Genomic DNA, 72,089 nt, shown 5'->3' with positions numbered 1-72,089 from the left:
AGAACTTTGGGAATAGGTGTTCATGGACGGAACACAATGACACAGAGTCATGATTCTTACAGAGAGGTGCAACTGGTGGAGCCTCATGATGCTTATAGGAGGGACATACTGCTAAAGAATCCTGATATTTACAGAAGTGAGGCTCTAGCAATAGAGCATTGTGATTATTCCAAACGAGATGGATTAGTAGGGCATCATTAATATCAACCAGTAAATTTGGAGACAAGGCACCAAGATGTTGTAAACCTTTATCCGTATGCTTTATATCATGAGCATTTGTCATACCAGGATCCTGTGCACCCGCCAGGCAGACATCCCAATTATAACCCTCCTGCAGACCTACAACCTAAATACCATCTTGGTGGTCTATCAACTGAGTATAGTTCTACCAGAGGCACGGCTCCTGATTACCATTCATCTGCAAATTCTCTCCCCGAGTTTCACTATCATCAACATGTATACTGATATTATATTCTGTCAAAGGTACAGTAATAAGAGAATGTTAACTCTTCCTACTAGAATTCAACTTGAAAATTTTGACTATTTAGTGCTTCAATCTTCAAGGGTTTGTGTATGCTGATTGTTTACTTTGTTAGCTTGAGCCAAATTTCACTAGACGGTGACCCTTATTTTACCATAAGTTTTCATTAGTAGTTATTTATCACTTTTGCAGAAGAGAAATCCGTTGATCTGGATTCATGTTGATCTTTATGGTTGTCGTCTGCTCTATTACTTTCAGGTAGCAGTACCAAGTGGCGAATCTTTCTCTCAACTCTTTTATAAGGTCAGTTTGACTGGTTTTAATGTTCTTCTTACCACTTATCGTTTTCTTATAAGTACTATCAACACTCAAATACAGTAGTATAAGTATAGAAACACTGGAAAAGAAGACCAATTGACACCCTCCACTTCATTGAGCAGATATATTGATTGTGGTTCTTTATTGGATTATTTTGATGAAGCTTATAGGTAGGGGTCATAATAGAAACCATCAGTTTGAACTAATTCTGTTCATTTCAGGTCTTACTTACTAGATTTAATTAACCTAAACTACTCTGCCCAATCATCTTCTGATGCAGGCCAGAATTGCAGCTTGTTCTCTCACCGCGCATAGGGGGACATTACATGAACATGAGCCGAGCTGAGCATAGAATTGAAGTTTAAACACAGAATTTAGTGATCTAACAATAATTTTTCTTTTAAGGTCAGTGCATACATTTTGTTGAAGTTGTTGATCCTAGTTTTGAAACTTTTGGAAAAGCTAGACGAACTCAACTCGCAACAAACTGTTTTTCAACCGTGCTGAAAGTTCTTGAATTGTCAGTCCCACCAAAGGGGTATCAAATTTCCATTTTGATTGACATTATATTATTGGTGGAAAATGTTTAGCTTTGAGGATATTTTGAGATGAGGCTTTCCTTTGCTCACACAATTGCATCCATTTTTCATTTCTCATCAGTATTATTGTCTTCCTTTGACATGGTGATAATGGATTATAGATGGTGAGGCACAGCTATGAAAATCGTGAAGTCTGAGGCCAGGAGAATAATCTCTTATGACTTGTAGGTAAGTTAAGATGGTAGTTATGGTAGTTTGGTCCTGGATTGGTTATGAGTAGCCTAGCTTGATGTTGGCATGTTTCATGACAAAGTGTCTTCAATGCAATGGTCCTAAAAAAAAGGAAGAAAATGAGCAAATTGTAATCATGGAGTTACCGCATGGGTAAGCAAATGAAAACTTACATGGTCCCAATGGGACAGTTTGATGAGCAAACGGGCCCAAATGTTAGACCTTTCTAGAATTAGGTTTTCCCACTTTAACACTCTTAACATAAAAGTATGGATCCCCCTTATATTCTTGATAGGCAAAATGGCCTCCTGGCCAATTAAACTTGCACCCAATTACCAGCCTGGTAAATAAACTTATAATTTTTCTATTTGAACATCTCAACTTGACGGAATGATTACTAATAAACACATCCAATCGAGCGTGTATATCAATTGCGCTTACATGTCAAACACGTCATGCTAGACAATTTATTGCTTGACATGTGTTATTTGTGGACCCCACTTTTAAAATTAATTTATCAAAATCTCATTTTATTTTTACTTTCTTCTCCACTTGAACACTCCCCCCTCTCCCAAAACCAGTAAAAGAAGACACTGCCGGAAAAGCTTCCGACCAAACCCCAAATGGAAAAAATTAGTCAATTTATTTTATCCCTTTTCTACTTCTCTTCTTATTTCTGTTAAATTCAATTGGGAAAACTGGGCTGCTTTAGTGTTATTTGTGAAATCATCTACTAATGCTTGCATACACTGAGCTGCCCTTTCTGTTGTTGCTTGTTCTTCTTCTTCTTCTTTATTAGCCGGCATTAAATCCTGATAAGGGTTTCACAATGGTCGCTATCATCGTCATCGTCATCGTCATCGTTATGGTCATCATCATCGTTATGGTTATTGTTATTGTTATTGTTATTGTTATTGTTATTTTTGTTGTTGTTGTTGTTGTTGTTGTTGTTTGATTAAGATTGTCTAGAGCTTGTCGGGGCAAATAGAGCGGCCCGTATCTTGGCGGGGCGACCCGGAAGGCACTATTTTGATGGTGTAATTGAGGTTTGCAGCCATGGCGGTTGCTTCGTCTCTTTTGCCCTTATCATACAGATCGACGAAGAAGGGGGAAAGGGTATACTGGTAAAGAAAGGGATAGGATGGGAGTCTTTCTTTCTTTTTAATTTATTATTGTTTTCCTAATTGTAAAAAAGTTTTAATCCAAAATTATTGTACTCACGCGCGTTGATTATGTGAGCTTCTCGCAAGTTGTCCATGTCACCTGTGTTCTTGCCACATAAGCATAGTCAATGATCAAATGTGTTTACTAGCTCACATATGTACGAGTTGAGGTGTTCAAATGAAAAAATAGTAAGTTTATTTACCGAGTTGGCAATTGGAAAATACTTTTACTTTTATGATAATTTTGGGGAAAAAATTGAATTGCATTCTTTTGCTACTTAGCTAATATTTTTTTCATTAATTAAAAGTTAATATTAACTCATTCCAAGTTTTAATATTTAACTATAATCACAATTTGGATAATTTCGAAAATTTTCCTCTGAGATCCTCCTTATAACACAAATTTCTATTGCAGTTTGAGAATTACGCTCACCTCTCTTATTTTTATTTTTTTATAACGAAACAAAATTCACATGATAAAATCTAATAACATTTATGTAATGTTCGAATTGCCCTTTAATGGCATTAAATATTAAATATTAAATATTAAATTTAATAACACAAAATTCTTTACATAAGTACAAAATAAAAGTACTTGCACTTCCAAAATGATAATAACAGTGATACAACTCTTTTATCTTCTGCACAATTATAACCTATTCCATGGTTCATGTCATATTTATTTACCTAAATTGAATATTGATAGTTAGAAACGAGATAAATCAATCTTCTTTCTATTCGATTATTCTTTTCAATTTATTTATTAATATTAAAAAATTATTAATGTATGATAAAAATTTAAACCATTGATTTTAATTAAGAATCTAAATACCTGAAATATGTCATATTACAAAAGACATTAGAAGGAAAATAGCCTCAAAAAATTGTAAAAAACTAAATCAAACATTAAAAACTTAATTTTAAAAATGAGTCCTACGTTACGTATAACATGTAAAAACAAAATACTTAGACAAACTTGTCAAAAAATAAATTTGTAATATCATTTAAAATTTCAAGAGAAAGTTCAATTAACAATTTTTTTTACAACTATTGTTTCTTAATTTTTTTAATTATTCGATGTTCCTCTTAGTTTTGACAAATATAAGGAGTATTTTACTATTGTGTTATATATAGCTTTATGTGTGCCTATTTTTAGTAGCTTCATAGTAGTGCTAAACGGACGAAAAAGGGGTAGTACAAATACAACTTCTTAATTTTTAAGTTTTGAATAAAAAAAATATATTATAGTTACAACAACTTTAATTAATGGGCTTTAAATAAAGAAATCTATATGGAAAAAAAATTAATTGCTTATAGAATCCTAAATGTGGAAAAAATAAATATTCAGAATTATAGTTGATTCCAATATCCCAGTTATTAGGAAAATAATTAAATGATCATTCCTACATAATAGGAAAATATTAGAATTATTATTTTGTCCAGTGTGAACTCTATTTTTAAAGGGTAAAAAAGGCGAACGACTTTTCGTTAAGGGCCTTCATGCTTTTAATATAGTATAGATAGATATAGATGATAAGTTAACTACGGAGAAATTTCTATACTAAATATCTATTGTTAACTTGGTAAATTGTAATTGGTGTGATAATACAGACTAAATAATAAAGTACATTTTCTTTTACATTGTCACTGCATGCATAGTATAGGTAAAATACTTTCTTTAATATGTCTTCTTTATTAGTTACAACTCAGTCAGTAACTTAACTCGCTAGCACCCCCTCAGTGGAAGGACCAGTATGTAGCATTTATGAAGCTTGATCCACTTCTTTGCTTGTTTGGTAGGCTACAGCGTAGTTATGGCGATTACCGTTTCTCATGCAGTTGAATCCAAAAGCAGTGTGTCAGTCCAAGTAGATTTTAAAGAGTTTAAGCTATGTGTACTACTACCGTATAAAATGTTTATATTATTAGATTAAGTTCATCTATAAATTCGCTAAGAACTAAAACTTATGAATCCTAAATTCTAATATTTTTAATTTATTAGATCCTAAACTAATAATTTGTACCAAGCCGACACTCTAGTTCTGCCCTCTAGCTCCGCCCTCTCTACATTAACATATAAATTTTCGTGGCATATGATATAATAGCTCAGAATATAGAGAACAACAACCTGCTACATACAGTTGGATCACAGTGATAATGTGAAATTCTTTTACATTAACAATATAATATATATAACTTAAATATGCTTAGAAGAGGCCCCAATCCTTAGGGGCGGATATAGTAGTACGTAATATATGGATTGACGTGAATTCAATTATTATTGTATACTATATCATAATTTGCGGTAGCAAGAACCCGTAAACTTTAATTCTTTTGATACCAATCCTTCGTGTCCTTTCCATCTATTACAATGTGGACATATTGCTCTTCAAAATTAGTCAGCCCCTGCAGATACTTTAACCAAACAGGTGGACAGGAGCCCCCTCACCTAGCAATTACTCTTTCCATTTATTAACTCGGTCAAAACATATATGCCCTATGCTTCAAGACAACTGTTCCTCTATCTCCATTTTTAACGACACAGGTGAAGTGTACAATTATTGATAGTATTCAACTTCTTTACGCATCTCATATCGAGAAGATAAAAATAGCCGAAATGAGGATGTTGAGATGGATATGCGGCCACACTAGGCTGGATAAGATTAGGAATGTAGATATTCGGGAGAGGTACGTAAGTGTGGCTCCCGTAGATGACAAGATGCGGGAAGCGAGCTTAGATGGTTCGGGCACGTGCGGAGGAGGAGCCTAGATGCCCTGGTTAGGAGGTATGAATGGTTGGCTTTGACAGGTACGAGAAGAGGTAGAGGGCGGCCTAAGAAGTATCGGGGCGAGGTAATCAGGAAGGACATGGCGCGACGCCAGATTTTCGAGGACATGGCCCTGGGTAGGGAGGTGTGGAGGTCGAGCATTAGGGTTGTAGGGTAGGGGGTAGTTCAGCATTTTTCCTCGTTGTTCCAGCTAGTCTAATAGTGTTTTGTCTAAGACTGCTGGCGGTTTTGTTCATCACACTATTTTTATTTTTATTCTTTTCAATGTTATTATTAGCATAATTATTGTCCTTCCACTTATTTGTTGTCTCTTACGATGCTGATACTATTTATCTGGTTTCTGTTGTTGTTACAGATCTTTTGTCTCTGAGACGAGGGTCTCCGGGAAACAATCTCTCTACCCTCTGGGATAGGGATAAAGTCTACATACACTCTACCCCCAGACCCTACTAATGGGATGATTACTCGGTTGATATTGTTGTTGTATTCAACTTCTTTACGCAAGTTGAAAGTAATGCTATCTTATAATCTCATTAATTTGGCCGTGAAAATCATGCGACGTGAAAATCTTCAGAATCGATTTTTCAAGTTATATTTTACCTCTCTATATCGGCTTTTAACCTATAACAGCAACAACCATATTTATAGTAGAACGCTCTTTGTAAAATTACCCCTCTATAACAGCCATATAGAATCTTTAAGATTACTATTAGTAAATCTAAAAATATCTTGCATAAGATATATATAAGATTTGAAGATTTGCGCATGATAACTTTTTCATTTTGACAAATTCCAAAAAATATTTAGAAAGAAAATTTAACTATTAAGCTCTTAGATTGTCTTCAAATGAAAGCTATTAGATACCTTTTTGCTGAAACTTTGGACATGAATCTTCCCTAATTTATGAATAATCTATTAGCTTTTTTCAATATTTAACTAGTGAAATATGCATATCTTTTGAGATTTTAAATTTGAATAATTTTATCTTTTATATGTAACATTAAACAAAGGAAAAATAATTGAGTTTTGGATAATCTTTATCTATAACAACCAAAAATATATTCAAACGCCAAATGTTGTTATAGATATATAACAGTCATTCACTATAAAAGCCGAAAAAATATTCGAACAAATGAGGTTGTTATAGAGAGGGTTGACTGTATATGTGTTTACCCTTAATAATGGATAACAATTGAATTTGTACACGGTTTTAAGGATATGCGGAGCAGTTCAATACAAATGATTAATGACAATAGATAAGCAAATAAAAATTAGAACAAATAGCCAAACCAATAATGATAATGAATCCGGGCTCGGTTAAAGGCTTAACGAAAAGCTCGACTTCGGTTCCGAATCAATGCTTATGAAGAACTTATCAACCAAAACAAAAGCTTTGAACAATCCTTTAGAAACAGAGAAAAATAGATGTATATTGCCTTTGTATGCGTATTACAATGTGTATAATGAATAATCAGCTTCCCATTTATATAGTAGGGGAATCTTACCATAAGTACAATTCTAAAAAGGTAAAAATCTTTCTTTTCGATAATCACTGATCTACCGCTGATATGGGCCGAGATTCACGCCGTGATATCCGGTTCGGTCAGGGCTGGTATCGATGATTTCTATTTAGTTTCTTCCTTCCTAAGCGGCTCCGTGTTCTTTGATGTCGAGAGTGTGGACATCGGGATCATCTCGTCGACCAGCAACATTTCTTTTACGGCCGGCTGCTCTCCGTAAATCGTTTTGATCCCTCCCGGTGTGGGGAACTTCAGCGCGTGGTGTAGTGTCGAGGGCACTGCCCTCATGCTGTGAATCCTTGGCCTTCCGAATAGGGCATTATATCTCATATCCCCTTCGATCACATAGAACTTCGTTTCTTAAATAGTCCCGGCGGTGTTCACTGGTAGGTGTTGATACCCAATTTTTCCCTCATATATTTTAGATATACATATACTTTCAAAATAGTGCACATGCATTATCATTGGATTTACAAGCATGAACAAGTATTTTTCACAATTTTCTATAATTTTTAAAGGCTTTAAATTAATTTATTTCTGCATTTTATTGTATAAATATCCAATAATTAGCCTTCATATTATTTTTATGATTATTTAATCATCAAAATTCATCATTTATGCCAACATAGTGTTTAAATATTTTTAGTGCATTTTTATAATTACATTTGCATTGCTAAATTGCACATCTTTACAATAATAGCCCATATTAGTGTATAATTATATTATTTATATAAAAAATGATCTTTTATATTTTTAAAATATTAAATAACTATTTTAAATCATTTAGTGCACAAAGGATATTTTTGGTATTCATTTATTATTTTTATAAATTATTTATTTGTTAAAATTGGGTATTTAAAATCTGGCCCCATTTTTATTTAAATTCGGACCAAGAATTACCCAAACCAACCCAATTTACGTAGCCCAATTATCCTAAGCCCAAACCAAACAACCCTTTACTACAACCCGATCAGTACCCGCCTAGCCAACCCGATCCAGTCTTTTTAAAATCCCGGCCGTTGATCTGTAAGATCAACGGCCCACATTTAACCCCACCCTTTTTAATTACCCAAAGATCCCTAACCCATTTCTCATCACCCGCCGCCCCTAAATGCTCTCTACTCTCTCTTCTTCTCTTCAGAAACCCTAAAGCCGCCGTCCCTATAATCTTTCCTAAATCCAACCTAATATGGGATTCCATGGCTATTCTTTACCATATACGGCCTCTCTTTGGTACCGGTTACCTCTCTATACTGCTTGCCTAAACATGGCAAGCAGATCTTGTTAGAATCGAACCAAAGCTGGTTCAAATCCTTGGCCTCTATGTTTATTCTGTCTGTGTTCATCATTTGCTCTTTATAAGTACGATTATTTCCTGTATCTCTTGAGATTCTTACTTACCCCAAATTAGGGTTTTCAAACTCTTTCAATCAGACCTAAATAGGTCCGATTTTCTAATTTTTTAAAACTATTCTGTCTCTATTCATCTCAACTCGTGTAATTTCTACTTTATTTTATTTTGTGTTTTTCTTTTTACTGATTTTATACTTCCCTTAAAAAAATTAGGGTTTTACTTGTTTTCCCAAATCTGATTTTTTAGTGATTCTGTATGTTATTGCTTCCTTATTTGTGCTTGATTTTACAGTTTTCCTTATTTACTCGTTCAATCTCTGCTACTATATAAACCTCTCCCCATTCACCTTTCAAAAGGAGGAGCTGAATCGCAATAATCACTAAAAATCTGGGGCTTTGTTCTGTGTTTCTTTAATTTTCTTGTTCTATACTCTGGTTCTTGGCCGGCTAAAAGCCAAGGCCAGAAATTCTGGGACTTGCTACTGTTCTTTCGTGTTTTCGTTTAACTGGTGAGTTACTGAACCTTGGCAATTTCGTTCTTATGTAGTTATGATTTGCATGTGTTCTCATCTCTGAAGTTCATGGCCTTATATGTTTCTGGTTTATTCTTATATGTGACTTTGTTAACTTTGCGCTCGTTTTAAGTCTCTTTAGTATTTTAAGTTTCACCTCATGTTGCTAGTTCTGAGATTGTTCACACCTAGTTGAATAATCTAAGCCCTCTTAAGTTTGTTTAGCTAATGCATTTCTGGATTGCTCTCGTATGCAATTTTGTTAGTTTCACTTGCATTGAATCTTTTAAGTTCATATTAGCGTCAATATTTGAATGTCTACATTCACTGGTCAACCTAAGTCTGTTTTCCTACTCCACTTTGAGTTCCTGAAAATGGTTGCTTCACATTTTTAACAATTAGTGACTCGCTTCCCAGTTAACCTGTTTTTCAGCATGTCTTTGGCTCATTTGATTCCACATTCCTTCAGTAATTATTTGACTCTGGGGTAGTTATCAAATTTGTGTTTTTCATAACATGTCTAAAATGTTGTTTTGTTTCCTGAGTGAGTTAACATGACTTTCTTTGATACTGGGGTGTTACATAGCATAAATTAGATCTTTTAGGCTTCAACTTGTTTGGTATTATGCACCTGTGTGATTGTGTAAATCCTACAAACTGGTTTCTCCCTAACTCTTTCAATATTGTTTGGTTAAGTGATGGACTTGTTTCTAAGTTTTGTTGACCCTGTGATCAACTGTCTCTATGTTTGTTAAGCTTTGTTATGTCTGCTTTCCTGAAACTAAGTACCTCTTTTCAAATTCTGTCCCTTAACCATTGCCCACTCCCTTTCACTTGTTACATATGCTATTCTGAATCCTTATTATAGCCGGCTGAAAGCCAAGGCTATTTAGGATCTATCCTTGACCTTTCTAGTGTGAGCGTTGCTCGGGGTCCATGTGAGACCCTCGTGAACTCTGACACACTAGGATTTGGGTCTCTAGCCTTCCTTGAACTATTTCTGATCAGTTTCTCTAGTGTGAGCACTGCCCTGGGTTCTTGAAGCCCTTGGGAACTCTGACACATTAGAGATTTGGGTTATGTATGCTTATCTTTGAAATATGGGTGAATCACTCACCACTGGTCATGTTGTACCTATGAATATGGGCTTTGGAGATGCTATGAGTTGAAGGCCTGGTTTGTCCAGGTGTATTTGGGCCTGCTATAGGCTCCCTATAGTTACTTACTTTGTAATTCATTCATTCGATTATGGTCTGTAATAATTATTTATAATAACAATTGGGGCAATAGTGAATTTGGAAAACTGGGTTTATTTTTAACGTTTGCATGAGAATGGGTAGAAATCCTGCCTATAGGTGTTTACTTTGCTCATTCTGCTATTGTGTTAGATAACTTGCCTATAGGTGTTTATTTATTAAAACGTATTATGCTATTGCATGTTAGATAACCTGCCTATAGGGGTTTACTTTGGCTCAAATATGAATATCCTGCCTACTTTGCTTTACATGATTAGACACCATGCCTATAGGAAATAAAATAACCAAAGTTCAATTTGCATTGCAGTATATTCGAATCTGCCTCTTTAGAAATCATGCCTATAGGGTTCTCAATTGATTGATATGCTAGTGTCGTACTTGTCCATTTAGTATGCATTCCTATAGGAACTAAAACCAGTTTTAATCATCAAGGGTAGGAATCATGTCTATAGGATGACCACCATCTGTGTTAAACACTAAAATTATGCTTTAAAACACTACCTCATTGGAAGCTATTAGAAAGCATGCCTATAGGAACAACTGAGTAATTCTGAATATCTCATGTTGCTTGTCACTGCCTAACACTGAGTAAATCACCTAGAGAGCATGCCTATAGGTTTAACCGCTTATACTTATAATCAGTAGGCAACTATACAGTCACTTAGGAATTACTTTGCATAACTGCAAGTATGATTAGAATCCAGAATCACCTAGAGATCATGCCTATAGGACCTAACAATTAACTGTTGAAACTGTCAAACGCCTAATTTGTTGCGTGCATTTGCTGCCTAAGTGTGGAGGCTAACTTGAGCCCTTATTTGCTTTTACATGAAAGTCCAACTTGTTTTTGTATGTCGCCTAGTTTTATCATTTTGAGCAACCTAAGTTAAGTCTAGAACCATCCGAAAAATAGAGGTCTAAACGCCTCCTGGACCATAGGCATGGGACAGGTAGTGCACGCATAGGGTACGATTTAGAATCAACTAGTGCGCTTTAGATAACAACTTAAAGATAGTAATCGGGTAGCAGGAGATGATAGTCTGTGCCCGCTGAATAATATGAGTAACACCCCATCTTGAGGGAGTTACGAAGTATTATTTATGTTGCACGGGGTGATCCTTTAGGCTAAAAAATTTAGGACCCCCCCCCTCCACCTTGTCTTTCATTGATTATTTGTCTTTAATAATGAACTCCCCAGATCCCTTTGTTTCCTTGTCTTTGATCACATAGACTAATTCATATAATTGAGTTCGGCCGGGACCCACAGTTGTGGACCTTGAAGAGTGCCTAACACCTTCTCTTCAAGGTAATTTTGAGCCCTTACCCGATCTTTGGTGACGCAAACTGGTTAAACAGAGTTATCTGCAAATAGGTGCCCTAACGCACCTTAATCCGTTAGGTGGCGACTCTCTCTTTTAACACCCTTCCTTAAAAGAGTTATCAATGTCGAAACCCGATTTCGCGAGAAAAAGGGGCACGATAGTAGGTTTATCTCCCCTTTAGTAGTTTACATGCCATGTTGAATCCGTTTAAAACACAGACTGCAGGCACTATTAGGTCTTGTAAACCCAACTGCTCTACGATCCTCGATCTGATAATGTTGGCCGAGCTACCTGGATCAATCAACACACCTTTAACTCAAGATTTATTTATAAGTACAAATATTACCGGTGCTTCACTATGCGGTTGTACGAGGCCTTAGGCGTCCTCGTCGTTGAACGAAATGGTCCCCTGCGGGATATAATCTCGGGTTCGTTTTTCTCTTGTGATGGACACCTTGGTGTGCTTTAGCATTGGTCCATGGGGGACATCGACTCCACCAATGATCATGTTGATGACGTGCGAAGGTTCCTCTTGTTCGGTCTGTTTGTTGGAGTCCCTATTCCTGAAGTGATTTTTGGCTCGATCACTCAGAAACTCCCGGAGATGCCTGTTATTGAATAACCGGGCCACTTCTTCTCTCAACTGTCGGCAGTCCTCGGTTCTATGGACGTGAGTGCCATGGTACTTATACATCAAGTTAGGGTCTCTCTAGGTAGGGTTAGACTGCAATGGTCGAGGCCATTTGGTATCTTTGATGCGCCCAATGGTATATACGTTGCTGGCAGCATCAACACTGAAGTTGTATTCCAATAACCTTGGTGCCTCCTTGGCCCCGAGTGGCCTGTCGAAACCGTTTCTGCTCATGAGTCCCCGACAAATGTGGCTTCGATCGTTCCTTTTTTCGTTTCTCGCAGGGTTACCCCCAGATCTGTTACCCCTTCGGTATCCATTATACAGTTGATACTGATCTCTGTTCGGTCTCGATTCATGATCGACGATTCTCTTAGACCTGTCGTTAGTTTTGACGGGATAAACGGACTCGGAGAGGGCCCCGATCTGATCGTCCTCGACTATGATTTTTTATTAGTACCTATTTTGGACATCGTCCCAAGTTACCGCCGGGTATTCTATCAAATTCTGTTTCATCTGCCAAGGAGCTTCGGGGCTTGAGACCTTGGGTGAACGCCTGAACGGCCCAATCGTCCGCGACCGGATGCAGATCCATTTGTTCCATTTGAAACCTCGACACGAATTCCCTGAGCATTTCGTTATCTCTTTGTTTTACTTTGAAAAGGTCCGATTTCTTGGTTTCGACCTTGATGGCCCGGTGCGCGCTTTTACAAAGGCATCTACAAGCATAGCAAACGAATCAATATAATTAAGGGGTAAGTTGTGATATCATATTATTGCTCCTTTTAACAGGGTTACTCTGAACTTTTTCAGCAAAACCGACTCGATTTCGTCATCTTCTAAGTCGTTTCCCTTGATAGCACACGTGTAGGAGGTCACGTGTTCGTTTGGATCCGTGGTTTCATTATACTTCGGGATTTCTGGCATATGGAACTTCTTCGGGATTGGCTTCGGTGCTACGCTCGGAGGGAAAGGCTTTTGGACAAATTTCTTGGAGTCCAGGCCTTTCAATATCGGGGGCGCTCTTGGGATTTGATCAACTCTGGAGTTATAGGTCTCCACCTTTTTTGTCGTTGCCCTCAATTTTCTTTTCCCCCGATTCCACCCGCTTCGTTAGTTCCTCGAGCATCTTAGTGATTTCGGGGTTGGTCCCGGTCTCAGCTTCACCCGGCCTCTCCGTGACTTGCTCATTCCTTCGGGTGTTTTTTCGAGATTGTTCGGGCTCAACTCTGCTGGGGGCGCAGCTTTAATTCTGCAGTTGTGCTATCACCGCCTATTGAGCTTGTAACATTTCGAAGGTCACCCGCAGATTAATCACGTCGCCTTCACCTTCGAGCGTAACTCGAGTCGTTAGTAGGGCTCCTTCGCGAACATTGTTCTCAGGGTCAATCGGCATGTTGGCATCGATGGCCACATGCGAGTTGGCATCGATTGGGTCTGCGACTGGGGCTCCGTTGGGATCAGCAAGAGGCACCTTGTTGCTAGGTGCTATATTGCTATTTTCGCCATGATGGCCAGACACAATATCAATGTAGAAGTGAGCAGACTGAGAGTTTGACATCCTTAGGTAGATCTGAAATTAAAATCTTAAAGAACAGGCGTAAAATATAGTATGTTATGGAAATTTGTAACAAACTACTGCTATTATCCTTAGCTCCACGGTGGACGCCAAACTGTTTACCCCTAAAAATGGATAGCAATTGAATTTGTATGCGATTTTAAGGATATCTGGAGCAGTTCAATACAAATGAATAATGACGTTAGATAAGCAAATAAAAATTAGAACAAATAGCCAAACCAATAATGATAATGAATTCGGGCTCGGTTAAAGGCTTAACGAAAAGCTCGCCTTCGGTTCCGAACCAATGCTTATGAAGAACTTATCAACCAAATTAAGAGCTTTGAACAATCCTTTAGAAACAGAGAAAAATATATGTATATTGCCTTTGTATGCGTATTACAATGTGTGTAATGAATAATCAGCTTCCCATTAATGTATATAGTAGGGGAGTTTTACCCTAAGTAAAATTCTAAAAAAGGTAAAAATCTTTCTTTTCACTAATCACTGATCTACCGCTGATACGGGCCGAGATTCACGTTGTGATATCCGATTGGGCACGGATATCACGGCCCTTTGTTAATCATGTGTGGTCGTTTGGCAATGCTTTCTGAGGCCTCGTTATCCGAATCAGGTCCGTGGGCATGATCTCGATGGCTCCATGGACAGGTGCTTTGTCCGAGCTTTGATACGGGCGGCTCCCAGCTTCGATCTCGACTACACGCAGTTATGTCCTCTCTTTGTTCGCCCTACCCGAAAATCGGGGTGCTCATTACCGCGATTTTACCCGATACAATATGAAAAATTTGAAAGAATATACTTCTACTCAAAGTAGTGATGCCGATTATTGCAATAATATCTTACACAATATTTTCGGTCTTCTTTAGACTTAGCTTATTACACTTCAATACAACAAGAAGTCAAAACAAGTTTTCGTTATTCGATTCTAGAGAAGCTCCCAACACCAAGTGAGATGATATAACGGGTAAAACATATATCCAAAACTTGACAAAAGCTACTGATTTGCTGTGAGAAAATTGGTATCATTGGATATTTAGGAGTAAGGGAATATCACATCTTATCTTTCTTCTCCTTTCCATCCCCTCTCTTCTCTTCCGTTCAGAAAACATACACGCACTTGTTCTACACCATAATATATATACGCGTACATACAAATTAAGAAAGTTGATAGTTAACCATGCTTTATGTATCTCATCTTCAAGGGAGGAGGAATTATAAAATGAATGTAGTATACCATCATGTGTATAAAAGTTAAACTCATATGATTTTTGATACGCAATACAATTTCAGGATCAAATCACTTCCACCCTTATTCCGAGATTCAATGAAATTCTAATTAATTATACAAGAAATATGCTCTTTACTACAATATGTCCTTGCACCTAAAGTTAGGTCCTGCTATTTTACAGAGTAGCAATCAGAAGGTCGTTATCACTAGAAGATGCCATGTTAGTTGCAGCAGAGCAGTACAAATGAAAGTAACAATACCTAACACCTAACACTATATATATATGTGGCCGTTGACAATAAGTTAAAAAACGTCAATAAAATTCCAAATACGAAAGGTGAAGAGCATCGGATGGAACTAATTAAGAACACGATAAAAACAGACCACGACCAAATTTTGAAACAAAAAGAAATCAAATAGAAGTACAAATTCGAGGTGAACTTTTAGTCTAAATAATCGAGAAATACGGTAAACAAACTATCTACCAAAAGATAGGTTCCAAATTACATGAAGTTACATAGTTACGTCAAACACTTTTGACTCATGCAAGCACTTTTTCTTTTTATGAATTGACCCTTATATTTAAAATCCGTGCACTACAAAACTCAAAAGCAAGATGTTTTAATTAAACAAGCAAATATACTAGAATAAAACATCTCCATTTTTAAAAGGCCTGGGGATGTCAAAGTTCGTCCTTACTGTCGGCTGCCATATTTCCTTTTCCTTCTTTGAATTTTTAATTATATGGAGTATTTTCGATTAAATTCTTATATGCATTTAGTGTTATTTAGTGTTACATCAAATTAATGTAACTTTAGTAGTTAAAATTAAAATGAATATTTAAATCACTTACGACAAATTAAATTAAAGTTTGACATGTGGAACAAGAATCTTTTTTCATTTCCCTTCTTTAAGAAAAATATGTTTATTATTATAAGTTGATTGGAATGACTACGAGCTTGATATATATATATATATATATATATATATATATATATATATATATATATATATATATGTCTAGTCCCAACTTTTACATTTTTTACTTCCATTTTTAGTAGCAAAAGAATGATTCTAGCATGATCTATCATACTAAGGGGGAAGGAAATCCCCGTGATTGTCTCTTCTTTCCCGTGAATATATACTTACTCTTCATCACTTTCTTTTGCAATTCAATTTTCACTAATAAGAACATACTAGGATTAATCGAGCTTATGACTAATTAAATGTATTGGCAAATATCGATCGATTTTCTTAATTTTAATTTTAATTAGATGACAAACATGGAACAAGAAAGACTTAATCGAAGCTTACTAGGATTCGAGCTCATGTATTGCAATTCGAACTGTTGCTTCTTGACAATGGGTTATCCATCCTACTAGGAGCTTTATCTCACTTTTTGCGGATGTGCTAGGAAGTATTTGACTATTGTCATATTATGGTTTTACGTTGTAACACTAATATTAAACTAATTAGGGTTAAAAATGCACTCTCTCTTTTCTAAGTATATACAAGGGGGTTCAAAAAAGGAATAAGTTAAAAAATTTAAAGAGATTGTAACTAGTTGGAATTGAGCCAATGACCTCATGATGGTTCTAAACCTCCTTGATCACTAAGTCATGCTTTTGGGCTGTGAGAAGGGGATTCAAAACATAATATATAAAGGTAAAAATCAGATTTTGCCTTATATGCATAGTGTAATTTTTCGCGAAGGGGGTTCGGGTGAACACCCTTGCGCCCCCTAAATCCGCCCCTGATGGTTGGTTATTTGAATATCCAGTTTATATCTGGGGAAAAGAAACAAGAGAAAATGAAAGAAATTACGACAAGTCGGGCCAGTGATGAATGCAGCTTGTATTGCTGGTTTAATGAATCGAGTATTTTGATAAAGATTAAATATGTATGTGAATAAATCACTAAAATGTGAATAAATAGAAAATTTGAACTCCTTCGAAAAGTGTGATTTAAAAAAAAAACTTAAAAAATGAACAAATTCCGAATTAGTTCTAGGAGTATAGTAAGAAATTAACTCGAACAAAAGCATGAAGATGTAGCCTATAATTTCGGAGGGACACAATCATTGGATTTCCATGTAATCCTCTATGAAACTTCTTAAATCTTAACCCTTCTGCTGCCTAAAAATATTTCAAAACTAAAAAGGTATAGCTACAGAACATTCTGGTGGGGAAAAAGTTAAGATAATTTGGTCCACAAAGTGAAAAGAGAAGGTGAAAAAGCCTTGTTCCTTGTTTTAACTTTGGTTTCACTTTTTACCAGAATGCGTAGTGTATGTCGCGCGTGCGGCTCGAGAAGATGCGTTTGTCTTTAGGGCCCCACCCCAAAATTGAAGCCCACAATGCTCTTCGTATTGGCCTATTAAGCTAGCGTTTCGCTATACATCCCAAATTTATTTTTCTGATTTGGGTGAAGTTTGGTTTGAAGATGAAAATGTATTTGGACATACGCTTTCAAAACATATTTTCCAATTTTATTTTGGAAAAACATGTATATAATTCCCAAGTTTTGAGATTTTGGCCCAAAATCAGCTCAATAGCTGATTTTGGGATTTGAAATTTGGAATTTGGCCAAAATATGAGCAAAATTTATGGCCAAGCATGAGTTTTGAAAATAAATCCCAAATTTATTTTGGGAAAACTTATGGCCAAACGGGACCTAATAATGTGATGTAGCACTGACCCCTACCAAGTTATCCAGCTGGTTTGGTCTTGTTTCCCTTTGCTTTTAAACTTGTCATGTAAAGCAACCCCACATTGAGTATTGACATAAATTATTAGTATCCTTTTCGTCTCAATTTATGTAATATTATTTGATTATACACGAAATTTAATATTAAAAATTTAATATTTGACTATTAAAAAAATTATAAATCATCTCACTATGATAAAACAAAAAAATGAAAATTAAATTACTATACCAAATATAAAAAGGTACTATTTTCTTACATTATAAAAAATGTAGAGCGAGTATTATGATTATAAAATTTGACCTCTCTGTTCTAAGTCAATTTTATTTCTTTCGTATAGATACCACTTGCTCTGTTGATGTCTGCAAATGGTGCGAAAAGAGTCTTATTAGACAAAAAGTATTTAGTGGACCATATGCACTCTAAAGATTAGTACTCCCTCCGGTCCAAAATAAGTAATTTTTTGGCTTTTTTTTGTGATTCAAAATAAGTGATTTTTCAAGATTTCAAGAATGTATTAATTATTTTTTTTCTACATTGTCCTTGGAGTAAATAGTGTTGGAGTATGTGTTAGGAGTGTTTATGTGAGATTGTAAAGGTGAAAATGGTCAATTTCATTGCTAATTAATGCTAAAAGATAGATTCTTAATATGTGTAAAAACATTTAAAAAATCACTTATTTTGATCCGGAGGTAGCAGTAAATAAAAGAAAATAAATACGGCAGAGTTTCATGTAAAAAGTAGAAAAAAACATTTTTACTGAGTTAAAACACGAGTGACACTATCTCGAAATTGTTGAGCCCTTTAGCTTTCCTCATTGGAGCGTGAAGTAAAAAAGTGAATTATCGTTTGGGACGCCTAATAAACATAGGCAGGTATTTACAAGAAGGGACGGCTGCTGACACTATAATTACATCAACTGCCACTGATTCACTTTTAGGGCTCCCTCCATAAGTAGTCCTCTTTCCCTCCACTACTTCCCCATTCCCTTTCTTCACACATTTTTCTTTCTATTTTACAGAAAAGAAATGGGTTTTTTGAATGTGGCCTTTATTTTTTCACTAATATTAGTAGCAGCAGTTGAAGGCAGAATCCCAGGTGTTTATAGTGGTGGAGCATGGCAGAGTGCTCATGCTACATTCTATGGCGGCAGTGATGCCTCTGGTACTATGGGTACGTCACCATTTCCGCTATAACCTTTTTCACTTTCAACCACCATTTTCAGGGGTTCTCTTGTTCTTCTTATTTACTCAATGTATAGTTTTTAGTGACTTTCTAAGATATGAGTTAAACGTTGAAATAACCCTTGAAATGTTCCAGTTCTACTCTGTTTTTTGCTCTCTACTCTAGCATTTTGGTTCTACTTTAAAGTAATGCAAGCCAATATTTGAAGCTAGAGGTGTCATATATTTAAACTTAAGAGGATTTTTTTTGATTTAAACAGGTGGGGCGTGTGGGTACGGTAATCTATACAGTCAAGGGTACGGAGTGAACAATGGAGCACTGAGCACAGCGCTATTCAACAATGGCTTAAGTTGTGGAGCGTGCTTTGAGATCAAGTGTGACAAAGACCCACAATCGTGCCATTCCGGTAGTCCTTCCATATTTATTACTGCTACTAATTTCTGCCCTCCCAACTTTGCTCTGCCGAACGACAATGGCGGATGGTGTAACCCTCCTCGTCCTCATTTTGACCTTGCCATGCCTATGTTCCTTAAGATTGCTGAGTACCGTGCCGGAATTGTCCCCGTCGTTTACCGCCGGTAAGCATTTTGTGCTTCTCCTGTTTCTTTTGATGCCTTGGGTTTGTCCTTCTCGTGGGGTTATCTTTATGTGTTTGGTTTTTAAATTATTGCTTTTGTCAGATTTTCTGTTCTTTCATAGGGTAGAAGGAAAATAACCTGTCGCACGTCCATTTGCTGGCATATTTTTCCTCTTTTCGCATTATTAGTTTGTACAGTATTATTACATGTAGTTATTTTTTGGCTTAAAGTTTTATTGCACATTTATACAAAAGAGTTAAACTCTATGTTTAACTTATGACTCAATTAACTTAGTAGCGTTTCACCATAGGTTTTGGAAGTTTTTCTCTAATTTTTTTTCTCGTCAAATATGTATTTGTTTATAGAATTAATTTAATTTTTGGAAAATTTTAAAAACGAAAACTTCAAATTTCAAATATAATTTTAGGCCAAATCATTACCATTTAGACATTTTGGCTGAAAAAAAGAAAAGAAAAATACTTTTTAGCATGTCAAAATTTGCCTCAAAAATTACACATTTTCAATTTTAAATAAAACTTCAGCCAAATTAGCTTTTTTCAAAAAATATTTTGGAATTTATGTCCTAACGGATCCTTAAATTTGTGCCGAGTTAACTGGTTAAATGGTAAAGCCTTCCATCGACCTGGTAAATCAAAGCCATTGGTAGAGTTGGATATTAGGAAAATCAAACGAAGCACAGTATTCCACAAGAATGTCAAACATCAAACCCTAGGTAGTGGAGCACAGTCTTCTATAGCCACCTAGTCCTTGCCGTACTGCGTCCTCATATTTAATTTACACTCTACGTAGCACATTAACACATCTGCCCTCATGTTTGTTACTCAAATGACAAAACTTACCTGAGTTTTTTTATTTATTTACGCAGGGTGCCATGCAGGAAGAAAGGTGGAATAAGGTTCACAATTAATGGCTTCCGTTACTTCAATTTGGTTTTGGTTACCAACGTGGCGGGTGCAGGGGATATTGTGAGGGTTTACGTAAAAGGTTCAAAGACAAATTGGATAACAATGAGTCGTAATTGGGGTCAAAATTATCAAACAAATTCGGTTTTGATTGGTCAGTCACTTTCATTTAGGGTCACAGCCAGTGATAGACGCAGCTCCACTTCATGGAACATTGCTCCACCTCATTGGCAATTTGGTCAAACTTTCATTGGGAAAAACTTCAGAGTTTAACAAGAAAAAGTAGCTAAATTCAAGACTTTTTATTATAGTATGTTTCTGTTTGTTTGACGGGTTTTGGGGATTGTAGAAGTCTTTAGAAAAATGCTTTTTGGAGTTGGGATTAGGGAAAAGTAAGGTCTTCTGATTATGGGGTTATTTATTTTTACTTTTTTGGTTGTGATGGGGAAAGAAAAGGGTTGATGAGTTTTGTGGAGAAATTAGGGATTTGGGAAGGGATGAAGTGTAGATGACTTGAGAAAAGCTGAGGCGGCTGCAAAAACATGTAGCCCGCAGCTACTAGTAGGACTATATATTAATTGAAAATATGTATGTTGTTTTTGGTATCTTACGTGTTACATTTATATATAGTAGCTCATGTACCTAAATCGACAATTTGGTCTTTGACGATACTAGTAATTCGGTACTAGTTAAAATAATTGATGGGTACAAATTGGCTCGGGGTATTATTATTATCATTTAAAAATGCTAAACTATTAAGAGGGATTTCATGGACGATAGCTTAGCCATTAAAGGACTTCTCTTTGCAAGTTTGTTCTACATTATTCAATGAAGGGTTCCCATATCAACTCCTTTTATAATATTGGCACCGGCATCCCTTGCCGTGTATATCTTCGAATGCAGCTAGGCAAGAACATCTCAGCATATATCTGTTATACCATATAGATTATAGGACTGACTATTGGAAGGAGGAGCCCAGTTACATCCTTCAGTTCATACCTTTGGAATAAACCAAGCTCAACATAAACTGTTTGCGTATTTCTGTTTGTCTTTATCAAAGGAAGTAGAAAGCATAATTTCATGGGAATTTTACAAAAGATTATTTCAATTAAAGGCAATCGAAGTGCGTTAGAGTAACTAAATAGAAAGTTAGGCATTCGTTGGCATAAACAAATTTACTTGGGGTCATCGTTGGCCTCAATCTTCGGTTATACCATTAGGGTAAAGGACTAGCTCCTAATTGTTGATGATTGTACATCTTTACAAGACAGTAAATTTATCTCAAAGTTACTCAGGTCCAAGTTTGGTGGAAGAAGGGTGTTACGTAGGATAAGGGTTGTTGCCAAAAAGATACGAATAAATCAGTGAGAGACAAGAGTCCCAAGATTTGTGGAGTCCTTGGAACATTAGGAGTCCTATCAAATGAGAAGCTGACTATGCATAAGACTCCTAGAAGATTTAGGTGTCCAGGCATTTAAATACTATCCATCTGGACTGCTAAGATCGTCTTTTTACACATCAACTGAAGAACTACAATTTGCACGCTCTAGTCGAGTACCAATGTTGTGTTCTTCTTGAGTAAGTCTGGTGAATGTGTGTTAGGAAAATGAGTTGTAATCAAAGTGTCATAAACAGTTAGTGTGTTGAAGTGAGTGTTTGCTTTACAAGTTAGAGTAACTTGTAAATTAATAGTCGTAGTAGGAGTACCGGAGAGTATTGAATTACAGTCTTGTAATCGATACATTTTGGCTCGTTCTAGTGGAGTTGAAGCTGAAAATCCTACGCATTAGGTCGTAAGTTTTTGTACCTTTTGAGCTGGGTGATTTTTCATGTAAAATCGTTGTGTTTATTTTACTGCTTATTTTACTTCATGTTTTAAGAAATACGGTAAAGAACCAAGTTCTTTAGTAATTAATAAGGGCACTCAAACTAACAATTGGTATCAGAGCAAGTTTTCTCACACACGGCTAGCACCTAGAGAGATCTTGGAAGCAAAATGAGTGCTCCACCCGGATCTAATGAAGGACAATCAACTACCAGACCACCCCTGTTCAATGAAAAATACTACAGTTGGTGGAAAACAAGAATGGAAGACTTCCTGACAGCTGAAGACTATGAACTATGGACCATAGTGAACCAAGATCCATTGACTCCTACTAAAAAAAATGCGCAAAATGAAACAGTTCCTAAAGACCCCTCTGAATTTGTGGCACCAGATTTCAGAATGGAGAAGAATGCAAAGGCTAAGAAAATTCTTATCTGTGGACTTGGTCCTGATGAGTACAAAAGAATATCTGCTTGCTTTAATGCAAAGGAGATATGGGATGCACTCCAAACTGCTCATGAAGGAGTAAACCAAGTGAAGAGATCAAGGATAGAACTACTTATGAGAAACTATGAGCTCTTATCCATGAAGGTGTCTGAGCCCATCCAGGAGATGATGACTAGGTTTACCATAATAACTAATGAACTGAAGTCACTTGGAAAGGTGTTTACCTCAGAAGAGTTGGTTAGCAAAGTTCTAAAGATCCTTCCAGTTTCATGGGAATAAAAAGTCACAGCGACTCAGGAAACCAAGGAACTGGACAAGATCTCACTTGATTAGTTAGTTGGAAACTTAAAGACTCATGAAATGAGAAAGATAGAACTGCGTAAGGAAGAATCAAAGAGAGACAAGCCCTTGGTCCTTAAAGCGTTTGAGGAAGATGAATCTGACAGTGATGATCCTGACTTAGCAATGTTTGCTAAGTTGAAGAGGTTCATGAAGGACTCCAAAAATGCATCTAAAAAAGAGACCAGCGGTAAGCCTAAGCAGATTGACAAAGCTAATTATGATGGGTGCTACAAGTGCAACAAGCTAGACCACATGGTCAAAATGTGGGAAATTGAGTGGAGGAAAGAATGGGCTAAAAAGGAGAAACGGGAGAAGATGAGAGAGAAGGGTTCCAACAAAGGAAAAATCTTAGGTAAAGGATTCACTGAAGCAATGTATCATGCCTTCTTGGCAGCATATGAGGACAGTGGAAGTGATAAAGAAGAAGAAAAGGAGGATGAGGCTATAAGTCTCTATGCTGTAATTAATGAACATCAGACATTTCTAGTACAACTTAGAATGCACATTGGAAGATCTCCTCTATTTGATGGACATCACTATGATGAATGGAAGCTGCGTATGGAAACGTTCCTTTAGGCCAATGACTTTGACCTATGGGTAATTGTCAGTCATAGACCAATCATCCATACCAAAATGGATGGTGAAGGTAACAAGTGTAACAACAGAGAAGAGGAATACGATGATGAAGATCGTTAGCTAATCCAGAAAAATGCTAAAGCAAAGGACCTGCTCTACAGAAGCTTGCCTAGAAATGGTCTCTACAAAGTGTCATCTTGCATCTCTGCCCATGATATATGGAGGACATTAGAAGCTGATTGTGGAGATGAAAACATTTAAATGGCACTGATGACGATTGAGGAAAGCCAATCAAAAGAAGAAGTGATAGGAATGATGGCCATGAGTGATTCAGAAACTAAAGATGAAACAAATCAGGTAAGTATCTCTAACTCGAAAGTGTTTAAAAAATAACTGATGGCCATAATTATGACCATGATGAGTGAAATGGATAAAGTGAGTGCTGGAAATGATCAGTTAATAAGCAACCTTTCATGTGTCAAACTTGATCTCAAAGAACTTGAATCTGACAAAACTAATCTAGAAGGATGGGTCAAAGACCTTAAGAACCAGGCTTTTGAGCTCACTTCTAAAAATGAGAAGTCACCTGATACACATTGTAAGGGAAAAATGAGTGATCTGCAGGATAAGCTTGAAAAGGAATTAAAAAAGGCTAAAGATAATCTTTGTGATGCTGAATGTATGAATAAAGTCTTACAGGAATCTAGAAAAGACTAATTATGAACTATCTAGACTAAGCAAATGGCATAGATCCTCAGATGCCTTGAACTGGTTGAATGAAAACTGCAGCTCTGACAAATCAGGAATTGGATACAGAAAACCTGTTTCCAAGTTTGATCCAAAGTATGTAGGAATTTCTGATAACAAAATGAGCTTTCATTGTGGAAAGGTTGGACACTTTAGAGAGACTTGTCCTGCCTTAATTCATGCCCAGTTTAAAAATACATTTGGTCTTGCTAAAAATATGAAGAAGGAAGAGGAACCAAAAGCCAAGCCTTATGTCCATACTAAGTGGATTAAGGTTAATAAGAAAATAGCTATTAATCCTCTCCCATTCTGGGCAAAAAGACATCCGATCCATCATTTTTCAAATAAAAAGGGACCTAAGCTTGTCTAGGTTCCCAAGACTAACTTGTGATCTTTGGTGCAGGCTAAAGTGAGAGGTAACAATCAAGAGTGGTATCTAGACAGTGGATGCTCAAGACATATGACTGGAGAAAAGAAAAACTTCCTCTCAGTAACAGTCTTCCAAGGAGGGAGTGTGTCATTTAGAAAGGGGAAAAAGGGCCAGATAACATGTATTAGTAAGGTTGGTAAGTCACTCTCTCATGCTATAGAAGATGAGTATTATGTTGTAGGCCTTAAACACAATCTTCTTAACATCTCTCAAATGTGTAATAAAGGAAATGAAGTAAAATTCAATTCCAAAATCTTTATTGTCACTAAGCTTGATATTGATGAAGTTGTGTTGAAAGGTAAGAGACATAACAATGTTTACAAGATATCCATTATGTCTCTTTCTCAGAGTGAGCACACATGCTTAAGTGTAGTGCAGGATGACCCACTGCTATGGCATAGAAGACTGGGTCGTGCTAGCCTTTCTCAACGCAACAAGTTGGCAGCAAAGGACTTGGTCCTTGGTCTACCAAAAGTTGAAGGTTTGTGATGCCTGTGTTAGAGAGAAACATGTAAGGTCACCCTTTTTAAATCTAAAAAGATTGTCAGCACCTCCAAACCTCTAGAACTCCTTCACATAAACCTATGTGGACCAATGAGAGTCAGGAGCAGAGGAGGTAAGAAGTATGTTTTTGTCAATATAGATGACTTTTTCAAGTATACATGGACTCTGTTTTTGGGATCTAAAGATGAAACTTTTGATAATTTCTGTGTATTTGTCAGAATGATCCAACATAAACTGGGTTGTAATGTTTTAAGTATAAGAACAGACCATGGAACTGAGTTTAAAATTCCAAATTTCTTGAATTCTATAACACACATGGCATTGATCATAATTTCTCTGTACCTAGAACTCCACAACAAAATGGTATTGTAGAAAGAAAGGACAGATCCCTAGAAGACATGGGGAGGACCATGCTAATTTCTGGTGGACAGCCTAAGAGTTTGTTGAGGCAGTCAATATTGCCTGTTACTTGCTGAACAGATGCATGGTCAGACCTATTCTTAAGAAAACTCCCTATGAGTTATTTCGAAGGAGAAAGCTCAACATCACTCACTTGAGAGCATTTGGGTGCAAATATTTTGTGCACAATAATGGCAAAGAAGCTCTAGGTAAGCTTGATGACATAAGTGATGAAGGAATTTTCTTGGGTTACTCTCCAAATAATAAGGCCTATAAAGTGTTCATGTTATTTTTGATGAATATAACAATTTGGCTGAGAAAGGTCTGCGGGATGAAGATTATGACATAGGACTCTCTGGTGAAGGAGCTCCTAAGTAACCTGAACCTCAATCTGAAAATGGATCTGGAGATCACAAGGAAGTTGACAGTGATCACAAGGAACAAGAAGAAGAGAGAGCTACTCTGACTGCTAACTAGACTGATGAAGCTATACCTACTGAACCTGTTCCTTTGGGTCACTCCTTAGGTGAACCATCTTTGGGAATGCAGATTAGGCCATGGAAATATCAAAGTTCACATCCCCTTGGTCTCATCATCCCCTATTCTTGATGTTCTCACCATCCCCACCTTCACTGGGCCTTCACTTCCAAAACCAACCACCCATTCATCTGTTCCTACCTCAAAAAACACCTCTAAGTTAACCAAGATCAAGGCTACCCCAAGAAAATCTATCAAGAGTGACAAGGTAGTGCTTGATGCTGCTGCTAAAGTAGACGTAGTGATTAAGGAAGCTATGGTTCATGGGGAATCAATACCAGCTAATACAAGTCAAGTACAACTCCCTCCCTCAAAATTAGATGTTCGCTATAGATGCTACACCCTTAGATACCGTCCACCCACAAGTGATAAATCACAAGTGGAGGAACCCACTGTAGAAATAAACGTAGCAACTTTGAAGAAAGGGGTAGATACCTCTACTGTGATGCCTGTGGTTGAGGGGGAATGGAGTAAAGAACCAGCACAAAATGAAGCATATGATGGTCTTTCTTTCAGTTGGACGGAGGATGAGGATAATAATAGGGGTGAAAAAGAAGAATGAGTTGTGGGCAGTCATGAGGGACATACTACTCATACATTGCTAATGAAGAGAAAAAGAGTGAGAATGAGGGATATTCTGGTGAAGAGAAGGAGAGTGAGACAGAAGATAGGATAGATGAATAAGTGGATGACTCTGCAGAAGAAGAAACGAACAGTAAAGAAGAGGGCGATTCTGCAAGTGAAGGTGAGGATCAAGAAAAGGTAAGTGAGAGTGAAGGAGAGGATGAAGAAAGTGAGGAAGAGAATGAGAATACGACTGGGGAATCTGAAGGCTCTATGACTATTCGGAACACTGTCATAGCCCCTTCAGAAGAAGCAAGTGGAGAGAAAAGTACTGAAGAACCTAGGCCCTTGTTAACTCCTTTCACTGAAGATGAGGAGGTCAGTAGTGATGAAGATAACTTGCCCTTGTCTGAGGTAGGGAAGAAACCTAGGAAGACTCCTGTGAAACTAACAAAATTTGCAATCCCTGCAAGGAAAGGAGTGGTTCCTCCTGCTAGGACTGCTCTCACAAGGAGTAAAAGAAAAGTTGTTGATGAACAAATCATTAAGGAGTCCAGAGGTGCCAAGAAGCCAAGAAAGCAAGTCTCAGTTGTGGAACCTGTTGTTGAGTTGGATGGAGAAGATGAGTCTGATTCTGCTTTTCTAGAAAAGTCATCAACACAAAAGAAAAAAGTTGTCAAAGCTACAAAAACTACTACCCCATTGCAAGGACCAGTAAAGGAAAGTAGAGAAAGAATGTGCCTGTTGTGGTTTCAGGAACAGATAAGTGCTTAATGGGAAAATTCTTGCAAATACTGATGAAAAGGGGATGGCTCAACTGGTTGAAAAGCTTGAGCTTCAGGGATAGAAACACATGTTTTTCAAGGCTTTCCCTCCTGTGTGTGTTCTTGCTGTGATGGAGTTCTATGCAAACTTCCAATTTGATGGAAAGGTGGTCAAAAGAAAGGTAAGGGGGTTTGAGATGGAGTTTGATGATGCGGAGTTGGGATGCTTCTGAATATTTCCTCTTTAGGTTTGACAATTACTTAAAGAAAAAGTGGCTAGCCATAGACAAGATGTGGACATAGGAATTGTGGTCACAAGGAAGTTCTCCCAAAAGTTTGAACTAGATGCTTCCCAGAAGGTGTACAAGACTGATATGACCCCCTTCCACAAGTTGTTATTTCACTTTGTCAATTCCTGCATTCTGCAGAGGTCTGAGGCATGAGGCTACCCTATTGGACATGGCTGTAATGGAACTTCTTGACACTGGTAGACCTGAAAATCTCCCTAGCCTGATGATACAACATATGTCAAGAGCCGCAGACACTTCTAAGCCTAAGCATGTTATGCCTTATGGCTTCATGTTGATTGAGCTGTTTGACAGGCTCAACATTGCCTTGCATGAGCTTAGTATGGAAGTCACAATGATGTTTTGGTTGCTATTACCCTCAAGCAGTGTGGCTATGAGGAGATCAAGGCTAGAGGACCAACAAGATCTGCTATTCTACCTGGAAGCAGCAGGGCAGTGGAGCTAGGTAAGAGGTTAGAGTTGGTTGTTGAGGAGAATGCCAAGCTTCGAGAAGACAGTGATGAGTTGAGAAAAGAAACTAGGAAGATTAGGGAAGAGCTCGGAAGGGATAGGGAAGCTCCTGCCCAACAGATTGCCACTCTTGTGAAAGCATTGACCCCCTCTACCTTTTACCCATGAACTTGTTCCTTCCCAGTGTCCTTAGTTTCTTTTGTTATCCCAGTGATGCTTTAGTTTTTGTTATTTTTTTTGTTTTAGTCTGAATAGGTTGCAGCATGTTTAGTTTATTTTGTTCTACTTAAGACAAGGCTCTAGGCTTATTTTGGCACTACTACATAACTTCTCTTATAATGTTTTAATGCTTCGTACAGTGTTAGATCATCAGCTTAGTCTGTTCTCTTTGATAATTCTTGAGCTTGTGTTGTAGCATGTATGGCCTTGAATCTTCTATTAACTATGCTTAATGTGTCTAACATCTTTTTGTTATTCTTTGATGATGCCCAAAGGGGGAAGATAGAGTTGGGGGGTGGTGTTGTGAATATGTCTGTGGTGAAATGTGTCTGTTGATCATGTGATTACCTGGTTCTAGTATGTACAAAGTTTGTCATCATCAAAAAGGGAGAATTTATTGAGTATTGAGATTTTGATGATTAACAAAGTTTGTTCAGATGCAATGTTGGAAGAACCAGGTCCTCAACGTAGCTGCTTAACTGTAGAACCAGCTCATTAGGGTAAAGGACCAGCTCCTAATGGTTGATGATTGTACGTCTTTGCAAGACAGTAACTTTATCTCAAAGTTTCCGAGGTTCGAATTTGGTGAAAGAAGGCTGCTACACAGGATAAGGGTTGTTGCCCAAGAAGATACGAATAAATTAGTAAGAGACAAGAGTCCCAAGACTTGTGGAGTCCTTGGAACAATAGGAGTCATATCAAACGAGAAGCTGACTACGCATAGGACTCCTAGAAGATCTTGGAGTCCAGACATTTAAATACTATCCATCTGGGCTGCTGAGATCATCCTTTTTACACATCAACTGAAGAACTACATTTTGCACACTCTAGTCGAGTACCAGTGTTGTGTCCTTCTTGAGTCAGTCTAGCGAGTGTGTGTTAGGAAATTAAGTTGTAATCAAAGTGTCATAAACAATTAGTGAGTTGGAGTGAGTGTTTGCTTTACAGGTTAGAGTAACATGTAAATCAAATAGCCGTAATAGGAGTACTGGAGAGTATTGAATTAGAGTCTTGTAATCGATATATTTTGGCTCATTGTACTAGTGGAATTGAAGCTGAAAACCTACGCAGTAGGCCGTAGTTTTTGTATCTTTTGAGCCGGATGATTTTCCACGTAAAATCGTTGTGTTTACTTTATTGCTTATTTCACTTCACATTTAAGGAATACGGTAAAAAACCAAATTCTTTAGTAATTCATAAGGGCACTCAAACCAACAAGAACAATAATGTTCTTTACTCCCTAAGTATCACATGATTATCAAGTTAATCAACAAAATCATTCATTCAATCTACACAATAACTCAAATACCTTTGCCCGGATAAGCAAATACCTAATAACAAAGAAAGTAAATACAAACGAAGAGAACAAGCAAATTGTGGTATAAAAGTGTTTTGAAAGAAGGAAGATCAGGCAACATTCCTCAGTTTGAAGAAGAATAACATAGAAGAGAGAGAGAGAGAGAGAGGAAGAGGATATAATGGGACGTTAATAAAGAGAATGACAGAGCACCGTGCTGCAAAATTACAGAGTGATCCCCTGTTTTGTACAGTAAACTATCCAATGACTTAATCCATATATTTCTAGCTGTTTCTGGTCAGAATTTACAAAATGGTTGAAGCTGCTATGTATCTAATGACAAAAAATGAACCAGCAGATAAAGAACAAACTGTCTCATCTAAAATTTTCACAAAAATTATAGAGCTAAATGAAGGGATGGGTAATAAAACTAAGTTTTGCAGACTTTGAGAATTCCTGCTAATGGTTAAGCTGGCCTACTAGAGTTTATCATGCGACAATCAATTTTCCTACTTCTTTCCCCTCAAAGTTCAGTCAAATGCTTCATCTTGTTTTCCTCTTATGCAGTTTCCATTGTTTCAATATGTGCTCAGCTCCTTCTGTCAATGATGCAGTTCTTTTTTCCTTATTATTCCACAACTGAGGTACTGGGTACCTACCACTGGGGTTATGCTCATTCAACTCATTTAAGGCAGTTACCACAGCTTGATACACTTCTTCACCATACTCAGTCTTTAGATCCTTCAACTTCTCATCATCTTCATCAATTACTTCCTGAGAAATCAAAAGTAAATAAAATTTACATTGAAAATAAAGGAACAAAAAATAATACAGAGAAACAATGTATAAAAGAGTGCATACCTCAACATTTAAACCCTTTTGGATAACCTTATACGGATGCCAATTTGGATCCCTCAGGTGATCCTCCCACAAGGAACATAGTTCCATTGCTTTCTCTGCTGCTTCTTCCGAGTTGTAAATTTTTCTTGCAGCAGCATGGAATGGTTTCTCATTAAGTTCCCCCATTCTCTTGACACAGATAAAAGCACGGCTATCCTTTAAACCCTGTGACAAAATAAATCAAGCACTAATTATCTAGAGCAAAGGGAAAGAACATGACGATTGCACATAGAATTGCTGTTCCTACAGTATTGGTTTGCAGAATGAGATTGGAATCATCTTCATGTTAAGAAGATACTTCTATAAAAATTAGAATAATTGTACTGTGGCATGTTTGTAGGTCTACAATTCGTTTCCTTTGTTCTAGATATCCGGCAATGTAAATGTAAAGCTACAACAGCTTGCAGCTACTACTGCAGATTGTCTTCAGAAGCCAATTTAATGCATGAGCCATATTGCAGATATCAGACTCATTTGCACTTCCTTGCAGTAATATCAAGCTTGAGCTGATTATGAATGAGAATCTCCAAGAAACAAACATGACAGAGGGAAGAAGTCAAAGAAGCATATTAAGAGAGAACGTCATGAAGAATGGTAAAAACTAAAAGAAATAAATACACTTAACAATAACCAAGCAAAAAGTATGATAAATTCAAAAGTCAAAAAAAAATGTTCATGAGAAATCATGTATGTATAAAACTAGATCGAAAAGGCAAGGAGATACCTGGAAAAAAACCCACAATGTTAGGAGTAAAACAAATTATCAAGTCAAGTTTACCATCTTCAAAAGGTTCCTCTGTAGTGCATATCTCCAGAATTTTATAGAGTTAGTTTTAAACTTTTAGCTGCTACAAACATGTAAATAACAATGGCATATAATATAGATGTGCATACTGTTACAAGCAGAGGAACGAGGCAGGTGTAAAAATGTTATGGAACTCTCCTCTTTTTTTTGTTTTCTTCTTTTTAACAATGATGAGCATTTCTTCGAACTGATTGTGAAGATGTAGTTCAAGATTGAATCCCAATGAAAGCTAATTAAAGATCAATTACAATGGAAGAAAATGATGTGAGTGCCTGTGACTACAAGCCATCCTTATTCTTCACTACTTTAACTTCAAATTCATCTGTTCATTTCACAAATAGTATACTTCCTAAAAAAGGCAATGTATGGTGAACTCAAATTATTTGGAAATCTATTTGTCACATTTGAACTCCTTAGTAAATAGAAGGATTTGCTGCTCATGCAGGTGAATAAAATGCTCGTTACTTTGGTGGACAAATATAAAGCAACCAAAACCTTTATAAAACATATATGTTTAGCTCCAATTATAATCACATTGCTTCATTAGAAAGAAAAAAAATTACGAGGATGAATTAAAAATGTACGAATGCTCACATTGATAAGCTCTTTACGGGCTTCTTGCACCTCGTCATTTGTAAGTCTTTCCTTTATAATTAGAGTTTGATTCAGTGTTTCCAAGCTTTCAAGTTCTTCTTCACTCTCCTTGATTTCTTCTTGAATTGATTCCAGTTTCTTCTTCGCTTCGAGATCTCCTTCCACATTCATGTGTCTCATCACTTCCATGGCACCTCGCAAGCGCTCAATCTGCAACTCCAGTGCTTGCTTCTGATCAAGTTTTGCTTGAAGTTCAATTATTCTTTTATGAAGTTGTTCCTTTTCTTTCTGCAAGTAAAACCCCAAAGTCAATAGCTAAAAAGCTATGAAATATTGTGTTCTCAAAGAGGCAGTCTTAGCCAAAACTGCACAGCACACCTTCTGATCTTCAGCCAATTTCAACATTTTCTCATCAGCCTTCTTCTGCTCCAAAATCGCCCTCTCATTCTGCAGAAAAAGAATTTTCAGAAAGAACTGCCAAATTAGGCATCAGAATTACATCTAAGGACCTGGAATGCTAAGTAACTCCTATAACCAATATTATCAGGAAAAAGGTATGCAAGCAAACTGGAAACATAAAGGCGGAGATGACCACACTGAATATGCTCAAGTAAGTCAAATTCCTTTCAATTGGATAAAATTATGCTAGATATTCTTAAAAGGAAAACTTCAGTTCCCTTTTTGCAAAGCACCACTTGCAAAACAATGCACTTCTCTGTAAGCCTCTTTTCTTTTCATATCCAACAGACAGACAGCAAGCTAAAGCAGGAAGCTTATGACAGCATCTTAGAAAGATCTTACCATCTCCTTTTGATGGTCAAGCTTTCTTTGCTCACTCTCATTTAGTGCTTCACGTTCTCTCAATTCTTGTTCTCGTAGCATCAATTCTTCTTTTTGAGCTTCGAGCTGCATTCGACTTTTCTCATGCTCACGTATGGAATCCCGGAGCTGATTGAATGCTTTACGCCGCATCACCTCCATCTCTAGTACACAAATTAAATGACATTAGAGGAGAAAAACAACAACAGAATGAGGCACAACTTCATGATATGATTAACAAATTTCGCACAGGTGTATCTTTAGTATTCTGTTTAAGTAAAGCAATAAAATAGAAAAAAGATATTATGTGACTAGTTTACAGCAAAGAGGCAAAAGAAAAATACACCTTCATTGTAGTTTTGAACCATCTCCTCCTTTTGACTCATCACATTATCCATAAAAACTTCAGTTCTGCTTATTTTTCTCTTCATCTCTTCACATGCCTTGTTCTTCATCTCTAACTCATTGGTCAAGTTGCATAGTAGACTAGAATCTTTCCTTTTATTCTCTGCTTGTATTTCAGAAACTGTCTTTAGATCTCCATGTTTGCGGAGATGTTTACCAATGAGAGCCTCAGAGTAGTAATCTTCATCACGCGCAATCCAAGCATATAATTTATCATCCCGACGTCTTACTAAATTCCAATCTCTCTTCCCATGTTTATCCAATTCAAATGCTTTACCAAATGCCATAGCATTCATGAATCCCGACCAATCCCCTTTAAATTCAACTATGGCATAGCCAGTGTGACCCCGGAAATTCCATAAAGGATGAACCTTCACTGGATTAAACCCTTTGGCAATCCACTCCTTTTTTAGATTTGTTCCACTTTTACCTACATACCTGCCTCCCTTATTTTCAACCGGTATATTGGCTACTACTCCCATCCAGGGAAAAACTATGGGATCGTCCTTGGCCTCGTTGATACATTGCTCATTAGATGCTAGGACAGGTTGGGGTGGCATAACATCTTTAGTACTTCTGAGAGGAGGTTGGGATGCCACTGTGTTCTCTGCATTTAGTTTTTCCCTTCTCGGACGCTCTTCAGCACAATCAACAGGTTTATCTACTGCTTCACTGGTCCTAACAGAAGATGAATAAAATTTTCCTCCGCTTTTGTACTGCTCAGTGATATGAAATGGCTCTACTGGATCACTCTTAGCATCTCGAGAACTCTTCCCTGATGGCTCAAAACTTTTCGTCCGACTTGATTTGGATACCGTCTTGTCTGCATCGACGTACCTATCCAAGTACTTGAGCAATCCCAAATGTCTAGCTATGTCTCTAAAACTAGCACTCTTTGAATCTCTACCAATGCGGGAAGAATGCCTTAGAAGATCTTGCAAATCATATTCTTTACTAGAATTATCACAGTATGGACATCTGAAATATTTTCCAGAACGTCTAATTTTGACTTTTTCATTTCTTAAATCTTTATAGTATTTATACTTCAACTCTTCCAACTCTGAATTAGTGCTCTCACTTTTCTCCGATCTTCTACGAGACATCTTCAACCTGTAATTAGGTTAAAAGCTAAAGATCAGTTTGTGTTTTGTTAATAACCAAACTAAAGAATGCTTAACAAAGGAAATTGAAATGCAGTCGGAACAGATATTCTTCTAAGACAATGACAAGTAAGACGGGTAACATAGAAGGCTCAATTGTTAAATCCAGCTGCTTGGATTCATCTTCCAACTAACAAAATGATATTGCTACCACTTGCATTGCTGCATCAAGTGGTATCAGCAACTACTGGTCATTCAGAATGAAAAGTGGAAGAGCAGAGAATTGAATATGGAGCAAGAAACTTCCTCACTTTCTGATGCAAGCCTCTTCTTAAACACAACTTACCCTAAATTGTATTTCCCCAAACTGCGGATAAATGTCTCTCTCCTTCATATATTAATGAAGTCAACCTCAAAGAAACCATCCAAGTTTACATTAGCTACTCCAGCAACTCCAATAGAACTAATATACTTTTTCCAAAAAGTAATATACAGCCCACACAAATGCACTCAACTTCGTTATCATATACTACAGATATATTCCTTGAGATGCATGCTAGATTATGTGTAAACGTTGGTCTGTCAATCTAGTTACAATGCCCAATTAGCAGAGATTCAAGTAATCAACCTGTTTCTGGTCTTTACAAAAAAATCCACCCCAAAAGCTAGAACACGAAAATGAGGATAATCAACATGACAAGAAATGCTGGAAAGAGCAATTAACCAATTTACTGGGTCCTATTTTCACCTAGGGTCCAAGGTAATCACAGCAGTAAAAACATTCATCCGTGCCGATGAATAGACCCAGCATTACATGTACTTTGATTTGCTGCTTTTCAAATCAAGCTAACCACACATTTTCAATCAAAGGCTAATCCAGGATCTAAAGGCAGTAGATGCACCATTTACTAAACACACACACCCACATTTTGAATTGTTTTTATAAAATTTTCTGCAACCACCATTTACTATACATACACACACACACACACATTTAAATATTTTTCTAAAATTTTCCGGAACCACCATTTTACTCTACACAGTACACAAACACACATTTTAAAATGTTTTTCTAGAATTTTCCGGAACCACCATTTACCACCCACCCCACACACACATTTTTTTTACTCCTCTGTTCTCAACAATAATGACCCCAAAATCCCAAAACCCGCAGCCACATGAAGATTGTAAAAGTGAGTGCACAAACCCTAGGATGTATCGAGAAGAAACAAACACAAGTAAAATGGTAAGACATGAACGTACATTACACATGCTATTGGTACGTATTAAAAACATATTATGAAGATTATTATGTGAAAACAAAAAAGAAGAGTTCATATACCTCAATCAGAATATCGAAATCTTCAAAATAGGAATCTCTTAAAGCTTTTGCAAGGGCTTTTGAAACTTCAATGCTGTATTTTGAGTTGTACGGTTTCTTTTGATAATATCAGAAGCAAAAAAAAAAAAAAAAAAAGAGAAGAGAGAGAAGAGAAATGGACGAAAACAGAGGAAGTAAAGCAGATGAAATTACTCAGGAATCATTTGAACGGATGATTTTTCGAGAAGGGAGAGAAATCTTTGGTTCACGCGGTAGACACGAAGAAGGATGAACCGAAAAATGGTCAGGGGAAATTAAAAGGGGGAACCACTTTCTCTGGTGTTATACTCTCTGTTTTTGGAAAACTGAAATGGACAGAATATTTGGCTTATTGTGCAAGTTATATACTTCTTCCCATTTATACTACCCAGCTGGTTTTCTTTTATCCAAAAAAAAGGGAATAGGCTCGAAGCCCTCATTTTCTAATACCCCTTGGAAAAAGTAATTCCTTGTTTTTGTTAGAGCTGTCAATATGGGCGGGATCGGGCTAGTCTAGCTCAGTTCACGTGGGCTTTAACAATTGATGAGTTGGGCTGAGTTGCCGGCCCATCATTTTAAAAAATATAATTTTATATTTTTTTAAGTTCTAACCTAAAAAAAGATAAATGTTTAAAAGTTAAAAAAATCTTATTGGAATTTTTTTACAAAACTTAATAACTTTTTATATTGTTCCAATATATCACAATAAACACTAAAAAGGTAAAAGACAAGACTATTGTAAAGGATATAGGTGTAGTTAGTAGTTAACCATTAGTTAGTTAAATTAATACCTATGGTTAGTTGTAATTAGTTTAGTTGTATAGTTGGGCCCACTAGTTGGTTAGAGTAGTTAAGTACATCACTTCTTTTTTACTGTTCAGTTGTCTTCTTCGTCTCTATATTGAATAGAAAAAGCAGAGTTTTTCTTCTCAAAATTCTCTCTATAAATTTCTCTCTTTCTGATCTTTGATTTCAAATTGCATGCCATTGATAAATTCATCATGGTATCAGAGCAGTATTAACGAGTGATTCTAGGGAACTTTTCAAGCAATTGAAGAAAAATTCGAGAGAATCTACTCAAATTTAGAAGTTCTAAACCCTAATTTTTCATATTTCAATGGCAATTCCTGAAGATTCAACCATTAATGCGAATGCTGGAGCTCGATCTGGAACTGGAGTGGTCGGAAGCACAACTATCCTGGATCATAGTCATCCTCTTTAATTCCATCCTTCAGACGGTCCAGGATCCATGTCGGTGGGATTAATTCTGACAGGAATGGAGAACTATTCTTTGTGGAGTCGTTCGATGAAAGTCGCATTGCTAGGGAAGAACAAATTATGCCTAGTTGACGGATCGACATCGAAGGAAGATTTTGGTGCAGAATTGGGAAGTTAGTGGGATCGATGTAATGCCATCGTCACCTCGTGGCTTATGAGCAATGTAAGTAGAGAACTAGTGACAGCAGTGCTGTTTTCTTCTAATGCTCAGAAGATATGTGCAGCTTTCAAGGAGAGATTTGACAAAGTGAATGGATCGAGATTGTACTACTTGCACAAGGAGATTTTCACTCTGACATAGGGAATCTCATCTGTTTCGACATATTTTACTAAATTGAAGGACCTTTGGGCAGAATATGATTCAATATTGCCGCCTCCTTCATCTGCTACTGAGTACATTGAGCAATTGGAACATCAGCGCCTGCTGCAATTTTTAATGGGATTAAATGATGGTTTTGAGCAAGCAAGGAGTCAAATCTTACTGATGCCAACACTGCCGTCTATAGATAAAGCCTATGCTATGGTAGTACAGGATGAAAGCAGGAAGATGATTGCTGGAAATACATATGGGCAAGCGGGACACACTGATCCTACAGCTCTTTTCACTGCTCGACCAAGAAGAAATTACAACTTAGAATGTGAATTTTGTCATTTAAAAGGTCATACTAAGATTGAGTGCTATAAGCTAATGAAATGTGAGTTTTGTAATAAGACAGGACATCGCAAGGAGAATTGTTACAAGATTGTTGGATATCCAACTGACTTCAAGCAGAAGAAGAAAGCCAATGCGGTGATGGTTGACTCAACTGAACAGCAGGACTTGAGAAGTCCCCAGACTACTTATCAGTCAGGAAGCAATGTTGAGACCGGTCAATCTTTCACCAAAGAGCAATACAATCAACTGTTGCAATTTCTGAACAAGAATTCCATTGGAGAAGCAAGTGTAAACATGGCAGGTAAATGTTTCTGTGGCAATATAGCACTCTTTGAAAACTTAGAGCTATGCAAATGGATAGTTGATACTGGTGCTACTAATCACATGACTGGTGATAAAAGTTTGCTAAAAAATGAAACTTCAGTAGGGAACTCAGGGCAAGTTCAACTACCTATAGGAGATTCAGCCACTGTTTCTCATATGGGAGAGTGTCAACTCACAGGAGGTGATGTATTGAAGGATGTGTTATGTGTACCATCTTTAAAGTTCAATCTTATGTCAGTCTCAAAAGTAACAGAAGATCTTAAGTGTAGTGTTACTTTTTTTCCTTAATGCTGTGTATTTCAGGACCTCTTGTCTGGGAAGGTGAAGGAGATTGGTAAAAGAGAGGAAGATCTATACATTCTGTCAGCTGCACTAGGAAAGAGAGTGAATAAAGCCTTTGCAGTGGCTAATAAGGGAAGCATGGATATATGGCATAAAAGAACAGGACATGTACCAGTTCAAGTTCTTAGAAGAATTCCCAGTCTACAAGAATATAGTAGTAACATACACAGTAGTACATTGTCTAAATGTGAAATTTGTCCCTTACCTAGACAAACTAGAGTGCCATTTCAAACTAGTACTAGCAGAAGTATATGCAGTTTTGATTTGATTCATATGGATGTATGGGGACCTTATAAGGTTGCTACTCATAATGGAATGAGATACTTTCCTACGTTAGTTGATGATTATACTAGGTGGACTTGGGTGTTTCTCATGAGGCTTAAGTCTGATGTTATTTTCTTGCTTAAGAATTTTATTGCTATGGTTAAGACACAGTTTGGTAGCAGATCAAGGTCTTTAGGTCAGACAATGGTGGTGAATTCTTCAATAGTGCTTGTAAAGATTTATTTCAGTCACATGGAATTATTCATCAAAGCTCATGCCCTTATACTCCTCAGCAGAATGGAGTTGTAGAAAGGGGACATAGGCACATACTTGAAACTGCTCAAGCAATCAGATTTCAAGGACATTTACCTGTCAGGTATTGGGGACATTGACTCTGCTGTCTATATTATCAACAGAATTGCTTCATCTATTTTGGGGTATAAATTACCCTATGAGCTATTTTTTTGTAAACCACATTTACTAACACATCTGAAAGTTATTGGCTGCCTGTGTTTTGCTACTAACCTAGTAAACACTGACAAGTTTGTACCAAGAGCTGCGAGGTTAGTTCTATTGGGCTATGTGCACATCAAAAGGGATATAGATTGTTGGATTTGGAGAATAGAGTATTTTTTATCAGTCGAGATGTGGTGTTCTATGAAGACATGTTTCCTTTTCATACAACTGAAAGCACATCAAACTCATTCTTCTTAGATATGTGTCCAGTGCCTAGGCAGGATTTCAGTGAAGAACCAATGGCTGTGGACTGTTCTGCTACAGATAGCTCTCATGCCACACCTAGTGTTCCATGCTCTTCAACTATGATTCCTGTTCCTTTAACTGAACAGGACAGTCCTTCTACTATTATCCATAGCAATGCTGAAGTTCAACCTAATCCTCCTGAAGTTCCAATTGTTTCTTCTGATGTTCCCATTGGTGTAGGAACAAGAAAATCAACTAGGGTATCTAAGCCCTCTATATGGCTTAAGGATTATGTTAGACCTGACAAGTCAGGTTCTGTGAGTTGTTGCAAATATCCTATCTCAGAAGTTCTTGGATATGAGGAGATCTCCTCGAAGTATCAAAGTTATTTGGCTAGTTTCTCTATTGAGGTGGAACCTACAACATATTCTGAAGCAATCAAGGATAAAAGGTGGGTGGAAGCAATGCAGGCAGAGATTAAAGCCTTGGAGGACAATAAAACTTGGGAGTTGGTTCCTTTACCACAAGGACAGAAGGCCATAGGGTGCAAATGGGTCTATAAGATCAAGTATAAAGCAACAGGAGAAGTAGAAAGATTCAAGGCTCGTCTAGTGGCCAAAGGATATAATCAGAGAGAAGGACTGGATTATCAAGAGACCTTTTCACCTGTAGTGAAAATGGTCACTGTTAGGAGGTGTGTTAGCTCTTGCAGCATCAAGGCATTGGTTTATCCATCAAATGGATGTCTACAATGCTTTCTTACAAGGTGATCTCACTGAAGAAGTATATATGACTATTCCTCAAGGTTTCCACGGTTTAACCAACAAGTCTATAGTTTGCAAGTTGATTAAGTCTCTCTATGGACTCAAGCAAGCATTCGGGCAATGGAATATCAAGTTAACTTCAGCCCTAAGAGATGCTGGTTTTCAACAAAGTCACCTGGATTACTCTTTTTTCATCAGAAAGACAGAAGCTCACATAGTTATTGTTTTGGTCTATGTTGTTGACCTACTCACTACTGGGGATGATCCTGCACTGCTTCAACAAACTAAAGATGAACTGCTATCTTCCTTCAAGATCAAGGATCTAGGAGAGCTTAAATATTTCCCAGGCCTAGAATTTTCCAAAAATAGTGATAGAATATTGATGCATCAACGTAAATATGCATTGGAGCTTATTTCTGAGTTGGGACTCTCAGGTGCAAAACCTATGGGATGCCCTATAGAGCCTAATCTGAAACTTACCACTTCTGAATTTGACAACCATATAGGCTCATCTGATGATGTACTGTTAACTGATCCTGGACCTTATCAAAGGTTGTTAGGTAAGCTGCTTTATTTGACCATCACGAGGCCTGATATTTCCTTTGCTGTCCAGAGTCTCAGTCAATTCATGCATAGTCCTAAAGTATCACATATGGAAGTAGCACTTAAAGTGGTGAGATACATTAAAACTAGTCCAGGACTAGGAGCTTTTCTGGGGGCCAAATGTTCAGAGTCATTATCAGCATACTGTGATGCTGATTGGGCTGCATGCCCCAATACACGCAAATCAGTCACTGGCTACTTTGTCAAGCTTGGTAGTTCTCTCATTTCTTGGAAGTCAAAGAAACAGACTACCATATCTAGGAGTTCAGCTGAGGCTGAATATCGTAGCCTTGCTTCTACTGTTGCTGAAATTATATGGATACTTGGCTTACTCAGAGAACTAGGAGTCGAGCACAAGTCTCCTGTACCAATTTATTGTGATAGCAAATCAGCTCTTGCAATTGCTGCCAATCCAGTTTTCCATGAGCACACGAAACACATTGATATTGATTGTCAATTCATCCGTGAAATGATTCAATAAGGCCTCATCGCTACTCACTATTGCGCTATACAGGAACAAGCGACTGATCTCCTCACCAAAGGCCTTAGTCAAACCNTTGCTATGTGTGTTTTGATTGCCACCTTAGTATTTTAACCTTTTGAAACCACAAATAAGCCAATGTACCCTCCCTTTAGGATTAGTAATCCCAAATACCTCCGGGATTGATAGATTTAGGGCGGGTAATAGCATGAAATAAGTAAACGAGACTATTCCGCGCTTTAGTACCTTAACGGGGTGGGAAAGGGTACATGGATATTATGACCATGCTAGTTAGAAGATTGTGGCGCCGCAACTTGGGTGAACTTCCATCACCAAGTGAGATGGTCGAAATTATTATTAACCGCTTCGCCAATAACACCACGTGTATAAGTGATTACCGGGTGTTGTGTGGGGTGATCTATATTATTTATAAACCTAGGACCCCCCCCTCTCTTTTACTTGTTTATTTCATTGTTTATTTTCAAATTTCTCAAACTATTTTTTCTCAAAATTCAGCTTTTTCTCTCGTTTCTTTTCACTCCATCTATTTGCAACCTTTATGTGAAAATCCCCTCTTATTTGAAGCCTTATTTGTCNCCAGTTTTCCATGAGCACACGAAACACATTGATATTGATTGTCAATTCATCCGTGAAATGATTCAATAAGGCCTCATCGCTACTCACTATTGCGCTATACAGGAACAAGCGACTGATCTCCTCACCAAAGGCCTTAGTCAACCACAACATACATATTTGATGTCCAAGCTAGGACTTTTGAACATTTTTCCCAGTCCTAGTTTGAGGGGGGGGGGGGTGTAAAGGATATAGGTGTAGTTGTTGATACCCATTTTTTCCCCGTATATTGTTTATATGCAAAATACTTTCAAAATAGTATATATATGCATATATAAGCATGTCCAAGTGTTTTATTATTTTTCCCAATTTTCTTTAAAAGATTTTTAAACCAATTTATTGCCCTATTTTAGCAGTACAAAAATCAATAATTGTTCCCAAATTATCCTTTTGGTGATTCAGTTATTGTATTCTCATATTTATACCAATATATAGCTAAGGTAACTTTGGCATATTTTTTTTAAATTGATTTGACATTTTTAAAGCTAAATTGCACTAAATTACAATTTTAGCCTATCTTAAGAATTAATTGCTTTTATAATTACAAATTTGATTCCAGTATTTTTAATCTAATATTTATATACTATTAATTAATTTAGCACCTTTAATTTATTTTCCGAAATCGTTTTACCGTTTTATAAAATAAAAAGGAAAAAGTGGCTATTTAAAAGTTAGCCCCATTTCATTTCAATTTTAGCCCAAATTAACCCCACCCTAATTAACCCAATTTCAATCTCAAATTGGACCAGCCCAATTCCTAAATTACCCGACCCCTAACCCGTTAATAAAACTCGTCCGGCTCCCCTTTTTATCCAGGTCGTTGATCATTTTGATCAACGACCACAATTACCCCTTTCCTTTTTAATTTCCCAAACACCCTAACCCTAATCACTTTCACCTAATCAGCCGCCTTTGAACCCCTTCGTCTCTCAAACTCTCTCGAACATTCTTGGAACCCTAATCGTCTCCCACCGTCTTCAACCTCGAAACCTACCGGAAACCATGGCTTCTCCGGCCATGGGAGTCTTATATTCACCTCCTGTCGCTCCTATGTGCTCGATACTTGAAGATTCGAGGCCATACCTCGAAGGTCTTCACTCAGACCTTCGCCGACTCGAGGTTTTCGGCCATCTCCGGCCTTGCTCCGGCGTGCTATAGTTGTTTGAGTCTGATTCCGACCTCTCCAACTCAGGTCAATGACTTTTCAAAGCCTTATCATTCTAGGGTTCTTCTGAAACCCTAAACTTTCGAGGGTTTCTCCGATTCTCTTTAGATCTGTTGTGTATCTATGTTCTACTTGAGTTTTCAAACGATTTCCCTAATTTTTCTTTTAAAAATGACTTTCAAATCCCTTCTTTTCCGATTTAGGGTTTTCTGGAAAGTGTTTTATGATTTTTCTTCTTTGTTATTCGCGTGTTTGCCTGTCGCCTTAGTATTTTNCACGAGTAGGGTGATTGTTTAATTTTGTTTGACCGCGTCGCATGTATGATTCGCGAGCGGGATAATAGATGCATCTATGGTTCGCGCCATTCGACCCTCTGGCAGTGCACAGTTTAAATATTATTGGATCGGGCCATACGTCCTTGGCATGATTTGCGCATGATAGCTTGCCTTGTAATTTACTGAAGTTGATATTGCTTCATCCCGTCTTGAGAATATGTGTATAATTGATGAAATAGGAAATTGGAAATTTTCATATAAAAGAAAGAATAGTTTACTTGCTTCACTTTATTGAATTACATTCATGTTTATATGAACCCTCGACTTGTTATATTACTCATGTATCATCATTGGACCACTAGTAAGTTTCGAAGTCGACCTCTCGTCTCTACTTCTTCAAGATTAGGCGGGATACTTACTGAGTACACGTTGTTTCGTACTCATACTACACTTGCTGTGCATTTTTGTTGCACAGGTTCAGTGTGCCTAGCGGCTTAGTGGCATAGCGGCAAGGTTGGTACGGAGACCTAGGTGAGCTGCATTTATCGGGACGGCCTACAGCCCGTAGAGTCTCCTTCAGAGTATTGTGCTGTATTTTCATTTTTGTACAATTCTGAACTTTTTGCTAAAACTCTCCTACACTGGAGTTTCCACTGATTTTACAATGGCTCAACAAGTTTCTTTCATGTTTAACGTGTCTGTATGATTTATATGTGATGAATCCTTCTTCAAAAAGGTTTTCAAACTAGTGATTGACTCAGAATTCCTTTTTAATAGGTCTAATTGATTGTTTGCTGATTTTCCTTAAGTTAAAAACCTTTTCCATCTTTCTGACTTGGTTCATTCATACCAAATCTCAGACCTTGTGATTCCTTGGCTGTTAGTTGATTTTCTTTCCTTAAATTGTACAACCATGTATTTCGGAGACCTTGTCCTTAAATAACCTTTATGTATTTACCCTCAATTGCATGCTTTACACAAGTGTTTGGTTAATTTCTTTCCTTAATCGTGTTATACCCGTTTGAATTTGAATCCCTTAATTAAAGGGAGTCTTATGTGATTGATTTACAATCAGTCTTCAATTATTTTCTTACCTTATTTCCTCATGACCTCCATACTATAAATATACGACCCCCTCTTTTCACAAAGCACACACGATTAACACACTTCAGACCTCCCAAATTCACAATCTTTCTTGAACTCACACTCACAGTATCCTATCTTCCTGTTTTCACTTTGGCTTTTACAAGACTACTGCCTTTCCTACTTGTTTCTTTGAAACTGGTATGTTCTAATTTAAGTTCCAGCATCACCCCAATGTGTTTACTTACAGTTTTCTTTTGTATCCATGTCTACTTTATTGTTTTCTGTGGAGTTTGATATTTAGTTTAGTAATGCCTATGTTCTACTGCTTGTTTCTTTTATGAATCTTTTCTCCCTACCCCATTACCCCTATGTGTTTGTGAGTGGTGACTCAGGGCATGGCAATATGAGTTGTTGTCCATGAACTGAGTTCTGAACCTTAACCTCCAAACAGGCTGGAGGGTGTGCCGGCACCTCCCATTACTGAGTATGCCTATCAGCCTGCTCTCCTTATGCTCTTGCAAATTCCCACTCCCCTGCACCCTTATGTGTGCTGATTTTAAGTTATTCCCTTTCCCCTCTCAGAATTCCCTTCTGCACTTACACTCTCTCCTAGTTTCTAAGTTCTGCCCCTCTCTGGTGAGCCTTGCCTTGGGACCTTGAGTTCCCTCTGAACTTGGACACCTGAGGGCTAGCCCTTCCAAATTGCACTATTGTCCTGATTTGGTAATGTATTTGGGGTGTAAGCACTGCCCGGAGTCCATGAGGCTCTTAGGAAACTCTGACGCACCTCAAATGAGAGAAAGGCTTTTGAAATCTGATCTTTAGAGATGGTTTACTTCATACTTCAGACAGGAAGTCTGAATCGGGCTCTCATTGGTTGTAATTTTCAACTTCTGATGTATTTTTTTCTTCTTTATTCTCTTTGGGTTGTAATAAACTTTGTAATAAACTTTCGGGGATGTTTAGTGAAAAGGGAGGGGTAACTATGCATGAAAAGGGTAGATAACTTGCCTATAGGAATCTCTAATTTCAGTATTTCTCATGTAGTTACCATGCCTATAAGACTTCTGCACTTTCATATAGTTACCATGCCTATAAAACCTATGAACTTTCATATAGTTACCATGCCTATAAGACTTATGCATTTTCATGTAGTTACCATAAGATTTCTGCATCTCATTTAGCTATCATGTCTATAAGAAACTCTGCATTCTCATTTAGATACCATGACTATAGGGATTCTACACTTTCATGTAGATGTTATGTCTATAGCTTCTGCACACGCACGTAGAGAATATGCCTATAGGTCTTTTCTGATTCTTGCGTACCCATTTTTTACTAGGCAAACTTATCTATAGGCCCTAATAACCAAAAATTGTAATCAGATACGCAATGCTTAGATATCATGTTGTAGAATTTTTGCATTCTTCTATGTCTATTACAATGTTTTAAGTTGGCAAACACATAGAAAGCATGCCTATAGGGGTTCTAATTCAAATCTAAATTGCCTCATTCGTTTATAAGTTTAAAACCGGCATTACCAATGGCAGAACCTGTGCTCGTTTTTTTACTGGCAACTTTCTTTTTACCTAAATCAATCTGCAATCAGTTCTTCTTCTTTTGTTTCTGAAATTAGTAGATATCATGCCTATAGGTTTCGTCTATCACTTAGGAAAGCCTCAGGATAAACTTATAAACTGAACCAGATTTTATTAACTACAACCAACAGGCAGGCTTGATTCGGGCTTCTTATCTAAACTATGTAATAAATCAATCTGCCACCAATTCCTTTTAAGTTTTATTTAGACCTTAAACAATACGTGTAAGACATGCTAAACTATGTGTTTTTTATGGTTTAAGGAGGTTTGTCTGAGCCTTATTATTTGTTTATATGCTCTCCCCCAAACTTGCTATATGTGTTTTGATTGTCGCCTTAGTATTTTAAACTTTTGAAACCACAAATAAGCCAATGTCCCCTCCCTTTAGGATTAGTAATCCCAAATACCTCCGGGATTGATAGATTTGGGGCGGGTAATAGCATGCAATAAGTAAACGAGACTATTCCTCGCTTTAGTACCTTAACGGGGTGGGAAAGGGTAGACATGGATATAATGACCACGCGATAACACCACGTGTACAAGTGATTACCGGGTGTTGTATGGGGTGATCCATATTATTTATAAGCCTAGGACCCCCATCTCTTTTACTTGTTTATTTCATTGTTTATTTTCAAATTTCTCAAACTATTTTTTTCTCAAAATTTTGCTTTTTCTCTCGTTTCTTTTCACTCCATCTATTTGCAACCTTTATGTGAAAATCCCCTCTTATTTGAAGCCTTATTTGTCTATATGTTATTTGTACCCTAAAGTCACAACAATAGCTTGGCCGGGAACCACACTAGTGGATTCTGAGGGGTGCCTAACACCTTCCCCTTGGAATAATTTCAAGCCCTTACCCAATCTCTGGTTATCCAAACAAAACCCTTCTTAGTGTCCTAATGCACTCTAATCATTAGGTGGCGACTCTTCACTTCTCTTAAACCCAATTCCCATAAGGGAATGAGTTGTCCTCCCAAATGTCATAAACCCGATTTCCGTGGAGGAAAAAGGGGGCATCGACAGCATGGCGACTCTGCTGGGGATTTTCTTTTAGGCTTTTACCATTTCGAGCTATTATTGTGACTTTAAATTTCTTGTGTGCCTTTATTTGTTTAATCCGTTTAAGTATTTAATTCCTTCTCCTACTGCAAGAACTGACTCATTTCCTTGTTTCTTTCCTTTATTTCTTTTACTGCTTTCCTTTACTGCTGTTTTAAATTATGAGGAATTATTGTAATTATCGCTTTTGTAACGTGCAAATACATGACAACTTGTTTTAATTATTGCATAAGCATGTTTTCAACATCATATTCCACTCGTGCCAAACAAAATACCATAGCAACGCATATAATGAGTGGTTGTGCTCTTCCAATGTTATCACCCCCTAAATCCGGCAAAGGCATATTTGCGGTAAAACCAGTCGATCAACGGTGTAGTCAACGGTTCCGCACCTTTCCCTCTTGAGTTGTCCGCTCAAGGGTACCATTCTAATACCCCATAGAAACCTTACTCTGTTTAAATTGTGCATGCATGGTCAAACCTAGCTGAGTCAGTTATGTTGTACGCATAATGTCTCTTTAAGATAGCCTTGTCCGAGTCCACCAGGTTTCCTTGAAACCCAAACAGACGCTACCACATTTTGTGCATTTATTTGGAGAACTAAATGCTTGCTATGCCAATTATTGATATTTAGTAGTCGAGTTTGGTGGGGGTAAGGGCCTAACCCTTTGTCTTGCAGAAATATGAGGCACGAAGTCCCCAGATTCGGCATGGTCACCAACATCCACCCGAAACTGCTAAACTGGTGGGAAGATCTTCATTCCAGTGATCAAGCTCTTGTCAGGAAATATCTAGGAAATCTACCTTCTCTTTTGGAAATTCAACCCAACAACAAAATCATAGAAGCTGCCACTCTGTTTTGGGATTGTGATAGGTCTGTGTTCTGCTTTGGGGACATTGAGATGACACCATTGCTCGAGGAAATAGGAGGACTGGCTGGTATAGCGTGGGAAACTCCAGGTTTATTGATGCCGGTAAATCGCAAGGGTAGAGGTTTTCTCAAGATAGGTCTTAAATTAAATTAAAAGCGATGAGCGGAACTGGTTCAACACATATTTTTTAGATAGGAAGTCTGCATTAGGCTTAACTCGAATGTAGTTGTTTAGGACATGATCCAGTTGATTAGTTAACCCTTTTTGTCTATGTGTTGGATAGAACTACTGATTTTAAAACACAAGCTGATTTTAAAAGAAAATTTCAGAGTAACAAAAAGATTACAGAAAAGGATACGTGGTTTAAACAACTAAACGAGTTCCAGTAATGCTAGATCGGTTGGGTAAATGTTTACCANACAAAAGTTATTGAAATTTCAAGAAGAACTTGATCAAGTCCGGAATTTGGCAAGTCTGTCATTTTCCCTCACCACTCCAGAAGTTACTTTCCCAAAAACTCAGAATGCCATACCTCCACAAAATATCCCAAAGCAACAAAATCATCCCGCTCCTCACCACCACTGTAATACTTGCCACACTCCCAACAATACTCCACTGCTCATCCCGGAACCTTTGAACTCCACAAATGACCACTGCCACACCCAACAAAATACCCCCATCTACGTGGAGACTGTGCCACACTCCACCCAGCCCATCTCAAGCACACCCGAGTCCAATGATAAGGACTCGCTCATCAGAAATTTGTCCGAGGAGCTTAAAAGGTTGACCACCAGAATTCAAGGCGTTGAAGGTAGTAAGGGAATTGAGGGGCTAAACTATGAAGATCTATGCATACAGCCCGATGTCGAACTGCCCGAGGGGTACAAACCTCCTAAGTTCGAGATGTTTGATGGTACAGGGGATCCCAGGGTCCACTTGAGAACATACTGTGACAAGCTGGTCGGAGTGGGAAGAGACGAGAAAATTCGCATGAATCTTTTCATGAGGAGCTTGAAGGGAGACGCCTTATCTTGGTACATTAGCCAGGATCCGAAGAAGTGGTCGAACTGGGTAAGCATGGCATCCGATTTCATGGATTGATTCAGGTTCAACACGGAGAATGCACCAGATGTGTTCTATATCCAAAACTTGAAGAAGAAACCCACAGAAACCTTCCGCGAGTATGCCACTCGCTGGAGATCAGAAGCTGCAAAGGTTAGACCGGCCTTAGAGGAAGAACAAATGAACAAGTTTTTCGTCTGGGCTACGGACCCACAATATTATGAGAGGCTGATGCTGATTGAGAATCATAAATTTCCTGATATCATCAAGCTAGGAGAAAGGATCGAGGAAGGAATCAAGAGTGGCATGGTTAAGAACTTTGAAGCCTTGCAGGCTACCAATAAGGAGTTACAATCTGGTGGCACGTCCAAGAAAAGGGACGTAGGCGCTGTAATGGTTGCACAGAGAACCAAATCCCCTATCAAATACCAAACCTATCCAATGCCTCCACCCACATATCAACCTACTCCAAATTATCAAGCACCCTTACCCACTTACTAAACTCCACCACCCACTTATCAATCAGCTCCACCTCCCGCATATCAGCCCACTTCACCTAAATACTCCCAACCGGCACATGTTTACCAAGCCTATAACACCCAACCATCCCACTATCAATCACCTCCCCCACGTCAAAACATCCCTAGACCACGACCAAATTTCGACCACAGACCTCCCAAACAGTATACCGCCATTGCTGAACCAATTGACCAGCTATACGAAAGGCTCAAAGCTGCTGGTTATGTCACCCCTATCCCATCGATAACCCCAGAAAACCCTTCTCAGTGGATCAATCCAAATAAATCCTATGCATACCATTCCGGCATGAAAGGACATACCGTTGATGAATGCCGCTCTCTGAAGGATAAGATCCAGAATTTGATTGACAATAAGATCATTGTAGCAAAGGAGCCTGCTCCGAACGTCCGCAATAACCCTCTGCCAGACCACAAAGGTGGAGGTGTTCACATGATCGAGATAGAGGATGACTGGGACCCCAAGGGATCAATCGGTTTAATCACAGAAGGCGACGATCCANAAAATGCACCGGATGTGTTTTACATTCAGAATTTAAAGAAGAAACCCACAGAAACATTCCGCGAGTATGCCACTCATTGGAAATCAGAGGCTGCTAAGGTTCGACCTGCTTTAGGGGAAGAACAGATGAACAAGTTTTTCGTCCGGGCTCAGGATCCGCAATATTATGAAAGACTGATGCTGATCGAGAATCATAAGTTTTCTGACATCATCAAGCTAGGAGAAAGAATCGAGGAAGGTATCAAGAGTGGTATGGTTACGAACTTTGAAGCCTTGCAAGCTACCAATAAGGCTCTACAGTCTGGTGTGTACGTCCAAAAAAGGGACGTAAGCGCCGTGATGGTTGCACAGAGAACCAAATCACCTGCCAAATACCAAACTTATCCAATACCTTCACTTACATATCAGCCCACTCCAAATTTTCAAACACCCGCACCTTCCTACCAAACTCCACCGCCTACTTATCAATCACCTCCACCTCCTATATACCAACCTGCTTCACCCAGATATTCCCAACCCGCACACGTCTACCAAGCCTACAACACTCAACAATCCCACTATCAATCACCTCCCCCTCGTCAAAACCTTCCTAGACCCCGACCAAATTTCGACCGTAGACCTCCCAAACAGTATACTGCCATTGCGAACCAATCGACCAGCTGTATGAAAGACTCAAAGCTGTTGGTTGTGTCACCCCTATCCCTGCTATAACCCCTGAAAACCCTTCCCAATGGGTCAACCCAAATAAAACCTGTGCATACCATTCTGGCATGAAAGGGCATACCATTGACGAATGTCGCTCTCTAAAGGATAAGATCCAGACTTTGATTGACAACTGGCAAAGGAGCCTGCTCCGAATGTCCGCAATAACCCTCTGCCAGACCACAAGGGAGGAGGTGTTCACATGATTAAAATAGAGGATGATTGGGACCCCAAAGGATCAATTGGTTTGATCGCAGAAGGTGACGACCCAAAAAACCAACAGTCACCCTTAATCCGATTGTAATCCAGATTCAGCCTTCTGAAGATGCCGAGGTGAACATGTCCATACCACTTGAGTTTGAAACACCAGCCTCAGCAAAGACGCCAATACCAATTAAGGTCGAGTTTGGATCTCCAAAGGCGCCTGTACCATTTGAGGTTGCTGTAATACCCTCCAAAGCAAAGGTGACCATTCCGGTAGCAATGATAGCCGTAACACCATTCCACACAAAAGCCATACCATGGGACTACACAGCCGAGGCGAGAAGGAAAGGAAAAGCCAAGTTCGGGGAAGCAGTTGCGGCACAAGGTATGACAAGAACCGGCAGGGTTTATACCCGGAACACTTGGCTGTGTCGAGTAAGCAGACCTCTGGTCGACAAACCATCACTGAAACTGGGCCCGATGACCTCTGGAGAAAGATACAAGCAAAGGAATACTCAGTCATTGATCAGCTGAACAAAACACCGGCACAAATTTCTATCCTTGCTTTGTTACAACGTTCCGATGCACACAAGAATGCCTTGTTAAGAGTGCTGAGTGACGCATATGTACCAAGTAATGTCACCGGCGGAGAGATGGCTAACATGGTAGGCCAGGTGTTGGAAAGTCACAAAATCACTTTCCACGAAGATGAGCTGCCACCGGAGGGATTGAGTCACAACAAAGCATTGCACATCAATGTGCAGTGCGAAGATTATTTTATCACCAGGATCCTGGTCGATGGGGGGTCCAGTCTCAACATTTGTCTGTTGGTAACACTTAGGACGTTGGGAAAAGGGCTGCATGAAAGCAAGGACGGCGCCATCAACGTCAAAGCTTTCGACTGTTCACAAAGGTCTACTATTAGGGAGATTAGCTTGTGTTTGAAAATGGGGCCTACTTGGTTTGATGTGGATTTTCAAGTGATAGACGTACCGGCATCTTACAATCTGTTGTTGGGACGACCATGGATTCATGCCGCAGGGGTCGTGGCGTTAACACTACATCAGGAAGTGAAGTTTAAGTGGAACCACCAAGAGGTGATCATTCATGGCGACGACAGCAATCCCATATACAGCCGCCAGACCATTCCAGCAATTGAAGGAAGAAGAAGGATAGGTGGAGAAACTTACCACCACATCGAGCGAGTCAACGCCGTCGATAAGGATAAGTGGTGGGACAACAAAATTGAAAGCATATTGAACTGGAGCGGGTATGAACCTGGCAAGGGACTTGGCAAGAATCTCCAAGGAATCGCTAAGCCCATCAAGCTTAAGAAACACGGCACCACCTTCGGATTGGGGTACGAATATACCTGGAAAGAATTCAATGAATGGTCGCCACCCTGGCGCGGTCCTTACTATCCATTGGAGCAGCCAATACCACGCTTGGAACAGACTTTCCAACCGGCCGAAGTTATCTATGGGTCAGAAGAAGAGGAAACACTAGCAGCAATGAGGAATTTGTTCCTAGAAGACGATGATATGGATTGCTGTGTCATTTTTGAGGAGGAGGGGGAGGAAGGCCCTTCCATACAGGCAGTAAGCAGAGGAGCATGCCTCAACAACTGGACTGTCAGAACTACCAGAGCCCGGCGTGCCTCGGGGTAGCAAGGCTGAACAAGCACCATGCACTATTTTATTTTACTAATTTACTTTCCTTTCGCATTTTTGTTTTTGCAAGAAAGGGCTCCAAATGTTCAAAACATTTATGGAATTTATCAAAGCATTTCAATTTTCTTATAAATCTTACTCTTATTATTTTCTCTCATTACTTTACTTATACAGCATTACTATTACTTATCTTGATGAACCAATGACTGTGACATGCAATGAGACAACGCAACAAACGGACATAGATTCAGAGGAAGATGATATACCGGAAGAGATCGTTAAAGAAGTTGAGAATTTTGAGAACAGCCCTAAGTCCAACCTGGACGAGACCGAAATCGTCAACCTGGGAGATGCAGAAAACATCAAAGAAACACGAATCAACGTTCACTTATCACCATCAGAAAAGGAAGAATACACAGAGTTTCTAAAAGAATATGAGGACATATTCGCCTGGTCGTATGATGACATGACTGGTCTAAGCCCATCTATTGTGGCTCACAAACTGCCGACTGATCCGGCCTGTCCGCCAGTAAAACAAATGCTCAGAAAATTCAAGCCAGATATGAGTTTGAAAATCAAGGAAGAGGTCACTAAGCAGGTCAAAACTAAGGTTCTCAGGGTAGTAGAGTATCCAACATGGTTAGCCAACATCGTGCCAGTACCGAAGAAGGACGGGAAGGTTAGAGTCTGTGTCGACTACCGAGATCTCAACCGGGCCAGTCCGAAAGACGACTTCCCCTTGCCAAACATACACATCCTGATTGACAATTGCGCCAAGCACGAGTTGCAATCATTTGTAGATTGTTTTGCTGGGTATCATCAGATCTGGATGGATGAAGAAGATGCTGAGAAAATGGCTTTCATCACGCCATGGGGCATGTACTGCTACAAAATGATGCCGTTCGGGTTAAAGAATGCAGGGGCCACCTATATGAGGGCCATGACCACCATTTTCCATGATATGATACACAAGGAGATCGAAGTATATGTAGACGACATCATCATCAAGTCCAAGAAAGCCGCTGATCACATGGAAGATTTGAGGAAGTTCTTCAATAGACTAAGAAGGTACAACTTGAAGCTGAATCCCGCGAAATGTGCATTTGGGATTCCTGCCGGAAAATTACTTGGGTTCATTTTGAGTCACCGAGGGATAGAGCTGGATCCATCAAAAGTCAAAGCTATTCAAGAATTGCCACCACCAAAGAACAAGAAAGAAGTAATGAGTTTCTTGGGGAGACTTAACTACATCAGCCGGTTCATAGCACAATCTACCGTTATCTGTGAGCCGATCTTCAAGATGTTGAAAAAGGACGCCACTACCAAATGGACCGATGATTGCCAAAAGGCCTTTGATAGAATCAAGGAATACTTGTCAACACCGCCAGTTTTGGTCCCGCCCGAGCCAGGTAGACCCCTAATACTCTACCTTGCGGTATTGGATGGAGCGTTCGGTTGTGTTCTAGGGCAGCATGATGAAACGGGGAGAAAGGAGCAGGCCATCTACTATCTCAGCAAGAAGTTCACTCCGTATGAACCTCGATATTCTCTGTTGGAGCGCACCTGCTGTGCTTTGACTTGGGTAGCCCAGAAGCTGAGGCACTATTTCTGTGCCTATCTACGTATCTCNCCTCACCACTCCAGAAGTTACTTTCCCAAATACTCAGAATCCCATACCTCCACAAAATATCCCAAAGCAACAAAATCATCCCGCTCCTCACCACCACTGCAATACTTGCCACACTCCCAACAATACTCCACTGCTCATCCCGGAACCTTTGAACTCCACAAATGACCACTGCCACACCCAACACAATACCCCCATCTACGTGGAGACTGTGCCACACTCCACCCAACCCATCTCAAGCACACCTGAGTCCAATGATAAGGACTCGCTCATCAGAAATTTGGCCGAAGAGCTTAAAAGAATGACCACCAGAATTCAAGGCGTTGAAGGTAGTAAGGGAATTGAGGGACTAAACTATGAAGATCTATGCATACAGCCCGATGTCGAACTACCCGAGGGGTACAAACCTCCCAAGTTCGGAATGTTTGATGGTACAGGGTATCCCAAGGTCCACTTGAGAACATACTGTGACAAGCTGGTCGGAGTAGGAAGAGACGAAAAGATCCGCATGAAGCTTTTCATGAGGATCTTGAAGGGAGACGCCTTATCTTGGTACATTAGCCAAGATCCGAAGAAGTGGTCGAACTGGGTAAGCATGGCGTCTGATTTCATGGATAGATTCAGGTTCAACACGGAGAATGCACCATATGTGTTCTATATCCAAAACATGAAGAAGAAACCCACAGAAACCTTCCGCGAGTATGCCACTCACTGGAGATCAGAAGCTGCTAAGGTCAGACCGGCCTTAGAGGAAGAACAAATGAACAAGTTTTTCATCCGGGCTCAGGACCCACAATATTATGAGAGGCTGATGCTGATTGAGAATCATAAATTTTCTGATATCATCAAGCTAGGAGAAAGGATCGAGGAAGGCATCAAGAGTGATATGATTACGAACTTTGAATCCTTGCAGTACGTCCAAGAAAAGGGACGTAGGCGATGTAATGGTTGCACAGAGAACCAAATCCCCTATCAAATACCAAACTTATCCAATGCCTCCACCCACATATCAACCTACTCCAAATTATCAAGCACCCTCACCCACTTACCAAACTCCACCACCCACTTATCAACCAGCTCCACCTCCCGCATATCAGACCACTTCACCTAAATACTCCCAACCGACACATGTTTACCAAGCCTACAACATCCAACCATCCCACTATCAACCACCTCCCTCACGTCAAAACTTCCCTAGACCACGACCAAATTTTGACCGCAGACCTCCCAAACAGTATACCGCCATTGCTGAACCAATTGACTAGCTATACGAAAGGCTCAAAGTTGCTGGTTATGTCACCCTTATCCCTGCTATAATACCTGAAAACCCTTCTCAGTGGATCAATCCAAATAAAGCCTGTGCATACCATTCCGGCATGAAAGGACATACTGTCGATGTATGCCGCTCTCTGAAGGATATGATCCAGACTTTGATTGACAATAAGATCATTGTAGCAAAGGAGCCTGCTCCAAATTTCTGCAATAACCCTCTGCCAGACCTCAAAGGTGAAGGTGTTCACATGATCGAGATAGAGGATGACTGGGACCCCAAGGGATCAATCGATTTAATCACAGAAGGCGACGATCCAAAGAAGCTTGTAGTCACCCTCAATCCGATTGTGGTCCAGATTCAGCCTTCCAAGGACGCCAAGGTAAACATGTCCATGCCGCTCGAGTTTGAAGCACCACCCTCTGCAAAGACGCCAGCGCCGATTGAAGTCGAGTTTATGTCACCAGCAAACACACCTGCACCCTTTGAAGTTGCAGTCTTACCACCTGAGAAGCCTGGTCCATTCGGAGTTAAAATAGCCACGCCAATTCCAGTGGCAATGTCAGCCATAACACCGTTCCATACGAAGGCTATACCATGGGACTACACGGCCGAGGCCAGAAGAAAGGGGAAGGTCAAGTTCGGGGAAACCGTTGCGGCACAAGGTATGACAAGAACCGGCATGGTTTATACCCCGGAGCATTTGGTTGAATCTAGCAAGCAGGCCTCTAGTCGGCCAACCATCACTTAAACTGGGCCCGACGATCTCTGGAGAAAGATACAAGCCAAAGAATACTCAGTCATTGATCGGCTGAACAAAACACCGACACAGATTTCTATCCTTGCTTTGTTACAAAGTTCCGATGCACACAAGAATGCCTTGTTAAGAGTGCTGAGTGAGGCATATGTACCAAGTAACAAAGCATTGCACATCACTATGCAGTACGAAGATTATTTTATCACCAGGATCCTGGTCGATGGGGGGTCCAGTCTCAACATTTGTCCGTTGGTAACATTCAGGACGTTGGGAAAAGGGCTGCATGAAATCAAGGACGGGGTTATCAATGTCAAAGCTTTCGACGGTTCTCAAAGGCCTACTATTAGGGAGATTAGCTTGTGTTTGCAAATGGGGCCTACTTGGTTTGATGTGGATTTTCAAGTGATAGACGTACCGGCGTCTTACAATCTGTTATTGGGACGACCATGGATTCATGCCGTGGGGGTCGTAGCATCAACGCTACATCAGGCAGTGAAGTTTTAGTGGGACCACCAGAGGTGATCATTCATGGCGACGGTAGCAATCCCATATACAGTCGCCAGACCATTCCAGCAATTGGAGGAAGAAGAAGGATAGGTGGGGAAACTTACCACCACATCGAGCGAGTCAACGCCGTTGATAAGGATAAGTGGTGGGACAACAAAATTGAAAGCATATTGAACTGGAGCGGGTATGAACCTGGCAAGGGACTTCGCAAGAATCTCCAAGGAATTTCTAAGCCCATCAAGCTCAAGAAACATGGCACCACTTTCGGACTAGGGTATGAGTATACTTGGAAAGAATTCAACGACTGGTCGCCACCATGGCGCAGTCCCTACTACCAGCGAGTCAACGCCGTTGATAAGGATAAGTGGTGGGACAACAAAATTGAAAGCATATTGAACTGGTGCGGGTATGAACCTGGCAAGGGACTTGGCAAGAATCTCCAAGGAATTGCTAAGCCCATCAAGCTCAAGAAACATGGCACCACTTTCGGACTAGGGTATGAGTATACCTGGAAAGAATTCAACGACTGGTCGCCACCATGGCGCGGTCCCTACTACCCATTGGAGCAGCCAATACCCCATTTCGAACAGACTTTCCAACCGGCCGAAATTATCTATGGGTCAGAAGAAGAAGAAACACTGGCAGCGATGAGGAATTTGTTCCTGGAAGACGGTGATATGGATTGTCGTGTCATTATCGAGGAGGAGGGGGAGGAAGGTCCTTCAATACAGGCTGTAAGTAGAGAAGCATGCCTCAATAACTGGACCGTCAGAACCACCAAAGCCAGGCGAGCCTCGGGGTAGCAAGGCTGAGCAAGCATCATGCACTATTTTATTAGTTTACTTTCCTTTTGCATTTTTATTTTTTGCAAGAAAGAGCTACAATGTTCAAAACATTTATGGAATTTATCAAAGCATTTCAATTTTCTTATAAATCTTACTCTTATTATTTTCTCTCATTACTTTGCTTATACAACATTACTATTAGTTATCTTGATGAACCAATGACTGTGACATGCAGCGAGACAACACAACAGACGGACAAGATTTAGAGGAAGACGATATACCGGAAGAGATTGTTAAAGAAGTTGAGAATTTTGAGAATAGACCTAAGTCCAACCTGGACGAGACCGAAATCGTCAACCTGGGAGATGCAGAAAACATCAAAGAAACACGGATCAACATTCATTTGTCACAGTCAGAGAAGGAAGAATATACAGAGTTTCTAAGAGAGTATGAGGACATATTTGCCTAGTCGTACGACGACATGACTGGTCTAAGTACATCTATTGTGGCCCACAAATTGCCAACCGATCCAGCTTGTCCACCAGTAAAGCAGAAGCTCAGAAAATTCAAGCCAAATATGAGTTTGAAAATCAAGGAAGAGGTCACTAAGCAGGTCAAAGCTAAGGTTCTCAGGGTAGTAGAGTATCCAACATGGTTAGCCAACATCGTGCCAGTACCGAAGAAGGACGGGAAGGTTAGAGTCTGTGTCGACTACCGGGATCTCAACCGGGCCAGTCCGAAAGACTACTTCCCCTTGCCAAACATACACATCCTAATTGACAATTGCGCCAAGCACGAGTTGCAATCATTTGTAGATTGTTTCGCGGGGTACCATCAGATCTGGATGGATGAAGAAGATGCTGAGAAAACAGCTTTCATTACGCCGTGGGGAATGTATTGCTACAAGATGATGCCATTCAGGTCAAAGAATGCAGGGGCCACCTACATGAGGGCCATGACTACTGTTTTTCATGATATGATACACAAGGAGATCGAGGTGTATGTAGATGACGTTATCATCAAGCAAGAAGGCCACTGATCACATGGGAGATTTGAGAAAGTTTTTCAATAGGTTGCGAAGGTACAACCTGAAGCTGAATCCCGCAAAATGTGCCTTCGGGGTTCCTGTCGGAAAATTACTTGGGTTTATTGTGACTCGTCGGGGAATAGAACTGGATCCATCGAAGATCAAAACCATTCAAGAATTTCCACCACCAAGGAACAAGAAAGACGTAATGAGTTTCTTGGGGAGACTTAACTACATAAGCCGGTTCATAGTACAATCAACAGTTATCTGTGAGCCGATCTTCAAGTTGTGTAAGAAGGATGCCGCTACTAAACGGACTGATGACTGCCAGAAAGCTTTCGACAGAATCAAGGAATACTTGTCAATGCCACCAGTTTTGGTCTCGCCCGAGCCGGGTAGACATTTGCTACTCTACAGCGCAGTGTTGGATGGTGCCTTCGGTTGCGTCCTGGGGTAGCATGATGAGACAGGAAAGAAGGAACAGGCCATTTACTACCGCAGTAAGAAGTTCACTCCATACGAGGCCCGGTATTCTCTGTTGGAATGCACCTGCTGTGCTTTAACTTAGTTCTTTAATGATTACCTAAGTTTGATGTGGTATTTATCAAATAGTGTCAATCTAAAGGATTACACGTTTAGGAATCACCTATGTAAGTGTGAAGTGGAAGCCACTTCAATGAGAATTTTGTAAGGCCAATTCTCTACACACTTATGAAACCAGGCGGTGTTCATGGCTGAAACGAACACAACAATGAGAACCAAAAGATGGTTAAGGGTTGGTTGTGTGACATATGGTTGTCTAGGTATACACTAAAGTTCGACGGTTCAAAGATATCAAATCTACCGATTGACCAAGTATATCCGACATATGTTCACTACGGAAAGTTCAAAGGGAAACCTACTTATCCAGATGCGATTAATCCTTACTTGCAAATCACACAGCTTTCATCTATGATCATTCTTGTTACAGCCATTCTAATTCATGTGGGGGATTGTTGGACTTTAAAGGCATTGGGCTTCAAAGACTTTAAGCATTGGCTTAAGTCTAAGGTGTGAATTGGAATGGTGGGAAATAAAATGGAGGGAAGTAAAAAATTTGAATAAAGTGAGCTTTTGACTTGCANTAGATGGAAAACCTTGGTTTCACGACATCAAGGAATATTTGGCCAAAGGAGCATATCCAGAGCTTGCGAATACCACTCAGAAGAGCACACTTCGAAGATTGTCCAACAATTTCTTTCACAGCGGAGGAATCCTGTATAGGAGGACTCCGGATTTGGGTTTGCTAAGGTGTGTCGACGCGAAGGAAGCATCTGAACTGCTAGAGGAAATTCATGTCGGGACTTGTGGTCCGCATATGAACGGCTTTGTCTTAGCCAAGAAGATACTCTATGTTGGTTACTTCTGGATGACTATGGAGACGGGCTGCATCCAGTACGTCCGAAAATGCCACCGCTGCCAGATACATGCAGACATGATAAAGGTACCTCCAAACGAGCTTAATGCAACAAGCTCACCATGGCCGTTCGCCGCCTGGGGGATGGATGTTATTGGACCAATTGAGCCTGCCGCTTCCAACGGACACAGATTTATCCTGGTAGCAATCGTCTATTTCACCAAATGGGTCGAAGCAGCATCTTACAGAGCAGTAACCAAGAAAGTCGTGACAGACTTTGTCCTCGACCGCATCGTTTGTCAATTCGAGATTCCAGAGTCAATCATTACTGATAATGGCTCAAACCTCAACAGTGACTTAATGAAAGCTATGTGTGAAACTTTCAAGATCAGACACAAGAATTCCACAGCCTGCAGGCCTCAGATGAATGGAGCCGTAGAAGCCGCCAACAAGAACATTAAGAAGATACTGAGGAAAATGGTAGAGAAGCATAAGCAGTGGCATGAGAAGCTATCATTTACTTTATTTGGGTATCGCACTACAGTCCGCACATCAACTGGGGCAACCCCCTATATGCTGGTTTATGGTACAGAAGCCGTCATTCCCGCCGAAGTAGAAATTCCTTCCTTAAGGATCATACATGAATCTGAGCTCGACGATGCAGAATGGGTGAGAAATCGCTACGAGCAGCTGGCTCTTATAGATGGGAAGAGAATGAATGTAGTTTGCCACAGTCAGCTTTATCAGAACAGAATGTTTAGAGCTTTCAACAAGAGAGTCAAGCCAAGACGGTTCACACCGGGGCAGCTGGTGTTGAAGAAAATTTTCCCGCACCAAGATGAAGCCAAAGGGAAATTCTCTCCCAATTGCCAGGGTCCATACATGGTTCATCGGGTTCTGACAGGAGGAGCCCTGATACTTGCAGAAATAGATGGAGAAGTTTGGTCAAAACCAATCAATACAGATGCAGTCAAGCGCTACTATGTGTAATCTTATATTTTCCTATATGATGTAATTTGAACTACGTCTGACCTGATTCCCGTTTAAGAGGGGATATGTAGGCAGCCTTATGGGTTCGGTCACAATTCAATAAAATTTTCATTTCCCCTTGCAATTGGAAACTGGGGCAGAATTTTGAGGAGGACCCTCAAAATTCCGAAGTAATTTCAGCCGATCATCGCAAGCAACCGTTAGAAGTATGGGCAGAATTTTGAGAAGGACCCTCAAAATTCCAAAGCGAGAGAGGTTGCAATGTCCTGAACCACGTCACAATCGTCGGTGCATCTAAAAACTATTTCTTAAATATATACTTATGTCATATCTTTAACAAACTCATGCATGTTTATCGAAATCGCTTTGTTCAGCAACGCTACCCCTATGATACATACTGTGTCATCAGGTCAGAGCCGAGCAGGTCAAGCAAAGTCAGTGGGAACACAAACTAACCTTTCCCCTTTACAAAACTCACAATTTTTCTTTGGATGCAGGCACCCAAGTCGAAAAATCATATATTATCTACTCATACTGTTCAGGAATACAACTCTCAAAACTGTCACACCGATTCACAGTTACTATCTGCATACAGTACCCCCAGCAGCCACGATATCGCAATTAGCTATCAGTTATCAACGATTAGCTAAGAAATTTCATTACTATCTTTTATTTCTTGCATTGCATAAGGCTACCGTTCTGCCTTCCGAGACTAAGCTCTGTCTCCATCTGCATTTCCTACATTGCATAAGGCTACCATTCTGCCTTCCGAGACTAAGCTTTGTCTCCATCTGCATTTCTGCATTGCATACGGCTACTATTCTGCCTTCCGAGACTAAGCATTGTCTCCATCTGCATTCCTGCATTCCATAAGGCTACTATTCTGCCTTCCGAGACTAAGCTCTGTCTCCATCTGCATTTCTTTCATTGCATAAGGCTACTATTCTGCCTTCCGAGACTAAGCTCTATCTCCATCTGCATTTCCGCATTGCATAAGGCTATCGTTCTGCCTTCCGAGACTAAGCTCTATCTCCATCTGCATTTCTGCATTGCATAAGGCTACCGTTCTGCCTTCCGAGGTTAAGCTCTAGCTCCCTCTGCATGGCTGAAATATCGCCACCTTTATTTACCCTTGCATGGCTGAAAGATCGCCACCTTTATTTATGTCCTGCATCGGCTGAAAGATCGCCATCTTTATTTATGTCTTGCATCGGTTGGAATATCGCCACTTTATTTACGCTTTCATGGGCTGAAAGATCGCCACCTATCGCATTGCATGGGCTGAAAGATCACCAAATTTGTCCGAAGGCGTCATTGTTCGGAGGCACCATTCACATAGCCCGAGAACGCCATGCCATGGCTTGAGGACCCCTTTTAATCTCTTGCATATCATTATTCAAAGGCATCATAGTTCGGAGGCATCATTCTCATAGCCCGAGAGCATCATTTCATAGTCGGCGAATCCTTTATTATATGCTTCATGGCCCAGGACATCATGGTTTAAGGACGTCATCCTAACCGTCCAAAGACAGCATTCATGCGGGAATTTGCATCACGTTTAATTTTTCTGCACGATATACGCTTGTATTGCTTATTTGCAGGTAAACCGGCTAGCAACAACCGTCTCAGCAGGAGCGACCCCGCTCCAGTTCCCGCAGCCCTGGCAGACTTTAACCATCCATCCCAACCCAAATATCGCGTCCATTCTTGAAAGATCTCTATCGGCATGTTCCGCTGTCGGATCCTGAACTATATACGGCCTGATTCCTGTAAGACCAAGGATATGTAGGCAGCTTAGGAACCAGAGCACGGTCAACCTCTTCAAACCATTTCACTCTTTCAAAATTAGAGATCATATCTTTACCCGACAACTCTTTCATCCTTCCCGGGTAAAGAGGGGCAGCTGTTGATACCCAATTTTTCCCCGTATTTTTTATATGCAAAATACTTTCTGTTGGCCCAAGTTCAGATGATGTTTTGAAGATTGACAAATGAACTCAGTCATGGACCAGGTTCATCATGTGAGACACAGTGGTTATCTACTTATACATGTGAGATGCACGTGAAGAAGATAAGTCTCAAGGATCAAGCAGCAATATCTTCTGAATTGATCGAAAAGGTTGCATAAAGGATGAGGAGATGAAGTCTCCTAATGTGAAGAGAACTTAATCCGGATCAAGGATAAGGGTTGGAGTTTGTATTGTTGTAGGACTCAAATTCGACAAAGGATCAGCAATTGAGTCTCAATCAAACTCTGATTACTAACTCATTAAATAACAATGATTGTTCTCCTTTACAAGTGTTGCACAAACGCAGAAGTAAAACTAAATTGAGAGCAAAAGAGCGAGGCAATTTTGCAAGCAATTTATGTGAAATTCAAGTGTGCATTCCTGAAGCTACTTGGACAAGATAGAAGAACCAATTCTACTTGGACAAGCTACTTGGACTTTGAGTTCTTTATTTTATGCACTTTTAATTCCGCAAACAGTAGTAGTAAGTACACCTAGAAGAACCAGGTTCTTCTAGAGTGAAAATTGGGTACCACACAAATCACCCCCCCCCCCCCTCTCTTGTGTGGTATTGATGTTTAGAACATCAATTGGTATCAGAGCAGGTTATCCTTGAAGAGGCTAACACCTTAGGGAAGGATCAACATGAGTGCACCACCTGGGAACTGGGAAGGGCAATCCACTGCTAGACCTCTACTTTTCAATGGTCAGTACTATTCTTGGTGGAAGAACAGGATGAGAGATCACACCATAGGGGAAGACTATGAACTTTGGGACATAGTCACTGATGGTCCCCTAGCAACCATAAAGAAGAATGCTGAAGGAGTTGATGTGCCAAAGACAAGGGCTAACTGTACTGCTGAAGATCTGAGAAAGTGGGAGAAAAATGCTAAGGCCAAGAAATGGCTGGTGTGTGGACTAGGTCCAGATGAGTACAGTAGGATCCAAAGCTGTACTACTGCTAAGGAGATATGGGACACTTTGCAAGTGGCCCATGAAGGAACACCTCAAGTGAAAAGTGTTTAACGAAAAAATAGGATTTTAGTCAAAACTAGAATTTAGAAGAATCAGGTTACTGATAATCGAAAAAGTAAAGAAAGAAATTTTAGAGTAACCAAGTATGAAAGCTGGTAAATCAAAGTATATTCCAATAGTCACCTCTCTCTACAATTGTTTGTTTCTTCCCTTTTTATAGCCCTTTTGGGATACGAGCCTTACCTTTGTCATAATAATGCTATTATGGGCAATTAATGACTTTAAATGTTACGTTATGCAATCATATACATTAAATACATATTCTCTAACGTCTCCAATAATTAATACTCATTAAATGCTGTATCTGGGCTCCTTTTTTGCTGTTAGATTCATTCCTTTGATTCTTCACTATCTTTGAGTTTCAAATGTCTTGAATAGGTATGAGCGTTGAATTACATGTATGACTGCTCGCACACCCTCCATTTAATTTACTCATATCTGTTGTTGCTCATATCTGTTGTTGCTCGTATCTGTTAACCAACCTTATTTCTTTGACTGTTTGACCAGTCTATACGTCGTGACACGTCACCATATACATAAATATAATTTTCCCCAATACAGATAGTCCCCCCACTTTCCATTTATTCATCAGTTTGAATATTTGGGAAGTGGAATTCATTAAGGGAGAATTTTTGTCACCATTAATGCTCTGACAGAGTTTGACGCTTCACTTATTACTTTCATTTAATGCGCTGGACACGTGTCATCTTCTTATTGGTCATACAATTGTGCAGCACTTTCTTAGGCTTTCTTTTCGGCTTCCCTGTCCACGAAGTGTCAGTTATCATTATTATGGACTTCCCATCACTATACTCTTTCCTTCTGGCGGTCATTCATCGGTATATATATAACTTCCATCTTTGTCTTCTACCATTTAAAACGCATTGAACACTTTAATTTTTCAAAACTTTTATTCACTTCTTCTTCACTCCAATCTTCTTTTTCATGGCTTCTCCGAACCCTAACCCTAGAAGAACTCCTATTTTAGACAGCTTTCCCAATGCTCCCGTTAGGCATAGAAGAGGTGGTGGTGGTAGACTCCGTAGTTTGGGATCTATCCGTGGTGGTAGTTCACTCACACTTTCTTCTAGTTCTGGCCCTTCTTCTAGAACTGGAGGTTCCCATTCTCAAAGGTTTTCTTCCAGAAACAAAGAATCCTCTGAACCCTTACGCGAACCTTTAGTGGAAGAAATAGTTCCAATGGACTTATCTTTTTACCATGACAGGGAATCTCTCAGAACTCAAGTCGCCTCTTTAAATCGAGTTGATACTTATCCTTCTCAAATTACTGACCCTTTAATCCCCATAGTTCGTAGAGATTGTCATTGGAGTGATGATTTCCCTATCATCATTCCTAATCCAAATCAGAGAATTACCTCCTACATTACTGGATTTTCTTTTGTTTATACGTATCCCTTTACTTTAGGGTTTAAACCAGCCATTGATCCAGTTATTCTAGATTTTTGTCGCTTTTTTAATGTCAGCTTGGGTCAAATTGGCCCAATCGTTTGGAGGGCTGTCGCCTGCTTAAGGCACCTCACTAACTTGGCGGATACCGAAATTAGCTTTTAAAAATTCAATCAATTTACGTTTTACCTCCGGGCTAAGATTAGCTCCTATGTACACTTTTCTCTTGGGCCAATGTATAAATAACACCACGGCCTCTAGCTCTTCTATCGTTGTTTTGATGTTCTCATTCTCCTCCGGTTCTTGAATGGTATCAGGTCTTGAATCCAGATCTGTGTGCTTTTGCTCAGGTGAGGTTGACTCCATGTTACCCTCACCTAAATTCTGTAATTGCTATTTGTCTTCACCTCTAACAGTTGAATCTGCAACGAAATTGATGCTTCTAGATGTTTGTTGATCGCCTCTGATTTGGAATATTCCCCATGGAGATGGGAATTTAATAACTTGATGTAAAGTTGAAGGAACAGCTTCCATGTCATGAATCCATGGCCTCCCAAGAATCATATTGTAAGCCATTTCCATATCTACCACTTGAAATTTGGTATCTTTAACGACGCCTTCTGCGAATGTAGTAAGTATTGCCTCTCATTTTGTTATAACACTAGAGTTATCAAATCCCGACAAAGTATGCGCCTTTGGAATTAATTTATCCTCCGCTTGCATCTCGCGCAATACCCGTATTAAAACAATGTTTACAGAACTACCTGGATCAACCAAAACTCGTTTCACGTTAGTATCATGTACAAGTAAAGATATTACCAGTGCGTCGTTATGCGGAGTTATGAGTCCCTCGGCGTCTGCGTTATTGAATATAACATTCTCCTATTCCAGTACATGTCGAGGCCGCTTCCCGTGGGTAATTGTCACTTTTGAAACCTTTTTATATGATACATCATTGATCTCTTCACCTCCACTTATAACGTTGACAGTTCTCTTGGGCGAAGGTGGTTTTGGAGGCTCCTACCTGTTCTTCATGTATGCTTGTTTACCTTTCTCACTGAACAACTCAGTAAGATACCCCTGTTTTAACAAATGATCAACTTCACCTTGTAGAAACCTGCATTCTGCTGTTTTATGCCCATTATCGTAATGAAATTCGCACCAATGATCAGGGTTTCGTGTGTTCGGATTTGATCGCATTTCCTTTGGCCATCGTACCATATCTCCCATGCTTCTTAAAACAGCCACGAGTTTAGAGGTGCTTACGTTGAAGTTGTAACCACCGAACCTCTCCTTTAGACTTCCATCATCGTCTCGTGACCCGCGTGTGTTCCGGTCATTTCCGAACTTCGATGAGGAGCCTGACTCCTTGTTTCTAGGTTTGTGATCGTACCTTTGATTATCTTGACTTGATCGTGAGTCTTTCCCCGCAGGTCCCATGTATGGCTCGTACCTGTTTTTACCGGATCTCTTTTCATTTTCTACACGCCTTGAGCTTACCTTTTCTTCTGTTTTATGTCGTAAAATAATGTCTTCTTCAATCCTCATCTTTGTACTGTATCTGTTGTAGACATCATTCCACGTTGTTGCTGGGAACTCTCGAAGGCTTTCTTTGAGTTGCCTCGTGGCTTCTGAACTCTTCTCATTCAAATTAATAGCAAAGGCTATGGCTGCCCAATTGTCAGGTACTCGTGGCAGCGTCATTCTTTCCCGTTGAAATCTATCTACGAACTCTCTAAGCAACTCTGAGTCACCTTGTTTGATTTTGAAGATATCTTCCATTCGCTTTTCAACTTTTTGAGCTCCCGAGTGTGCTTTGATAAATAAATCTGCAAGCTCAGCAAACGAATTTATAGAATTTTCAGGTAAAAGAGAATACCATGTTAAGGCCCCTTTAGTGAGTGTTTCACCGAATTTTTTGACCAAGGCCAACTCAATCTCTTGCTTAGTCAAATCATTGCCCTTGACACCTGTTGTGAATGCAGTAACGTGATCTCGTGGATCTGATGCACCATCATACTTTGGAATATCAGGCATCTTAAACTTCTTTGGAATTGGGAGGGGAGCAGCACTTGGCTTCCATGGTTGTTGGGAATATTTATCTATATCTACTCCCTTGATCACGGGCGGTACTCCAGGTATTTGCTCTATGCGTTCATTTTGCTCCTTAAGCTGTTTCTGCAAGGTTAGTACTAGATTTTGTAAATCAGAGTTAACTGGATTACCTGGGTCTCTCTCTTGTGTTTCACTAGGGGTTCCACCGCTGCCTGAATTAACCAATCCTGAACGAGGATTCTCCAAAGTGTTGTTGTTTGGAGTAGATGTGGGTGGAACAGCAGGTAATTGGCTAACAAAAGCTTGAAGAGCTTTATTGACTTGAGAGGCAATAAGTTTTTGCAGAGCCTCATTCATGGTTTCTACATTTTTGAATTGATCCTGTCCATCTGTGTGAGATCCATCAGGAGTGCCTTCACGAGACCGTCGTGGGGAGCCTCGTGGAGAACCTTGTGGAGAGCCTCGTGGAGAATCTCCCTGAAGTTGTTGGATTGTTTGAATTTCTGGGTTTCCTTGAGTGTTGTCATTGTTGTTTGACATGATTGAAGCAATCAAGAAAATTAGGTTGAGATATACTTGATTATCAGATTCCCGGTAACGAAACCAATTTGTTTAACCAAAAAATAGGATTTTAGTCAAAACTAGAATTTAGAAGAATCGGGTTACTGATAATCGAAAAAGTAAAGAAAGAAATTTTAGAGTAACCAAGTATGAAAGCTGGTAAATCAAAGTATATTCCAATAGTCACCTCTCTCTACAATTGTTTGTTTCTTCCCTTTTTATATCCCTTTTGGGATACGAGCCTTACCTTTGTCATAATAATGCTATTATGGGCAATTAATGACTTTAAATGTTACGTTATGCAATCATATACATTAAATACATATTCTCTAACGTTTCCAATAATTAATACTCATTAAATGCTGTATCTGGGCTCCTTTTTGCTGTTAGATTCATTCCTTTGATTCTTCACTATCTTTGAGTTTCAAATGTCTTGAATAGGTATGAGCGTTGAATTAGTTGTATGACTGCTCGCACCCCCTCCATTTAATTTACTCATATCTGTTGTTGCTCGTATCTGTTGTTGCTCGTATCTTTTGTTGCTTGTATCTGTTATTGCTCGTATCTGTTAACCGACTTATTTCTTTGACTGTTTGACCAGTCTATACGTCGTGACACGTCACCATATACATAAATATAATTTTCCCCAATACAAAAAGATCAAGAAGAACATTGATGTATTCTCAATATGAGAAGTTTACTATGAAGGAAGGAGAAACTATCCAGGAGACGTATACTAGGTTCACTACACTGACAAATGAACTTAAGTCTCCTGGAAGGGTTATTCTTGAAGAAGACAAGGTTGAGAAAATTCTGACAAGGGTTCTGCCAGTCACATGGGAAAGCAAAATCACTGCTATTCAGGAATCCAAGAATATTGCTACTCTCAGACTGGATGAACTGATTGGAAATCTGACTGCTTATGAAATAAGAAGGCAAACCATGAAGATGGATACACCCAAGAAGGAGAGAAGCTTAGCTCTCAGAATTGTTGAAGGTTCAGATCTGGAAGATGATGAGATGGCTATGATCACTAGAGATTTTAAAAAGTACCTGATGAGAGGAAAAGGTTCTTCAAGAGGTACAACCTTCAACAAGACAAGAGCTCCTGAGAAACCGGCCAATGAGGGTTGATACAAATATGGTAAGAGTGATCACATGATCAAAAACTGCCCTCAATGGGAAATTGAGTGGAAGAAAGAAAGAACTGAACGAAGGAACAGGAAGAAGGAATAGGTTCAACCAAAAAGAAACAAAGGTTCAACCAAGGCTATGGTTGCTGCTTGGGGAGAAACCTCAGATGAAGACTCAGAAGATGAAGTTGAAGAAGAGCAAGCACTGATGGCCATTGGAGAATCAGATGATGAACAAGAGGTAAGTATTCTTCATCTCAAAGACAAGATTAAATTCTTGTCTAAAGAAAAGTTGGCTGAGCTATTACTAGATTTTATTGATGAATCTGAAATAATTAACAATGAGAAGGAAGTTCTGTCTAGGGAATGTGTGATCCTAAAAGAAAAATGCAAAAGTCTAGAGTCTAGGGCAAATGAGAGTGATAACAAAAATGCTGAGTTGAAGAACCAGGTTCTTGAACATGACAACAGTGTCCTAGAACTTAGGTCTGAAAACCTAAAACCGAAATTAGGAACAGGAAAGAAGAAAGCTGATCACACATATCTCACTCTAGAAGAAAATTTGGGAAAAATGAAAGATGAATTGTATAAGAAAGATGAATTCATCAAAGGCTTAAAGGAAGATCTAGGAAAGGTAAAACATGAACTAGATAGAACTTGCAAGTGGAACAAGGCTTCTGATGCACTCTCCTGGCTGCAAGAGCATCACAGTAGCAACAAAAGAGGACTTGGCTATGGGACTCAAGCACCAAAGTGGGACCCTAAAAGCAAGTACCTCACACTTCCTGAGAATAAAATCTGCACACACTGTGGTAAGACTGGCCATTACAAATATGAATGTAAGGCAAAAGAACAAGCCAGTCAAAAGAACAAAGCTTTTGTTCAAGAAAAAAATAAGCTGCCTGGATGGGCAAGAAGGAATTTGATTCACCCTTTTGCTTATAGAAAGGGACCCAAACTAGTTTGGGTTCCTAAGACTAACCCCTGATTTCCTTTTGTAGGTCCAAGTGAAAGGNACTTCATTTGACTTTTATTACTCTGTACTTGACTTTTTCCCAGGCTTAATTTTTCTTCAATCTTCTCTGCCTTCTTTATATATACTTGTGTATATTATATAGTCCCCCAAGTGTTTGAGTGTTGAAGTATGAAGCCTCGAGCACTTGATAGTTTCTCTCATTTGGTCCTTTTCCTGAAAAGGAAATACATACGGGACTCGGAGGTACGATTATAGATGAAGACTGCTTAACCCGTTTAAATTTCTATCAGAATAATTGTAACCCTGGGCTAGGAATTTTAGTTTATTCCATTTTGCCTTACAGGTCGTGACTCATCATTTAGTACGGGTTAGCGTTTTGCCTATCATCTAAAATTGTTAATAAAATTAAAAATTAAAAACAATATAATTTAACATGGTGATACCTGACCGTGGGTTTTTCCTTAGAAGTAGTATCTCTTCAAATGAACTGCATTCCAATGCGAAGGAAGCACCTTCCCGTCCATTGTTTCCAACTCGTATGCTCCTTTTCCTGCAATATCTCGAACTCTGTAGGGTCCTTCCCAGGTTGGACTTAGTTTACCCGCGTTGGCCGCCTTTGTAGATTGAAAACCTTTTTTAAGCACGAAGTCCCCAGTTTTGAAGTATCGCAGTCGTGCTTTCCTGTTGTAGTATCGTTCGATCACTTGCTTTTGTGCTGCCATTCTTATTAATGCGGCTTCTCTCTTGCCTTCCAGTAGATCCAAATTGACCCGCATCTCTTCATCATTAGACTCTTGTGTTGCTTGTGAGAATCTTGTACTCGGTTCTCCTATTTCAACTGGGATTATTGCTTCAGCTCCATAAACTAAAGAGAAAGGAGTTTCACCTGTGCTCGTATTTGTTGTCGTGCGATATGCCCATAAAACTCCGGGTAACACTTTAGGCCAATTACCCTTTGATTCCTCTAAACGTTTCTTCAAATTGTTGATTATGACTTTGTTCGTTGATTCTGCTTGCCCATTGCCTACTGGGTGATAAGGTGTAGATGTGATTCTCTTGATTTGCCAGCTCTCAAAAAACTCAGTGACTTGAGCTCCGATAAATTGAGGGCCATTGTCGCATACAATCTCCTTTGGTACACCAAATCGGCAGATGATATTACGCCAAATGAAGTCTTTGACCTCCTTTTCTCGTGCCTGTTTAAATGCTCCTGCCTCTACCCATTTAGTGAAGTAATCAGTAAGTACGAGCAAAAATTTTACCTGTCCTTTTGCTTGTGGTAATGGACCCACGATATCCATTCCCCACTTCATGAATGGCCATGGTGATATGACCGGATGTAACAACTCCGCAGGTCTATGCATGTTGTTACTATACCTTTGACATTTATCACATTTAGCTACAAAACTTTCCGCTTCTTCCTCCATTTTAGGCCAGTAATATCCTACTCTAATCAAGGTTCTTACCAGTGATCTTCCTCCTACGTGATTCCTGCAATGCCCCTCATGTATTTCCCTCATTACATACTCCGTTTGAGAAGGTCCAAGGCATCTTGCTAATGGACCACCGAACATCTTACGATAAAGATTCCCTTGTTTTAAACAGTAACGAGCAGCCTTTTTTCGAAGTGCATGCACTTGCTTCTTGTCATTAGGGACGGTACCATACTGTAAAAAAATAACAATTTCGTTTCTCCAATCCCAAGTTAAATTATTAAAATTTACCTCATTCTTATCTGGATCGAGAACTGAATGAAATAAATGTATAACTGTAGTATTTGCATCTTTTGCTACATCAGCCGCGGATGCGAGATTAGCTAAGGCTCTGCTTCAATATTTTCATCCCTCGATATCTGTATGACCTTCCAAGTTTGGAATTGCTTTATCAGTTCCCGTACCTTTTCCAAGTACTGTTGCATCCTTGCTTCCCTAGCTGTGTAAGTCCCCAGCATTTGATTAACCACGAGCTGCGAGTCACTCTTGATCACTACTTGATTTATACCAAGTTCTCGTGCCAATTCTAAACCTGCAATCACAACTTCATACTCCGCTTCATTGTTAGTTACGGAATGAC

At 39.2% G+C, this 72,089-nt stretch overlaps 2 protein-coding genes and 1 long non-coding RNA gene across 3 annotated transcripts in view; 2 read left to right on the top strand and 1 right to left on the bottom strand.

The window, feature by feature from the left end:
- LOC109243866 overlaps positions 1-1,427 on the top strand; it is a 4,032-nt gene extending 2,605 nt beyond the window's left edge. The window contains exons 3-5 of the long non-coding RNA XR_002070634.1: positions 1-483; positions 740-784; positions 1,080-1,427. The exon at positions 1-483 is cut by the window's left edge and continues 291 nt beyond it. This is a non-coding gene — a long non-coding RNA (uncharacterized LOC109243866). The remainder of the gene's footprint in view (positions 484-739; positions 785-1,079) is intronic.
- Positions 1,428-18,591: 17,164 nt separating this feature from the next.
- Positions 18,592-20,963, top strand: LOC109243870 (expansin-A6-like). The gene is made up of 3 exons (XM_019410879.1): positions 18,592-18,799; positions 19,071-19,389; positions 20,276-20,963. Exons 1-3 carry the CDS (start codon positions 18,655-18,657, stop codon positions 20,583-20,585), a joined length of 774 nt encoding a protein of 257 aa, XP_019266424.1. The 5' UTR covers positions 18,592-18,654; the 3' UTR covers positions 20,586-20,963.
- A 9,117-nt stretch (positions 20,964-30,080) lies between these two features.
- LOC109243869 (factor of DNA methylation 4-like) lies at positions 30,081-36,047 on the bottom strand. The gene is made up of 7 exons (XM_019410878.1): positions 35,687-36,047; positions 33,186-34,354; positions 32,822-33,003; positions 32,399-32,467; positions 32,021-32,308; positions 30,583-30,786; positions 30,081-30,495 (listed from the first exon to the last, which is right to left on the bottom strand). The coding sequence occupies exons 2-7, from the start codon at positions 34,345-34,347 to the stop codon at positions 30,265-30,267; spliced, it is 2,136 nt and encodes a 711-aa protein (XP_019266423.1). The 5' UTR covers positions 34,348-34,354; positions 35,687-36,047; the 3' UTR covers positions 30,081-30,264.
- Positions 36,048-72,089: the final 36,042 nt, after the last annotated feature.

The sequence above is a fragment of the Nicotiana attenuata genome, unplaced genomic scaffold, assembly GCF_001879085.1.
Source record: "Nicotiana attenuata strain UT unplaced genomic scaffold, NIATTr2, whole genome shotgun sequence".
In the NCBI taxonomy this organism is placed as follows: Eukaryota; Viridiplantae; Streptophyta; class Magnoliopsida; order Solanales; family Solanaceae; genus Nicotiana; species Nicotiana attenuata.
Note: the sequence above shows the minus strand (reverse complement) of the source record. Positions and strands in the feature narration are given on the sequence as shown.

What these genes read in the sequence shown, in the direction of transcription:
- LOC109243869 (XM_019410878.1), bottom strand. Translation starts at nt 34,347, where the DNA reads ATGTCTCGTAGAAGATCGGAGAAAAGTGAGAGCACTAATTCAGAGTTG. An exon ending in AATTGGCTGAAGATCAGAAG is followed by an intron (nt 32,309 to 32,398) that starts GTGTGCTGTGCA and finishes TTTTACTTGCAG; the next exon opens with AAAGAAAAGGAACAACTTCA. An exon ending in CCCGTAAAGAGCTTATCAAT is followed by an intron (nt 30,787 to 32,020) that starts GTGAGCATTCGT and finishes ATTTTGTCACAG; the next exon opens with GGTTTAAAGGATAGCCGTGC.
- LOC109243870 (XM_019410879.1), top strand. Translation starts at nt 18,655, where the DNA reads ATGGGTTTTTTGAATGTGGCCTTTATTTTTTCACTAATATTAGTAGCA. An exon ending in TGATGCCTCTGGTACTATGG is followed by an intron (nt 18,800 to 19,070) that starts GTACGTCACCAT and finishes TGATTTAAACAG; the next exon opens with GTGGGGCGTGTGGGTACGGT. An exon ending in GTCCCCGTCGTTTACCGCCG is followed by an intron (nt 19,390 to 20,275) that starts GTAAGCATTTTG and finishes TTATTTACGCAG; the next exon opens with GGTGCCATGCAGGAAGAAAG.